This window comes from Pyrus communis, chromosome 4, assembly GCF_041283825.1.
Source record: "Pyrus communis isolate YQ-2024b chromosome 4, ASM4128382v1, whole genome shotgun sequence".
In the NCBI taxonomy this organism is placed as follows: Eukaryota; Viridiplantae; Streptophyta; class Magnoliopsida; order Rosales; family Rosaceae; genus Pyrus; species Pyrus communis.
The window spans coordinates 3967575-4039663 of NC_142568.1; the positions used below are offsets into that span (position 1 = coordinate 3967575).

At 37.3% G+C, this 72089-nt stretch overlaps 4 protein-coding genes and 1 pseudogene across 7 annotated transcripts; 4 read left to right on the forward strand and 1 right to left on the reverse strand.

The window, feature by feature from the left end:
• Window positions 1-2819: 2819 nt before the first annotated feature.
• LOC137723329 (uncharacterized) lies at window positions 2820-6512 on the forward strand. 2 transcript variants are annotated; one of them, XM_068462493.2, is made up of 5 exons: window positions 2820-3498; window positions 4172-4485; window positions 4597-4653; window positions 4856-5334; window positions 5714-6512. In XM_068462493.2, exons 1-5 carry the CDS (start codon window positions 3125-3127, stop codon window positions 6020-6022), a joined length of 1533 nt encoding a protein of 510 aa, XP_068318594.2. In that variant the 5' UTR covers window positions 2820-3124; the 3' UTR covers window positions 6023-6512. The 2 variants fall into 2 exon arrangements, with proteins under 2 accessions (XP_068318594.2, XP_068318595.2); XM_068462494.2 differs by having other exon boundaries at window positions 2833-3498; window positions 4865-5334.
• Window positions 6513-22028: 15516 nt separating this feature from the next.
• Window positions 22029-25987, forward strand: LOC137721805 (Serine/Threonine-kinase). The gene is made up of 2 exons (XM_068460816.2): window positions 22029-22319; window positions 24759-25987. The coding sequence occupies exons 1-2, from the start codon at window positions 22291-22293 to the stop codon at window positions 25495-25497; spliced, it is 768 nt and encodes a 255-aa protein (XP_068316917.2). The 5' UTR covers window positions 22029-22290; the 3' UTR covers window positions 25498-25987.
• A 6842-nt stretch (window positions 25988-32829) lies between these two features.
• LOC137722932 (protein IQ-DOMAIN 13) lies at window positions 32830-38848 on the forward strand. 2 transcript variants are annotated; one of them, XM_068462059.2, is made up of 6 exons: window positions 32830-33303; window positions 34257-34372; window positions 34887-35366; window positions 36124-36363; window positions 37001-37132; window positions 37915-38848. In XM_068462059.2, exons 2-6 carry the CDS (start codon window positions 34280-34282, stop codon window positions 38671-38673), a joined length of 1704 nt encoding a protein of 567 aa, XP_068318160.1. In that variant the 5' UTR covers window positions 32830-33303; window positions 34257-34279; the 3' UTR covers window positions 38674-38848. The 2 variants fall into 2 exon arrangements, with proteins under 2 accessions (XP_068318160.1, XP_088548492.1); XM_088692366.1 differs by lacking the exon at window positions 32830-33303 and adding an exon at window positions 33421-33534.
• Window positions 38849-39029: 181 nt separating this feature from the next.
• Window positions 39030-46348, reverse strand: LOC137722931 (autophagy-like protein). Of its 2 annotated transcripts, none has more exons than XM_068462058.2 (6): window positions 46102-46348; window positions 44903-45944; window positions 41450-43121; window positions 40450-40670; window positions 39897-40110; window positions 39030-39645 (listed from the first exon to the last, which is right to left on the reverse strand). In XM_068462058.2, the coding sequence occupies exons 2-6, from the start codon at window positions 45844-45846 to the stop codon at window positions 39253-39255; spliced, it is 3444 nt and encodes a 1147-aa protein (XP_068318159.2). In that variant the 5' UTR covers window positions 45847-45944; window positions 46102-46348; the 3' UTR covers window positions 39030-39252. The 2 variants fall into 2 exon arrangements, with proteins under 2 accessions (XP_068318159.2, XP_068318158.2); XM_068462057.2 differs by having other exon boundaries at window positions 44903-45954.
• Window positions 46349-47530: 1182 nt separating this feature from the next.
• On the forward strand, window positions 47531-48674 carry LOC148697319 (PKS-NRPS hybrid synthetase cheA-like; annotated as a pseudogene).
• The last annotated feature ends 23415 nt before the right edge of the window (window positions 48675-72089 follow it).

Genomic DNA, 72089 nt, shown 5'->3' on the forward strand with positions numbered 1-72089 from the left:
AAAAAAAAATTCAGATTGAAGAAAAACATTTTTGACATCCAGCTGACCTAACGGCCATTTCCGAGAAATAGCTAAATTAAGAATAGTGCGAATGGTAACAGCTTTAATCACGAGACTAAATGTTCCATCCCATTCAAGTCCATCTCATTTCATCCCCGTTTCGTTCTGTCTATGTACCAAACGCTATCTAAAATAACAACGTAACACAACACTCGAGAGAAGCCAATTTACTGTCTCTCACACCATAACATGGCAAGTACTCCATTCTAGAGACCATTTCAAACATAAGTCAGTTCTTCGGCTTAAGTTGAATCAAGTGGGTTAAAATTTATTAAGTAGGATCAAAAGTCAACGGACCTAAATTGATAAGATAAATCTATGAGATTAAACCTAATAATTACTTACATAATTGATCTTATATCTAATTATCTCTATGTTTTATGCATTCATGGATGTTTTCATTGTTTGTTCAAAAACAAAAAAGTTGAATCAAGTGGGTTTGGGCCCAACGGGCGTAATGAATTTCGAAACCTCTTTTTTTAGGCCCACTTGTTATTTTCAAGCATCTCTGAGATTATGAATAATTAACTTAAATTCATTTAGTTAATTATTCCATCTCCTTATTAATCATAATTAATTAGTTCAACACGCCTTAGCTCCCGAATAAGGTGTGCGATCCATTAGGTATTACCGGCGAGGCAATAAGAGCGATTAATCTCCAATAATCCGTCTAGCAAATTTAAATTCTTTTTAGTTTTACCCTTATTGTGAAACAGATTATCCATTTCACGGGTCTTACTAACCATGAGTAACACCGAACAAACTGTACGTTATGGTGTGCATGTCAATATGAAATAAATGACATAGAGAACCTATATAGTTTGGAATCACAGTACAAGATACTACAATACTTTCAATTACATTTACAGTCGATGATTAATGTCAAACCCTTTTTGGTGCTGAACATAACACCAATGTAAACTATTTTGCTCGTATGATCCAATTTAAGGCTATGAGTTTTTGTATATGCAAACATTAGTGTGCATTGATCTTTTCGGAATTATCAATATCAACTCGATAGTTCCAACATTCAGGAATAGTTTTAGGATAAACACATGAGAGAACGGTCTTACTAACTTAACTCATTAAGTTACTTGCTTCTTATGTACGAACTATTGTTGAAGTTATCAATATACAATCCCATTGAAGTTATCCATGGACTTACCCAAAAGATTTTATTTGGTTTAGTTGATGTATGGTGATCTTGCTTGATGATTTATTCATGAAATATCGTGGTATTGTCCGAAATAGTTTATCAACCTGTTAATTGCTTTTAGGAGATACCTCTAACAACTACATATTTCCCTTAGAAATACGAATAGAAGAAGGATGAGCTAAAATTACCCTTGAAGCTATTAGAAAAACCCTTACAAATTGCTCCACCAATCTTCTTGTTCTTCAAGTCTTCTCTTTAAGTCTTCTCTTTAAACTCTCCACCTTTGGTTCTCCTTTAGTTGTCAAAGTAGACAACCTTTAGCATCACTACACCACTGAAATCTTCAGTGGTTGGATGGAACATAGAAGAGAGCAGTCCCACAAATATTAAGTGACACTTAGCCATATACGATGACTAATCAAGCTAGTAAAGGATAAAACTAAAATGCAATACAATACTTCACCTATTAATGACTCCTAATTACATTATTATGGTCATATTGTTTATCAAACCACGAATGATGAATACAAATAAAATCTTGAAAGCAAAAGCAATTTAAAGTGAGTTTGGTTTTCTGGTTTTCAGTTTTCATTTTATTTACCTTTCTTTATGCGTGTGTGTATTTATGTATATTTCTACCATAGCTCTCTCGCCATCCTTCCTACCTTCTCTCGTACCCTATCATATATTATCCAACTAGTGCAAAATAAGCTCTCATCATGCTCATAACATATGATATGACGTAAGGAGAGATTTTTATGTATAATCGGAATACAAGAGAACACTACATGCCATAATATAAGTGAATAAACATTGAAAAAAAAAAAAAATATATATATATATATATATATATATATATATTCTAAAGCTTTGTCATTCACTTATATTGTAACACGCAATATAGCAGTTTGTATTTTAGATAGAACAATGTTTGGCTATTTAAGGATGAGTAGGAGCTTCTACTCAAAATTCTTCGTGTTCCAATTATAGAGTTTTGTGCTTATGATCAAAACCGTTTATATTATGAATCACTTTGTAAGAATTATTTGTAAAAAAAAAAATGAATTAAAACTAAAGTCGTTTAGTCTATTTATTGTAGCAAATACATAGACAGTCCGTAATACTTTTGTCAATTTCGTTCATCTATTTTTATACAATTCGATAACTAAACGACCTTAGTTTTAATTGATTTCTTGCTTAGGCAATGTTATAAAGTGATTTATAATATGAACGGCTCCGATCATAAACACAAAATTCTAATAAATCAGCAATGAATTATTTTGAGTATGAACTCTTACGTCATTTAGTACTAGAGTGTAGTGATATTCCTCTTACTTGTAAGTGAAAGGTCTTATGTTCGATTCTTGTCAAAGACAAATTTAAACCAAATTGTTGCTAGTTTTGATACTTAACTCACTCCATTTCTCAGGTAGATAATATTGTTCTTTAAAAAAAAAAAAAAAAAAAAAAAAAAAAAGAAGTTTTGCTCTTTCGGACATGAAAATAGTGAAAAATCTTTTATAAAGAAATGCAAAAGGCAAATGGCAGACTTCCACGTGTTAACAAAAGCGGGAAAGCCTTAACTCTGTCTTGGAATAAGAATAGGAAGAATTATTAGGAAATTGGAGGCCATTGTGTAATTTGCGTTTAGGTTTTTATAACGTTACGCACTCACCACTCCCTACTTGCTTTCATCGGCCGCCATCACCCACCCACCTTCTCTTCTCTTCTCTTCAGCTCCTCCCTCACTCCCACTCTCCGGTACCCCTCTCTCTCTCCGTATGCCAAATATGCATGTATGTTGTGGTATTGGTCTGTACTGTTGATATTCCAACATCAATTCCTCCTTGATATTATAAGGAAGCATTCTTAAATCGACGTTGTAAGAACAGAGCTCAGCCGGTGGCTATGGCTCCTGCCCAACCAGACATGGAGGCTGACCAGCTCCAAGACTGCAAACCATTTGTCAACCCAAAAGTTGAACTTGTTGATGATGATACAGATATCAGAAGGGCTTCCTTGCCAAACTCTGCTTCGGCATCGGAGGGAAAACACATGGCTCCAGTCGTCGACATTGATATAATTCAGTGCACAAGTAATCAGGACAGTACTCAGCCTGATCCCGATGCAACGGATGAATATTCAACCTCATTTGCCGGCACTACGTCCGACACTGACAATTTTTCTGGATTTTGTGAAGAAGGTGAAGTGCAGTCACACTCGTTTGAGGACAATGCTATGACATCTGCTTTTGATGCATTTGCGAGTACATTTCAAACCAGGTGTGTGTGCAGCTTTTTACTTTCCCTCCTCGTAATTTATTATTTCTAGTTTATATCTAGTTACTTGATATCCGTTTGTAACTTGCATGCTACTTCATACATGATTAACTGCTACCACACTCAAGCCTTGGAATGACACGATGAAACCCTTTGTATTATGCACATCTTGATTGGATTTTTGGAACAATCTACATTCTAAACGTGAAACTTTACCACTAAAAACTTGTTAGTTTCTTCCCTTTTAATTAACCCACAGCTGGACTTGTGGCCAGGGGAGGCTGAAATGCGTGAGTCTTCCGGCTCCCGAAAAGGATGGATAACCGTGGCTTGCCACCAGTTGTCCTTTTTTTTTTTTTTTTTTTTTTTAAATAAAAATTAGCTTGCTAAGTAAACTTAAGATTGTCAGTGCGAGTGCGACCGCCCTGTGCATAATTTTTATGGGTGTCTTAATCATGAAATAATAGTCTTTCTAGATGAAACAACAATTATCCAGTCTAAGGTTGTTTTTCCATCCAAAAACACTGGGCAAACATTCTCTGTCTCTCCAATTTTACAAGTATGTAAACATAGACATGGGTTTTTGATACTTCAGTGTCATCTTTTCGGCATGTACTTCTGGTAGATAGTATAACCCCTCACGTGAATATCCCAACTGCCTTTGTTTCTAATTCAGGAAGAAGAAGTTGACAAATCACTGGAGGAGCTTTATACGTCCTGTTATGTGGCGCTGCAAATGGATGGAATTGAGAATCAAAGAAATTGAAGCACAAGCACTAAAGTATTCCAGAGACCTTCGAGCAGCATATGATAAAAAAAGACATACAGGATTCGACCAACGTACTTTGGAAGAATTTGGTTCAAAATCATTGCCATTTTGTAGTCAATTCCGCAGAAAGAAAGCTATGAAGAGGAGGAAACGCAAGAGAGTTGAAGACACAACTGATATAGCATCATACATCTCAAATCATAATGTCTTTTCCTATCTTGGTGGGAGCTTCTTCTTTATATTAAAACATACCATGATTTTGCTCATTCACTCTCCTTCATAAAATACACCTCCTGCGATGATATTTATCCTTGCATTATTATGTATTGCAGAAAATAAAAGATCCGATCCTGACAGCACGTCCATTGCTGATGACTTTAATAATGCAGGTATAGTTCTTACCATTTGTCTTTCTTCCTCATGTTGAGCTGTAGGACTCTTCATTCTTACCAATCTCAATAATCCAGCAACCTTTTGCATTGTGTTCTTAATTTTTTTTTTTTCTATTTTTTTTCTTTATTCACTAGTCCAAGCATAATTTGTTTCCTTAAGATTGACTCCGAGACTAATTTATAATTGTTGAGGGGATAGTAATCACAGAGCAGAGTGCTGATTACAATGATAAACTCAGTACTGGTGATAACTGGGCATTCTTTGAGTACCGAGATGGTGACAAGTCTTTGGAGCATGTCCTTTGGAAAATTGAGACGGTGCACTATCGGGTTCACAAGTTAAAGTATCAAATGGATTTGGTGATGTCCAAAAATGCTGCTAGGTTTTCTTCCAGCGAAAATTTGAGCGTTCTTGTACCCTGTGATGCACAGACCAGCTCTGCACATAGTCCAGCATTGTCTCCTGGCAATGGAGAAACAAACTCTGCGGGAGCTATATATACTTCAGCTCAACATGTATCAGGCTACAATGTTGGGGATCTCGCAATGCCTGACAGTGTAGTCTCAAGTTTTGTGGAGGGAATCACTGTTCCTGATATAATTGAAAGCACTGTGGGACTACCGTCTGCTGTTGACGTTACCTTCCATCAGCCACAGTTCGGAGACTCAAGCGAAGATGTAAGTCTTCCCTATGGAACATAACTTCCATTCCACAACTTTCCTTCAACCTACAGCCAAAAGTATTTCTACTATGTGATGATAGATGCATATCACATATCAAATACGGTAAAATTGACATAGTGGATGTCATCTCTTCAACAACTACCACATGTGGACATTAATTTTGTTTTAACAAAGGGCCTAATTGGGAGTTAAAAAGTTACGCCAAACCCGAAATTTTCCCATCATATAGTTGAGATAATTAATTGATATCGATAGCAGCTCAAAGTATTTTTGTTTGTGTATTTAGTAGGTAATATAAGATACCTTTTTAGTTGCCTTTTGTTTCCCTGCATAACAGAAATGGATCATAGGGTTTTTATGTCATCTCTTACAGATTGTGGATAATGTCCTGACACATAATGAGGCTGCTGAAGCAGGGAAGCGCGCTTTCCAAATGATCAACGACCAACCTAAAGAGGAACATCAGCAACCAGAGAAAGACTTACAAGAAGCCGTTTTTCCAACTCCACAATCAGAACCTGCTCCCTCGGCAGAAGTTGCTGTTCCTCAGGAACAATCAACTCTAGAGTCATGCTTGGCTTCCGATGTAAATTTTCCTAGAAACAAGAGAAAGCGAGGGGAGCGGAAAGCAGGTTCAGTTGTTTGGAGCAAGAAATGCTCAGGCGAGCCCGATAGCCAATGAGTTTCATTTCCTTAAATTATGCTGGTTCATGGAACTACAGAGACATTTCCTCTTCTTTTTCACATAAGTGGATACACGAGCTTGTTACAGTTATTGTGAACTAGCACTTGCTGTATATAGAGAAGTGGTTTCAGTTCCTAAGTTATGCCGTGGTTTCGGTTCCTAAGTTATGTCGCGGTTTGCGGCAAGAGCCAGTCTAGTGTACTTTGACAACTGATATGTGGAATAGTTGGTCTAATTACGTGTTCCATCAACAAAAAAAACGTCTGAAATCTTTAGGACCCGTTTGATAACTATTAGATATCATCAATGGCTTCTCTTGCATTACCCGGCCTGAGCGGGTTTGTTGCTAAATTGTTAGTGTTTTATTTTTGGAATACTTGCTAGTCAACAATAGCTTTTAGCGACAAAAATATTTGACTTTTGTAATGGCAATTGGAATGATATTAACTCCTATTTATTATCTATGTTATGCCAGATGTTCTATGGATACAAGCTTACTAATGTAAAACCCAATTTCGATTGATTCATGCGATACTTTTTTCTTTTTAGTGGTGAGATTATGTGAATGATCTACTACTGATTTTGCTTTAAAGTAAAAAAATAAAGTCGTTTTCTAATTTTAGTCTAGAGTGAAAAAATAAAATTAAAATAACACTAGACTGTAAGGTTAAGTGGTTAATAATTAATATAAACTTAAATAATCATAAACAGCTACATACACTTAACAGGCATTCCTCATTGATGTTGTTTTTTTTTTATGTTGACATGGCTTGGAGAAGATGTATTAATTAGCTTAATGAATCATTTACATAACTGTAACTGAAATCAAAACACGGAATTGAATTCTGATTACGGAATCACCCCGAAGGTTACTAATTATTGCGGAATCAAAAAATTGATGGAACACACTACTGAAAGTCAAGAGTGGGTATTCCATATGCAGCATCAGTCATCTCATATTGTCTAATAACAGTCAAGAGTGGGTATACGGAGCTATTGGTTAGGTTGATGATTAGGGTGTAGTTGTCACCTTACTTCTAGTTAGATCTTGTATCTTCCTTCCCATACTTCTAGGGTGGTTAGAAGCTTTTTGCCTTTCCTTCTTTCTGCTCCCTGTTTTATGGAGGTACCGTGTAGGAGTGATTCAAGGGTGATCAGTGTGTTGATCACACTTTGCCCTATATATCTTGTATTCTTGTGTTGTTGTTTCTCTATGAAAGATATATACAAACAAACACTTAAAACTCAACATGGTATCAGAGCAGGAATAACCTGTCTTTGTGATACTCGTTGCTTTATTCTTCAAGCTTTCTTTCATGGCTGACGAAAACCCCATCCTTGAGTCTGATGCTGATAGCTCACTTGGAGCCAGTCATCAAAATCAACCGGAGATTGATGTAAATCCAAATCAAAGGTTGAGTTCTGTGCTTCTAAATGAGTTCAACTACTTACCATGGTCGAGGGCAGATTCACTTGCCCTAGGAGGAAGATCAAAGCTAGGGTTCATAAATGGAAGTATTGAAGCTCTTGATGCTTCTTCTACCACTAATGAATCTTGGCTTAGCAAGGATCAGTTGGTCATGTCTTGGCTCCTCAATTCCATGAAGAGAAAGATAGCTGAGATATTCAGCTACTCTGAGTCATCATTTCAACTATGGAAGTCTGTGCAAAAGATGTATGGAAATCAGAATAATGCAGCCCATGTGTTTCAACTTAAAACAGATATCACGAGCATGCAACAAGATGGAAAACCTTTTGTTCAACTACTTGGAAGTCTAAAAGGTATGTGGAATCAGTTGGAGGTATATCGTCCACATACAACGGACTCAAACCTGCTTCTTAAAAGGGTTGAGGAAGACAAAATCTTCTAGCTTCTCTCTAGTTTGGGGTCGGAATATGAAGATTTGCATAACCATATTCTCATGAATCCAGAGCTCCCCACATTTGCAAATGTTTGTGCAACAATTCAAAGGGAAGAAGTGAGAAAAAAGGTTATGAACACTGGTACCACAACAACTGCCTTGGAAGCTAGGGCTTATTTTTCCAGCTAGTGATAAGAAGTATGTTGATGCACAAAATCGGCGAGGAATTTGGTACAACAGAAAGTGTCAAGTTTGTGACCTTCGCTATGTTGCTCTGGTCATTAGTGTGGATAAGTATGTAAATGAATAGAGATAGGGAAGCAAACAACACAAGATGTACGTGGTTCACCTAGATTGGCTACGTCCACGGAGTAGAGGAGTTCTTATTAGTTGTGAAGGGTTTACACAAATACATAGGTTCAAGCTCTCTTTTAGTGAGTTCTAGTGAATAGTTAGTACAAATGACATTAAGGATTATTGTGGGAGAATGATCCCCTTTTATAGAAGAGAGTTTCTAGCTTTGTTCTAACATTGACACGTGTCGTATTGTGATTGGCCTCTGATATCGACACGTGTCGTGCTGTGATACCAACATGTGTCGTGTTGTGATTGGTCTCCTGATTGGAGGAAAAATCTTGTGGGTCCTTGACGGTATGCTGTTGACCGGTGCTTAGTAGTTTCAGGATTGGTCAAGTATGGTACAAATAGTGCTCCCCTAAGTTCCCGAGTGAGGGAAGCTCCTCGGTTGGGGACTTGCAAGATCCAAGCCATTGAGAAATCACGAAACTTCCAAGTACCGAAGTGTGGTGTCACATTCACTTGCCTTCTCTGTCCTGTAAGTAGATGTGGCATCTTCTCTTGGAAGTACTTTTCCTTCATCCAGGAGTGGTATCTTTAGTTGGCGTTGACGCACAAGGTAATGTATCATTTTCATTTGAAGCTTACTTGTAGTTTCGGGTTTGGTCAAGTGCGATATAAACCATATAGTAGGAGTCCCCCAAGTCTCTAAGCGAGGAGATCTACCGAAGGAGGTGACAGACAAGGTAAGCAATCAGGGTTCCAAGCAATCAGTCTCAGATCGGTAGGTTGATCTTGGGTTCCGGCTGATTGTACTCATTCTCCCTATTTTTCATTCAACAATAAGGATAAAAAGAAGAAACAGGGAGAAGAGATGATATGAGGTACTCTTGTTTTTAGAGAAGACGGACGAATCGGCACGTGCTTTGTTGTATTTGACTTTCCATATGTGTATTCTTGAACTGGGCTGGAGGGTTTTCTGGTTTCCTCCAAAGGAGCGAACCGACTCCAGAATTTGAGGGTCAAAACAAGTCCGTCAAACCTGGAGTATGTTCGATCCTGATGATATGGGATACTTTTGCTGTTTGACAAAGTAGTAAATGTGGTATGGAGAAGCTTTGTTCGTCGACAACGGTGCTAGCAAAATGCTATTGAGGCTTCTCGATCTCTTTAATTAGAGCAATGATGCCGAGCTTGGATTTGACTTAGACTCTTCCGTCTGGATTGTGCGGTTCCACAAGAAGGGCGTCGTGGTGTAGTGATCTGTTCTAGCTCGCCGTTGAACCTTCTACTTCAATTTTTTGTATAGCAGAAATGGTGCACAACCTTTTCATTTAAATGGTCATTCAGAGCACGACTTCTCAGTGACTCATCCATGCTTGGCAGCTTCAGTGTAAAGAGCCAATATCGTACCAACTGTTCTGAGGTATTTGCTGAAGGAATTCATGACCTTGACAACAGTTGAGGATGAGTACTGTAGAGCAATGCTAGGCAAGCGACCAGACAAAGGTTCCGGACAATCAGTTCTAGATCGGAAGTTTGATTTCAGGTTCCGAATGATTGCATTCTTTCTCCTTGTCCTGCAGGTAAGAGCAAGGGTAAAGGAAAAGACAAGGAAAAAGCATGATATGGGATATTCTTGCTTTCAACCCTGATGATATGAGATATTCTTGCTCTGATGTGGCTGGTTGGCATGGGTATTATCGAAGGAGAAGAAAACTGAGTATTTCGAGAGGTTAGATTGGGAGTGCCATTTCGGATGTAAGGAAGGGTTGAGCATATTTTTTTTTTATTTGGCAGGTTTGCCTCGCTGTGGAGGATGGAGGTCGACATATATAGGGATTATCCCAACAGCGAGTGGTAATGCTGTTCCTTTACCCTTCTCGGTCAAAGCAATGTAGTGGTCGCTGCAAGGTTCACGTGTTTTAACTTTGTCAGAACACTTTGAAAAAGTGGTATGTGGTATCCAGAAAGCTGATGTTGCGTGTGAGGATTGTAGACAAATTTTATCCAATGAAATCCGACTTCTCGAAGTTCGGGGATCGGTGCCTCTTCGATTTCTGAGCAGGTAATCTTGTTGGGGATATGGTTCTCGAGATTCGAAGAGTGGTGCCTCTTCAATTTCTGGGCAAGCAATCTTGTTAGGAGTGTTTTCTCAGATGTGAAGAAAGGTTGGGCATTTTTGCAAGTGTGCTTTGCCACGGAGCACAAAGGTTGACACACATAAGGATTTTCCAATAATCAAGCAGTGGTGCTGAACCTTTATCCTTGTGGGTAATAGTAGGGTAACTGGGCCTTCAACATTTACCTGTCTTAACTTTGTCAGAGTTCTTTGGCAAAGTTGTCCTTGGTATCCGAAGAACTGATGTCGCGTGTGAAGATTACTAATAAATTTTAACCTAGGAAATCCGCTTCTCAAAATTTGGAGAGTAGTGCCTCTTCGATTTTTGAACAAGCAGCCATATTGAAGATCTGACTCTTTCTTTTATAGGAGCACCAATTAAGTTCAAGAAGTCCGTTCTGAAAGTTATTGCTTGTAGGAATTTTTTCCTTATTTTCGTACTTCTGAGACTTATTGTACTTCATTTTTTTCTTCATCTTTTCTGAGAATGTCAGGTCCGTCCAATCGTCGTTTGAAATTGAATGTTGTAAAAGAGGTAGCCATGTCTCCTCAAGATAACATATGGCGCCCATCCTTCTTATCACCTATTTATTGAATTGTTGCCAAATGGCCTTTATTACATAGGATGCCGAATGGCCGTAGCTCAACACTTGTACAGTGTGAGTCTACTTGTAATAGTACTTCAAGTGATCAGCATTCCATAGATGGCCAAGGGTCTTGCCATCGGAGCTCCTGAGCTTGTAAGAACCAATGCGACTGATGCCAATAACTTCAAACGGTCCATCCTAATTTGGGCTAAGTGTGCCTTCACTCGGGACTCTGTCGCAGAGTAGTCTTTTCTTCAATACCCAGTCCCCCACTTTGAAAGAGCGAGGTTTGACTCTTGAGTCATAGTAGTTGAAGATGCGCTGCTTGTAGGCGACATTCCTCAAGTGAGCCTGGTTTCTGTGTTCCTCGACTAGATCCAAGTTGAGGGTGAGTTGTTTGTCATTTTCACTTTGCATGTAGTTCTGGACTCGGAACGTTGCTTGCTTAAGCTCAACTATGACAACAGCCTCTGTACCAAAGGCAAGTGAGAATGGAGTTTCTCCTGTTAAAGTCCGATATGAAGTGCGGTATGACCAAAGAACTTGGGGTACAAATTCTGGACAACAACTTTTAGCCTTGTCCAAGCTGATTTTCAAAGTGCGCTTGATTATTTTGTTGATGGCCTCAACTTGGTCGTTAGACTGGGGATGAGCTGGGGAGGCAAAACATAAGTTGATGTTGAACTTAAAACAGAACATCCTGAACTTTTTGTTGTCGAACTATCGCCCATTGTCCGTGACTATCGCATTAGGAATGCCAAATCTGCAAATGATGTTCTTCCATACAAAGTTTTCTATTTTTGCCTCAGTAATGGTTGCCAAGGGTTCTACTTCGACCCACTTTGTGAAATATTCAACTGCAACGATTGCATAGCGGACCTTGCCATTTCCTGCAGGCATTGGGCCGATCAAATCAAATCCACATTGGGTGAAGGGCCAAGGGCTGATCATAGAAGTAAGAGGCACGGGAGGGGAGTGATGAATAGTTGCGTAGCGTTGACACTTATCACATGAGCGGGATATTCTGATGGCATCTTAGTGGAGTGTTGGCCAGTAATATCCTTGGCAAAAAGTCTTGTGTGCTAGGGATCGAGATCCAGCATGATCTCCGCAGACTCCTTCATGTATTTCTCAAATGACAATTTCCGCTTCCGCAGGTATGAGGCACCGTAAGTATGGTAGGTTAAAACCTCACTTGTAGAGTTGGTCATTAATGATCAGGTAACTGGTAAACTTGTATCGAATCTGTTTAGCTTGGACTTTATCATTTAGGAGAGTGCCATGAACAAGGAATTTATAAATTGGGGTGATCCAGCTATTCCCCTGTTGCAAGTTGCATACTTTCGTGACCATGGTGCTTGGTGTTGCCAACAATTCGACATGAATTTTTCTCCCAATCTTGTTTTCCACTGCTGAGGCGAGGCGAGCCAAAACGTCTGCATGACTATTTGCCGCTCGAGGGACTTGGGTGATCTGGTAGTGGAAGTGCTTGAGCAAATGTTGCGTTTGCGCAAGATACGCTGCCATGGAGTTATCCTTAGCGTCAAAGTTGTTCGTGACCTGGTTAACCACCAATTGGGAGTCACTGAAGATATTAATTTGTTTAACTCCAAAGTGTTTGGCCAAACGTAAACCTGCTAAAAGGGCCTCATACTCGGCTTCATTGTTTGACGTTTTGAATTTGAAGCGAAGAGCATACTCCATTGCCACTTTGTCGAGGGTAGTTAGGACTAGTCCTGCTCCACAACCCTGTTTGTTGGATGAGTCATCAACATATAGAGTCCATACTGGGAGTGTTGGCTCTACCTTCCGGGTTTCCAGGGGTGATGAAGCCGCTGCCTCAGGTGTATGAGAAATGTCAACGGGATAAGTGAATTCGGCAATGAAATCTGCAATTGCTTGGCCATTTTTAGCTATCTTTGGGTGGTAGGAGATGTCAAACTTTCCCAGTGCTATAGCCCATTTGATTATTCGCCCCGAAGTGTCAGGACTCTGAAGTATTTGTCGAAGGGGGTGATTGGTAAGCACGATGATGGAATGTGTTTGGAAGTGGGAGCGAAGTTTCCAAGCAGACATGACTAATGCTAGAGTTAATTTCTCAATGTTGGAGTATCGTGTCTCCGCATCTTGTAGAGCCTTGCTAGCGTAGTAGACAGGTCGTTCAATACTACCATCTTTACGAATGAGGACGAAACTAACTGCTAAAGTTGAGACAGATAGATAGACAATTAGGGTGTCGCCAACTTCAGGTTTGGAAAGCAGATGGGCTTTACTCATGTACTCCTTGAGGTTCTTAAATGCTTCGGCACATTCATCGATCCACGTAATGTACTTTTTACTTCTCTTAAGTGTTTTGAAAAAAAGAGCGCATTTGTCTGTGGCCTTAGAGATGAACCTGGTCAAGGTTGCCACTTTGCCAGTAAGGCTCTGGATGTCTTTTGAGGTTACTGGTTCTTTCATGTTCATGATTGCTTTGATCTTCTCGGGGTTAGCTTTAATGCCTCGTTGGCTAATCATGAAGCCCAAGAATTTTCCAGAGCCCACACCAAAAACGTATTTGTTGGGGTTCAACCTCATTTGATACTTCTTCAGGATGGAGAAGGTTTCAGACAAGTTGGCAATGTGTTGGTCAGCATGTTTGCTTTTGACTAACATATCATCAGCATAAACTTCCATGCTTTTCCCAATCTGTTCAGCGAACATTGAATTGACTAATCTTTGATAAGTCACCCCTGCATTCTTTAGGTCGAATGACATGACTTTATAGCAATATAGTCCTCTATCAGTGGTGAAGGCCGTGTGTTCTTGGTCCGAAAGGTTCATGAGTATTTGATTGTACCCTGAGGAAGCATCCATGAAGCTCAAGAGTTCACACCTTACTGTAGAGTCTACAAGTATATCAATGAGAGAAAGGGTAAAGCTATCATTCGGGCATCCTTTGTTTAAGTCGGTGTAGTCAACACACATTCTCCACAAGATCTTTTGAAGCAAAAGACTTTCCTTGGTCGGATTTTTCTTAACAATGACCACATTTGCTACCCACGTTGGATAATTGACTTCACGGATGAAGCCTATGCTTTTGAGTTTTTCAACTTCTGCCTTCATTGCTTCATATCGTTCAACATCATAAGATCTTCGCTTCTGTCTCACTGGCTTGGTTGGAGGATCAATACTCAAGCGATAACAGATGATATCGGGAGAGATATCTGGCATGTCCTCGTATAACCAGGCAAAGACTTCAGTGTTCTCTTGCAAAAAAGAGATCAATGCCAACCGAATGGGTGGTGACAAAGTGGTGCCAATCTTCACTATGCGATCTGGATAATCTTTTGAGATAGAGACCTTCTCCAACTCTTCAGCAAGTTGTGCTTGCTGGGTGAAAGAGTCGTCTCGAGGATCATCGGGTTGATTGTTACCACCGTGAATATTCAAGTTGGCTTTGTCCAAGCTGGTCTTGATAACTTGGTCATGTATATAAAGTGTTTCTTTGGGTACATGCAAGTGTGGTTGCTTGACTGAAGTGTTGTAACATGATCGTACACTAAGGTGATCTCCTCTGATGTAACCATTGTCATAGGGGGCTGGAAATTTCATCAACATATGCGTGGATACCATGGCCTTGAGATCATTAATGCATGTGCGTCCAAAGATGACATTTTATGCCGTTGGGCAGTCAACCACCAAGAAGTTAGTGGTGATGGTAGCTGTGTACGGGCCTGTACCGATGGTGAAGGGTAAATGTACGCTCCCTAAAGGTTGCACGACATCACCAGAGAAGCTTATCAAAGGAGAAACCGAGTGATCGAGCAAGTGTTCAGCTACATTAAGTGTTTTGAAAGCTTCAACAAACATGATATTGATCGACGCCCCCGTGTCTACTAGGATTCGTCGTACATCAAAGTTGGCTATGTGAGCTTCCACAATCAGTGGGTCGTTGTGAGGATAGATGATACCTCTTTTTTCCTCAGGGTAGAAACATATTGGATCCCAGTTAGGCTTTTGATACTTGCCTCCCCTGATGTCTTCCATGTGAAACACTTGGTGGCCAGGCTTTAACGTTCGTTCATTGTTTTTCATGGCCCTGTTGGAAGATTCAGATATGGGTGTGCCACCGCTTATGGAATATATCACATTCACTTGGCGTTGGTTGCGGTTATCCCTTGGAGGGTGAAGGAGGAACTGGTCAATTTTTCCTTCACGTGCCTAAGCTTCAATATGATCACGGAGGGCGATACATTTCTCGCCGTCATGGCCATTATACTCGTGGTAACCACAAAACATGCATGTGTTCTTCGTGGACTTGAAATCTGGCTCCCTCAGCCTTGGCTTTGATATCAAGTGAGCTATACTGGGGTAAATGGCCATGCATGTGGCGTTCAAAGGTGTGTATGTCTTATACCTTGGGGTAGGACCATTCTTGACATGTGTTTAGCTCACTGCATTGACTGCCTGAGGGCAGGTATTATCGTGGTGATACCTTTGGTTATCGCGATAGTACCCCTTACTCTTTTTATTAAACTGAGACTGGTGAAGATGAAAGTCTTTCCTCTTGCCCTGAGAATGATACGCCTGTTGACTTGGCGAGGTATTAGGTAGGGCAGGGGGAAGCGTCGCTGTTGTTTGGAAGGTTGAGGTCTTCTCATTCTGTTGGATTTGGCTTCCACTCCCCATTTGCTGATAAGGGATGGCTGTAGGGAGTTTTCCTTGATATGTCATTGCCTCGGCGGAGGCATGGTTATAAGCATGTGCCATTACCTCAGAGTAAGTCTTCCAAGTGTTAATATTGATCATGTACTTGAAGAAACAGTCGCGTAGGCCTGCCGTGAAGACTTTAAGGGTGGTCTTGTAATCTGCCTCAGCGCAGCGAGAATACTCATGGCTGAAGCGGCCAGCATACTTTCATAGTGACTCATCTAGCTTCTGGCGAATAGTGTTCAAGTCATCTGCGGAATGCAAGCGATCTGTTTGGAAGATGTGTTGAGAGACAAATAGTTTCCTCAGTTCCTCAAATGAGTCTACTGTCTCAGGTGGAAGACGACAATACCAATTCAGAGCTCCACCAGAGAGGGTAAAGGGGAAGAGAAGATATCGTTCTTCGTCAGTGTGCATCCGGTATGCCATAGTGGACTCAAAGAGGTTAAGGTATTCAATCGGGTCCTCCCTTCCAGTGTAGAGTTGTAAACCAAGCTTTTGCTTTGTCTTTGCTTGGAGGGGGTGTCGAGGATCCTCCTTGTAAAAGTGCCAGGCCTAGGTTGGTTCCAGTCAGGTATTTCGGCCTGACGTTCGGCCTTCAACTTGTTTACTTCCTCAAGGAGTTGTAGGACAAGGGGGTCCTGAGTGGAGTCAGGTACTGCTAGATCCTTCTTCCGCAAGTCTCCATCTTCTCTTGGAATAAGGAAAGCTTGGTCAAGGGCATGGGATTTTTCTTTGGACTTACCGTACTGACTTCCAGGGCGAACGCCCCCGAGTCCCCCGTACCTTCATATTCCTCTAGGACATGTCGTTCATTTCCTAGATTAGCAATTGGCTTGGGGCATGGGAGAGGACCAAACCTTTCAGAAACCTTTGGATCATTGACCTTCAAGCTTATGTGGATGGGGTTCTCTCGACGTTGCCTCAGGAAGTCCCGACAGTCGCGATAAACAGTTTTTGATCCTTCTACTCCTTCTGCAAGAAGGTGCCTTCCTTCACTTCTCCTGCTTCGGGTCGAAGCAGCTGGGTCGAGAGAGGTCTCATGTTGATCAACACCTTGATGAGTAACTCGCTCCCCATTAGGGATATCCATGTTGAAGGCAGGTGATCCCCCGTGGTGGGGGGCATCCAGGTAGTGGTTGACTTCCCCGGGGGCGATGAGTTCGTGTGTTTAAGTATGCCTAGCTTCATGGAGCATTCCGAAGAGCTTCTCATACTTCTCCTGGAGGATCTCATTCTTTATCGCTATCTTGTTGTTCTGAGCCTCTAGCTCATCGACTTTAGCCTAAAGAGCAAACCTCTTTCGTTCCTTTTTTTCTTTGTTTTGCATTAAGTGCGAGGGGGGTGTCGTTCTGCGTGTTGTGGCTCCCTTCACTCCCCATGTTGGAGAGGGGTGCCTAGTCGAAAGAAAGTGTGCGAATGGTGGAAACCAGCTTGATAAAGCTGGAGAAAGTAGGAATAAGTGCGATTCCCACAGACGACGCCAAATGTTAATGCACAAAATCGGTGAGGACTTTGGTACAACAGAAGTGTCAAGTTTGTGACCTTCGCTAGGTTGCTCTGGTCATTAGTGTGGATAAGTATGTAAATAAATAGAGATAGGGAAGCAAACAACACAAGATGTACGTGGTTCACCCAGATTGGCTACGTCCACGGAGTATAGGAGTTCTCATTAGTTGTGAAGGGTTTACACAAATACATAGGTTCAAGCTCTCTTTTAGTGAGTTCTAGTGAATAGTTTAGTACAAATGACATTAGGGATTATTGTGGAAGAATGATCCCCTTTTATAGAAGAGAGTTTCTAGCTTTGTTCTGACATTGACACGTGTCGTGTTGTGATTGGCCTCTGATATCGACACGCGTCGCGCTGTGATTGGCTTCTGATACCAACATGTGTCGTGTTGTGATTGGCCTCCTGGTTGGAGGAAAAGTCTTGTGTGTCCTTGACGGTATGCTGTTGACCGGTGCTTAGTAGTTTCGGGATTGGTCAAGTATGGTACAAACAAAGTACAAGGGAAGAAATCCTCATCTCAAATGCAAACATTGTGATGTCATCGGACACGTGAAGGACAATTGCTGGATTTTCCACCCTGAGCTCAAACCAGACTTCATGAAGAATGAAAGGTTTATTCAGAAGAAGCCTCAGTTTCCCAGTTACAAAGCTAATCATGCCTCATCCCTATTAACTAGAAGCTCAGAGGATCTTCTAAATTTTACCTCCAATCCCACCACACTTATAAATGAGTTTGTTGCATATCTTCAACTGAAGAAGGAAGTCTCTGGGAGTGATAAAGCTGGTACCTCTGGTAATGGCAACTCAACTACAATGCTGGGAAAGTTTGCAGGTTTTTTGGCTGACTCGAAAAAGCTCACTCAAGACAACATGCAAGGTATACTGACAGCTTTCAAAACTGCTCTAAATATAAATCAATTGCATGATTTGTGGGTCATAGATTCCGGTGCCACATATCACATGATAAACCAAGTTTACAAGCTCCGTGATTTTAAAAAACTTTCTACACCTTCACATGTTTCAGTTGTAGGTAGTTTTTTAAAATCATGGAGCTTGTAAACTTGGTTTGTAATGTGATATGTGGCATCGGAATATATGTCACACATCATGAAACAATATTTAAGCAATAATGGAATTTTGCATCAAACCAGTTGTGTTGGTACTCCACAACAAAACAGTCTAGCAGAGAGAAAGAATCGTGATCTACTTGAAAAAACAAGAGCTCTAATGTTGTACATGAAAGTACCAAAAAGATTTTGGTCTCAAGGGGTCATGACGGCTGCATATATCATAAACAGATTACCAAGTCGAGTCTTGGAGTTCAAATCTCCAATAGAAGTGTTAAAAGGAAGGGATGTTAGTCTATCACATCTTAAAGTCTTTGGATGCACATGCTATGTTCCTATTCAACCACAACATAGGGATAAACTGGACCTTGGGGCTAACAAATGCATGTTTCTTGGTTACTCATCTACTTAAAAAGGTTACAAGTGCTATAGTCCCGAGTTAAAGAGAGTTGTAGTTTCAAAGGATGTACGATTTGATGAAACTAACCCCTTTTCAACAAGTTGTCTGAAGAAGTCATGTTTTGAATTTTTTCCCTTACCAAGGGTTGAGGAACTATCTTTCAAGATACAACCTCTTAATTCTCCTACTGCAGCTGATGAAATTCAAGATAGTAATCACAATCCTGACCAACAGATGCATAATGAAGAATCTTCTCATGAAGAGCCAGAAAGCTCAACAGAAGAAACACAACAATTTCAAGGCAAAAGAATCCAGTGCATGCTAGGTATCCTCATACAAGGCTTCAAGATTATGTGACTTATTCAGCAAGGCATCCAATCTGTGGTTTCATGTCCTACCAGAAAGTTTCATAATCTTATGCTGCCTATTTGAACACCATCACCAGTCACTACAAGCCTCAAACATTTCAAAAAGCTGAGTATAGATCGATGGCATCCATAACATGTGAATTAATATGGCTTAAGGGTCTGTTGAGTGATTTGGGGTTTCAAACAAAGTAACCTATGTCAATGTACTGTGATAATCAAGTTGCAATGCACATAGCTTCCAATCCAGTGTTCCACGAACGAACAAAACATAATGAGGTTGATTGCCACTATGTCCGTGCTCAAGTGCAAACACAAGTGATTCAAACTCTCTACACAAGAAGTGCTGATCAATTAGCTGACATTTTCACTAAACCATTACCTCCAAAACAGTTTAAGTGTCTTCTATCCAAACTCGATTCCATTAACATTCTGGACCCGGCTTGAGGGGGAGTATTGAAAGTCAAGAATGGGTATTCCATATGCAGCATCAGTTACCCCATATCGTCTAAAAAAAGTAATGGGTATTCCATATGCAGCATCAGTTACCCCATATCGTCTAAAAAAAGTCAAGATTGGGTATTTGGAGCTATTGGATAGGTTGATGATTAGGGTATAGTTGTCACCTTACTTCTAGTTAGATCTTATATCTTCTTTCCCATACTTCTAGGGTGGTTAGAAGCTTTTTGCCTTACCTTCTTTCTGCTCCTTGTTTTATGGAGCTGCCGTGTAGGAGTGATTTAAGGGTAATCAGTGTGTTGATCACACCTTGCCTTATGTATCTTGTATTCTTGTGTTGTTGTTTCTCTATAAAAGATATATACAAACAAACACTTAAAACTCAACACACACTCCAATGAAATTGAACTCTCTACATTTAAGCGATGTTCTAATTTTGGATTTTTGAGGGAATCGAAAATGGAGTTGGTCACACGCCAATGGAATTGGGGCCTCTATTGTTCTTTGTTGTATTTAAGATCAGTTGCCGACTGATCAGAAGTAAATCGGTTGATTTGCACAATGCCTATTCGAGTCTTTCGATTATTGTGGGCCGCGAGAGATCATGCCATTAGGGTGTGGAAAACTATCAAGTTGGAAGGAGAACTTCTTGGAGAATCTCAAACAATTTTATTAAATTTTTGCTAGTTTAGCAGTTAAACAGTGTTAAAGAACTACTTTAGCTAATCACTTAAACTTTTCGTCTCCAACAAACACGCTCTGTTTTAACAAATTTTGAATATTTATTATCACTCATTTTAAGAAGAAAAAACTCAACTCACTCATTTTTTAAAACAACATTCTCTCTTCCTTTTGTCATTGGCTCGAGAATTCCACTTGAATTTCATTAATTTTTTAATATTTAGCTCAGTTGCTCTATAAACTTAAATACTAACGGTTCATTTTTCTATAACAGAAACTCTTTTATAGAGTCAAGCTTCTCTTGAAGATGAGTTTTTTTTCAAATTTAAAACTCTTTAAAATAGAGTTTTAGCGGATTTACAGTTTTATGTGGAGATGCTTTAAAAAATGACCCAAGCCATCTCTAGTGTTCATTACTATCTTCTCCCCCAAAGTTTTTATTCTGAGCTTCCAATTTTGTGCAAGTTTTCTTGGGTAAAATTGATGACAAATGTCAAATTCATTGGAAACCTTGGGAGTTGATGTGTAGGCTTGTGTAGGCTAAATGGTGGAGAAATTTTCAATGTGCTAGGAACACAACTTAGTATATCAAATGTTATAATACAATTGGTTGAATTTTTTTTTCAAGTTCCCAACAATTATATTATTATATTTAGTGTACCAGGCCGTATTTCCAACAGGCGAGCTGATACCCTACATATCATAATACAAGTAGAGGGACATATATGGAAAAATCTCTCCCAATCATGATGTCTTTTTCCTAATGCAACAGCTTTTAGGTTCTTTATATGGACAAGGAGCCTCTCCGATTCATTTTGTGAGGATTCTAAGGATTTCTATATTCTAACCATTCATCGTACATCGCGTGGTCAGTTTTCGTAAGGTATATTTATGTTTAATTTTAAATAAAAAAATTAAATGATTTCTGACTGCATGACGAATGCCTAATATTTGAGGTTTCCTAATATCCCCACAATTTAAATCAGGATGGGATCCAAATCCTCTTAATATAACATCTATCACAAATGAATCATGATGCCATCTGTTGTAGTTCGATGACCCAAAGAGGAAGTTTCTTCTAATTTTGAGGATTCCGCTCTAGCAGCAAAGAAGGCAATTTCTAATGTCTAACTCGGCTAATTTCGCGTTTGAGTGATTTTTTTTTTGTAAGGATGGTTTTTATGGAAAGAGCTAGGCGGTTGAGGTGATGGAAATACATTGTTAAAGTAGGGTCTAGGAGGGTGTCATTCAATATGATGAAAAAGGCTTTTGGGTAGGGTTGAGATATTAAACGCTAGGCATGAGGTATGATGCGTGCCATAAGAGGTACAGGTTGATCCCCATATGATAATGATATGATTCTTGTGCACAAAGGCCAGGCCAGGCAGGCAAGGCATGTCTGAACACATAGATGCTTTAGCTTTCCTCCATGCTAATAATCATAGACATTGGGAGGGAGGTAACCATGATTACAATCATTTGGGTAGCTTTTTAGCTTTATATACATACATATATGATATAAGATTTATTCGCATTTTTTTCTTTTCTTTATGCCTGCTATTGTTTATATGATATAAATTATCATATCATAACAACCGAATCAAAGTGGTATATTATCATTACTATACTAACCGAATTAATTGACACATCGAAATTTGATGTATCAAAAGTTTGACATAACATTAGTAATGTATTTTGAGATACTAAAAATTTAATATGGTAATTGATATGAAAATTTTAGTACGATAACTGTACCAACCCAATCCTAATTATATATATCCAGGGGTTCTCATGTGATTTTTCTAGTTCAAAGGCATAAAATAAACACGAAGAGAAAAAGAATTTGTGAAAATCACAAACCAAAATGATATCCTTTAAAAGTTATGAAGGGAGCTTTAGTAGTTACAGCATGATACATAAAGCAAAGAGATTTTGAATTTTGAATCTCTCTCTCTCTCTCTCTCTCTCTCTCTCTCTCTGTGGAGGAGTCAGGCCTGCCAAGTTGCCAAAGAAAAGGAGGTAATAAAGAAATGGAGTAAAGAAAAAGGAGCACATTGCCATCTCCATCTCTATCTTTGGATCAGAAATTGGAGCAAAAGCAGCTGCAGGGTCCTCCACATTATTCTCATCAACCCAAATGAAACTTCTTCTTCCTCCTTCTCCTCCTCTTTCTTCCTCTCCCGTCTCATTATTCTTCACCTGGACCTGCATTATCTGTTCATGCAAGATCCAAGTAACTCACAAGCAAGGTATGCCCATTGCCCACCTCTCTCTCTCTCTCTCTCTCTCTCTCTCTCAACACGCACACCCTGCGTACATTGTAAGCTTGTAGGTACATAATCATATCAGCTAATTGGATTATTAGTCTACGGTGATAAAGGGAGTTAGAAGCTAGTTCATGTGGTAAAAAAATTAGAATTTAAGCTCCTGTGATAACATTTGTTAGAATTTAAGCCCAAAATTGAAATTTCCGTCAACGTTCCGTTAATTATTAGCACGTGAGCCATATATATTAGGCTAAAACGGAATTCTCCGTTAATTGTTAGCATATATTAGGCTAACTTATATTTTTAGTCTCAGATGTTAGTCTCATGTGCTAACAATTAGTGAAGAGTTGAGGAAATTTTCAATTTTTGGCCTAAATCTTAACAGACTTCACTACATGAGGTTTAAATCCTAATTTTTTTTATCACATAATCTATCTTCCAACTATCCTATCACCACAGAAACTATTAATCCAATTAAGCCTAATCGTATTTACATGAATGTTATGGCACAACTAATTTGAGGCCTGCATGCTTCTTCAATGTTGATTAAGTAATTGCTGCTTTGTATATAATTTATATATATATTGAGTTTAATGTTTACTATATCCAAATGGTTAGAGTGTTTTGCTAGTCTACTAAAGAGAAAGGAGAATATAATTTTGGAATGCTAATTCATGCCTATTAACAAAGTTAATCATATATTTCAGGGGGTTTCGGTCCATTTCATTAACATCACTTTGGGTCTTGTCCATCTAATCTAGTTACAAAGATACGGTCCAACTCAATTGAAAATTCTGCCACATAGACTATTTACATCCAAGATCTTCTCCGGATCCTTTTAGGGAGAATTCTATAGATCAATGAATTATATTCATTTATCGTACACAGTTTTTGTCAAGTACTATTTGTATTTAATTTTAAATAAAAATATTTAAAATAATTTCTGACTGCATGATATACGATGAACGAACATAATTGGATTATTATTTAAGTGTTGATTAACGTGCTTATTTTATATTGTTGACACATCATTTAGTTTGAAATTTTAATTTAAAATTTTGATCTCCCTAGCATTACTCATTTTAAAATATTACCCCACAAGCCACTGATTCTAAATGGTAGACTACTCGCTTCATCCCTAAATCCAAGCCATCGATCGTTCCCATCTCCAATGTTATTATTACTTGATGAGAAATGTTAGAGACTGCATATGTACACTATATTGATAAACCATCTAATATGACAAGAGATTCATACAATTAACATTTAATAAGATAAACTCATTAATTCACATGATATGCATACATTATTTAATGCATCAGATAATACATTAATATAGTACAAACATGTAGTGTACCCGCATTTCCCTCCTTTATCACCGTCAGTGTGAGACATATATTGTACAATGATTGCTTTTGACTTGAATAACTTTTGCACTAGTCGTAAACTCGCCCCTAAAATAAAATTAGGAATAATTTTTTTAATAAAAAAATATTATCTACAATAAGGGAAGGGAATAGACTTAGCATCACAATAAACTAGTAATAATGTAGTTCAAATTTGTCTTCAATGAGAATAGAACCTAAGATCTCTCATTTATAAGTGAAGAAAAAAACCATTAAACCGTAATACCGAATGGCTAAAATAAGCAACATTAAATCCATATAATTTTTTTTTTTTGTTTAAAATCATGAATTCGGTTTTCCAAAATATCCTAGGGTAGAAATTAATGAAAATGGTTTGAAAACTTTGAGTTTTAACAATAAGGACAAAATAAAAGGTAAAATGAATAGTACTAGGATTGATTTTTTAGTGTAAAAATGTAATTTTTCGTTAAAATAAATAGTACCGAAAGCTTTTTGTTAAAATTCCGTAAAAAATAAGCTGACTCATAATATAAAAAAAGAAATTTATTAAGTAGGACCAAAAGTGAACGGACCTAAATTGATAAGATAAATATGTAGGATTAAACCTAATAATTAACTACGTAATTGATCTAATGTCTAATTATCTCTATGTTTTATGCATTCATAGATGTTTTCATTGTCTTTATCTCGTACCTATTGACAACTAACATAATCTTATAATTTGCACTTCATCTCTATCTTATAAGTATTTTTTTTAATACATCGATATTTTCACACTAAGGGGAGAGAGAATTCGGCTAAGTCACATAATGGACAGCCAAATTTGGTATTGAATTCGTCATCCACGAGATTCGAACTTAAGACCTCTCACTTCCAAATGTAGAGGAATACCACCAGAATGTAGTACTAAGTGACCTATCTTATATGTATTAATCAGACAATATAAATTGAGACGCTTCCTTTCATATTGACAAGTTTTTTTATTTGGTGCATGTGAGATAGTTATCTTGGGGATATTACAGTTAATATAACGCACTTGTTTTTTAATATATAGGAATAAGCCTTGGTATCAAAGAGCAATTGAGATGGGCAGTTTATGGAGAAGCATCAGCAATACTTCCAAGTCCACACAAGTTCCAGCGTCAACTTCATCCACGCTATGGAAAACCGCTGTTAATGTTAGGAGTGGGCACTTGGAATCGAAAACCAAAACCGAAACACGAACCAAACCATGCCCGCCTAATGTCCAAAGTGGTGGCAGTAGTACTACTACTGGAACAAACAATCACACCTTTTCTGCAGCTTCCAGTTCGAGTTCGAGTTCGAGTTCCAGTAACAATAATATTAGACATGCCAACAAACTGCGAAAATGTACCTCTCTAAAGGTTGCCACTTCATTTACAAGGGTTTGCCTTTGTGCATCAATATCTTCCTACAATGAGGTTTTCAGAGCTGAGCTTCCCCCAAGAAGAAGCAATAGTTACCCGAGAACGCGATCGTATTCCAAGCCACTTGGTACAACTAGTAGCAGTACTACTGCACAAACACCACAACAAGCAATGAGCGCAAGACGACATAGTACCGACCAAGGAATCAGAAGAGTGTTTCGAGGTAAGTCATTGACCGACGACGTGTTGATGAGAAGGTTTGTTGTAGAAGAAGAGGCAATGATGCAAGTTAGAAGGAGAAATCAAATGGAAGTCATAAGGAGGAGAAGTGTGATGAGGAGGAAGAGGCTTGGCCCCAGTCCTCTTAGTAGAATGGTTATGGCTCAGGTTCTGGAGGAGGATTAAAACATTTTAAACTTTCCCCTCATTTTCTTTCTGTGCCTCTTTCATAGTCCTTTTTCTCTTATTATTATTTGTGGTCAAAAGAAGAAGTGCCTCTCTCTCTCTCTCTCTCTCTCTAACACATCTTTTTCAAGAACCATGATCTGAAGAACTTCAACTTGTTTGACCACTGGTCTGGAATTCGTCACCTTGAAATCTAGAAATTTTTCGAGAACGGACTTTTTGGAGCCTGCATCCTTCGTTTTCTATTTCTTCTCCAATGACAACCATGGTTCTTTGGATGTCTTGCAGGATGCATACACATTGCGAAGAGTATCATCTAGTCCTTTAAAAATGCACTATGAGTCCAAGCATCAATGACATTTATAGTGTCTTTGTCAGGGTTTTCTGTCAAAAATGACACTCTTCCTTCACAGCATGTACAAGATGTAACGTTGTTAGGTAGAACAACATTTTTTTGCTTTGCCAACATTTGAAGTCTCATCCCTTATAATTTTGTGGCTTTTTGGTATAAGGGTTCTTGGTGCTACTTGTTAGACATATTCTAAAATCAGAAGAACAAGACATTATGATCACTAATATAATGAATAAATCAATATAAAATAGAGAGGAACTAATTACATTCATCTTATCTGTAGAATACAGAAAACATGATTCTTTCGGATGACATAAGAATTAACGTATGAATAAGAATGTCTTCTACTCTCTCCAAACTATATATTTTTGCTATGAATAGGGTTGAACACATAATAGAACAATTATTGTGAGAGCAGACACAATCTTTATATAGTTGCTAGGATATTTCTCAATCAAGTCTATTATTAAATGAGAGATACTCATATTCACAATTATATATTTTATATCCCACCATAATAAGCCTTTACTAAATAAAGATCACGTAATAGGTTAATCAGAGGTTAAGACTTTATTACTCTAACCATATTTGGCCATAAGATCACTTCAACAATCAAGTCACCTAAATATTAAGTTATTCAAGAATCAAGTGATTAATTCACAAAGATATTGACACTCAAAATTATTCTTACACCACTCATATTGACTAATTGCTTCATAACATATTTTTTGTGTATAAGATTGTTGGAATGAGAAATGTTAAGAAGACTCTCTCAAAAGTAGACTCTCCTTGACCTCTATACCATCTCATGTTTTTGACACAATTCTTGTCCCAACATTATAAAATATTATGCCAAAACATAAGGTGTCGAAGAGTCCATAGTCCTGTGTTTTGAGAGAGACTCTTTATCATTTCACTTGTTGGAACATAAATATATACTTTTCTTGATAATAGTAATTAGAATACGAAAAAAATATTAATAAGGACAAAGCAAATAAATATAATTTGAAAACAGAAAGAGAAATTCACTAGCAATTGCAAATGATATTTTATTGCAGTGGCATAAAGCAATATTGTTTATGCACTTTGGTACAGATTCATAAAGCAATCATGTTTATGTACTTTGGTATAGATTCGATTTCTACCGAGTCTCCTTTCCCTAATAGTTAACTGTTTAACCCACTACCGCTATTGTTACCCGTAAACCTCATTTGTCCTATCGACACACTTCCTGTTAGGCCTTGTTCGGCATCAAATCATAACTCAACATCCAACACGATATTGCATGTTTTGAGCCCAGTTGACTGGCATGATTTGTGTTTTTGGGAGTTATGACGAAAAGTCCACAGTACAATTCACTTTAACGAAAAACCACATTTTTATACTAAAAAGTCAATCCTGGTACTATTTACTTTATCATTTATTTTGTCATTATCGTTAAAACTCAAAGTTTTCAAGTTATTTTCATTAATTTTCTTATTTTTAAACCCAAAATGCATCATGGTGTGGTTAAGCGTAGCCCACATCTTCATGGCTCCAAGCCTCCAAGGTTTTTGTTTGAGACAACTCCAGAGTCTTCCTAGGTGGTACATAATAGAAAGGGATAATCTTCGGATCCTTTTTTATTTAATTCATCTAGTTCGGGATCCAGACCGTTAAAATTTGATCATACGATTACAAACAAGGGAGCCTTTAAAAGTGATAATAACTGTAGCCGTTGGATCAAATTCCAACGGTCCGAATTCCAAAATAAGTAGATTCCCTTTCCGTACATAACATAAGACAACACTCTCGCCTTTTTAAATTGATGAAGACGCATGGCTTGTAATGATAAATTGACGAAGACAAAGCTCCATTTTGGACTCTTATCTTTTGTTTTTAGTGATGATAAATGTAATTGAATTATTTAGTGGGTTAGGATCGAGTATACATTTTTTTTAACAAACGATATTATCTAATTAAGGGATGTGGAAATGAGGTAAACTTTACAATAGGCTAGTAATAATATGGTTCAAATTCATCTTTGACGAGAATCGAATTTAAAACCTTTAACTTATAAGTGAAGAACAATACCACCAGATCGTAGTACGAAGTGGCAAATCTGGTATACATTTTTATACACATTTTGACATCTATTTCATAATGTATTTTTTAACGATTCGAACTATTTATATTGTAGTATATCATTAATAGATCATATTCACAAAAAAAATAGACAAATTTAAAATCATTAATACATTTTTTTGTAGTGAAAAAATGGACACATATGGTCTACAAAGAAATATGAAAAAGAAATGCTTTTTATTCAAAACGGTCGATGAGATTTGAAATTTATATAAGTGGTCTTTAAGTTTGTCCACCATCAATTATTTTGGTTCTTTTGTGAAAATATCTATTAAATAAGGATTAAAATGATAAAAATCCCTCAGTTTAATCAACAATCGGCAAAAATAATTTGACAACAAATTGAAGGTATTTTTATCATTTTCTCCTTATTTAACGAAGATTTTTTTAAAAAGGACAAAAATGATTGATGGTTAACAAACTTAATGAAATACTATTTTTCTTACTTGTTCTTTTAGGTCGCCTAAGGTATCTAAAAGGTTAATAAAAGTATCTAAAAGGCGATAAGGTTTGGTTGAACAACATAGTTGACCTACCAAAACTAATTTCCATAATTAGGAAAATCTTTTGACTATTTATTATTTAAGGGGAAGAAATCAATTAAACATTATTGCATCTCTTTTGTCCTGGATATGCATTCTCATATTGTCACGCACGTTATGTGGACTAATAGCATTTAGTATTGTCACAAAGTAACATTCAGTATTATACCAACGACCCTTCCATTTTTTTTTAGCCACTTAATTTTAATTATATGTATTGTCTATTCCATCCCATACTCATTTTTTATTTTCAAAAGATAGCTCTAATGAGTTAAACGGTTCGCTAGGAAATGTTTTTAATATGATTGAAATCATTTTTTGGGAAATTTGAAATCAATTCTTAGTAGAAATTCAAGTGGATCCTAGAAAAGCACTTTAAGTGTTTCTTGCAAGAAGTAAATATCTGATGTTTCTTTCAAAAAAACATCTAACATGTTTTTGGAAGTCAAAATCAATTCAACCAAAAATGTTCAGTCATTTAAAAAATGCTTCCAAATGATCTCTTAGTTGTTAGAAAGAAGGTGAATTAGTGGAAGTCATACGCGCATTATGATGAATATATATAATTGTTTTCTATCATCGTTATAGAACATCGTATGTATCACCATATTCCGTTACCATTAAAGACAAAAAAATATTTGAAATTGAACAAAAATCATTTTAATATAACCAACTTTCAACACACGGGTCATCTTTGTAGCATAGTTCAGGAAGTGTGCGTGGAAATTTGGATCAGATTAAAAGTAATGGAAAAGAGAAGATAATTGTGATGAAAGGTCGACTTTCATCTCCTATACTGCAACCCAAATTAGGAGTAGGATTATCTCTCCTCTTTTTTTCTCTATCCTTCCCTTTCATCCTATTTGAACGGTCACGGTTAAACAACGTTAAGATTTTATATTAATTTTTTATAACAAGAGAAAGACAAAATAAGAGAATGTGAGAGGAGGGAAGAGAATTCTAGTCTCCCAAATTATGGCTACATTTTCGGTTTACTTGGGTTTGTTTGTTTACTTGAATTAAGGGTGGCTCTACTCACACTTTCATTTTTATATCTCATACACATTTTTTAATTTTTATTCATTAATTTTGTTCAATTCATTTAATGGGACAACCGAAATTTCAGAGTGATATGTGAAAAACTCTCTCACATCTATAGCTTTTATAGAAAAAAGCAATTAGAGTGTCCAAGTGGGGAAAAAAATTGGAGCAACGATCTTTGGATTTAAGCCCAAATGATGAACTAAAAATATATGAGTATGGAGCAATGATCCTATTCAATAACATCATTAAATATTTCTTCCAAAGTAAAGGGTTTAATGAGGCAAAAAAATGATGAAAGTTTTAACGTTGTTACCCAAAAGAATCATTGCTCCACATTGTAATAAATTCACGAACCAATGCTCATAAATTTTTAGTTTAAGAACCAAAACTCCAATTATACTAAAGTCAGGAAGCCATTGCCCCAATTATCATATCAATTTTCATTGATATGATAAGAATATTTTTCTCAAGTACCGAGTTTGACACTTATTTCCATTGAAATGTAAAGTTATCAAGAGCTTATATGTTAAAAATTTAAGAATTAATCAAGAAATGTAATTTAAAAAAAAAAAAAATCGAGAAACGACTTAATAAAATCCCTCTAAATTTTGTCAAACGATAGGCATTCAAATCACTTTTATTTGTTAACTATTTGTGTAACATCCCACATCGCTTAGGGGAGTGATCCTTAAATGTATATTCTCATCCTTACCTAGCATGAGGCCTTTTGGGAGCTCACTGGCTTCGGGTTCCGTAGGAACTCTGAAGTTAAGCGAGAAGGGGGTTAGAGCAATCCCATGATGGGTGACCCATTGGGAAGTGTGCCGACAAGGACGTCGGGCCCCTAAGGGGGTGGATTGTAACATCCCACATCGCCCAGGAGAGTGATCCTTAAATGTATATTCCCATCCTTACCTAGCATGAGGCCTTTTGGGAGCTCACTGGCTTCGGGTTTCGTAGGAACTCCGAAGTTAAGCGAGAAGGGGGTTAGAGCAATCCCATGATGGGTGACCCACTGGGAAGTTGCTCGTGAGTTCCCAAAAACAAAACCGTGAGGGAATGGTAAGCCCAAAGCGGACAAAATCGTGTTACGGTGGTGGAGTGGGCTTGGGAAGTGATCCGCCCCGGGCCGGGATGTGACAATTTGAAAATTCAAGACGTAAATTACATGGAAGGGTAAGAAACAAATTAGTGAAACTCACTAATTAAAATGTGGAGATATTTAGTACAGATAATGTTGTTGGTACTAAAAAATAATCTCATTGTTCACTCCTCATTAGTGTATATATATTATTTTTTTTGTAAATATAAAAACTTTGTAACAATGAAATTTTTGTTAGAAGTATGCCTTGAAAGCTGCTTTATAGCTTTTGGAATACTTATGTTGTTAAATTCTTGTTTAGTGTAGGAAGGTTTAGCATGTGTTATGTCCACTCAATCATAAGTATGACTCGTCTCAAGTCATTAGTGTTAGACACTAAGATGAACACATAGGTGTTCAAATTATTGAGTTCATTGAACTACGATCAACAAAGAGTTCTTATATACATGTCATATAAAAACTCATAACTTGCAATAATGCAAAGTTGTCATTTGATCTGAGACACCACAATTGCTTTATGGGTAGGTCTTTAATCATTTGACAATGTAACAAAGATCATGCTCCATCTCATAGGGTAGGCAGGATAAGACGGCTACGATCAAACGACGTATTAGTAAGTGAGCTTTTGTTTTCAAACTACATATCATGTACATGGTTTTCATAATTGCTTTTATGAATGCTTGTATATCATGCCATGACTTTTACTTAGAAAATGCAAATATTACATACATTGTTGTTGTTGTGATTTATGAGTTTTGTGAATCCTATTATGTCATGATCATACATACATTTTTATCTTCTTAGCGCTCGACTGTGTGCGGTCGGAAAGTAAGACTGTGTGCAATCGGAAAGTAACCAGACCAAACACTTAATTTGACAGTACTCGGGTCCCACTATAGACTTCCTTCCACATTGATGATTGACGCGTGGAATGCAATTGACGTTTGCGCCTGTCTCTTGGAGTTCCATGGTAAAAAGTTGTCAGGTTTTTCACTCGGATGAAGCAGTCGAAAAGTACTTTAAGTTGAAAGCTCGGTTCTCATGGTGCCAATGCTCTTCAGCCATCCTTGACGCACCGCTCGATAAATAAAAGCTCTTAGGCTGGTTTATACACCTAAGAGTATCTTCAAAAGAGAGGTCAAAATGTCCAAATCAGCAATAACGGTAATAAAAGACAACATTAATGTTTTCCAACTGAGAAGCCAAATCTGATGTGACATGACATGGAATGATATCTCTTCCCCTTGCTGCCAATTTTGACAGCACCTTCACATTTTTAAAATTAATTATTAAATGCTTTTTATTAATTTTTTATTGGTTTTAAGCATTATCCTTTTGTTTCTTTTCATTCCCACTGCAAAGAAAATACATATGAATTTTTATTTTATATTTAAAATTTGACATATCGGTTGGAGAACAAAACTTTAAAAGATGTCAATGTGCCACGTAAACCTTCAAATTTAAATTTTAGGTTTAAAAATTGACATTTCCATTGGAGATGGTCTAATAGCTTGATATGTCGACTTTGTAGGTATTTATGGGCTTCCTTTCAAGGCCTTGTGTCAATAATACCTAAGAGCATCTCCAAAGGAGATGTCAAATTTTAAACATCAAAATGATATTTGATGGCTTATGTGGTAATTTAACATTTTGTACAACATTTTGCTCCACCCGATATGTTAAATAATTACGTTATTTGAAAAATTTTGTTTTTATCCTTTTGTGGCATCCAATATTGAGGCAACCAATCAAATATTTGAAAAACATAACAACATTTATTATATTATATTAATCTATTAAAAAATTATTTAATAAATTTGATATTTGCTATTAAATTAGACAGCCAAAGACCTTACCTTCAATTGATTCAGCACCACATAAAAAATTGAAAGCTTGATTGGAGAGAGTTTGCTATCATTTTTACTGTTGTATGTCTACGTGGTAGTTTTAACATCTTTAAATATGCTCAAAGACTCCTAATTTACAAGTAAATAAAGAAGAATACTATGTAGCGTAATATCAAGGAGAGATTTGGTGTAATAAATTAAGAGAATAAAAAAAACATAGAGAGTGAAGGGAGGCCAAAGTTGTAATAAGTGGGAATAATCTGGTGTGGTGGCCAAAATAGTCTTCCCATTGAAGTAAAGTTAGTTGAAGTTGGCCACATTGAGTGAGAAAGTGGCCAACCTCTATTTCTCTTTCTCTCACTTCCATCATCATGGCATCAGACACACAATGACACACACAGACACACAAATCTAAAGGCTTATAAATCCAGCAAAAGGCAGAAGGTGGGAAAGTTGAAAAGTAAAATCCATTCTTTCATACCAGCAAGAACCAGATTCAAAGTTGGAGAGAGAGAGAGAGAGAGTCATAATTCCATCATGAACAACTACCGCTAACCATTCATTTTGATTAATAATATATGTGAAAAAAAAAGAAAAAAGAAAAGCTTTTTGATGGGGAAAAGAAACAAAGGAGGGAGAGGCTGAGAGACTCTTCCGTCTTCTCGTTGCTTGCTCTTTCTGTGTGTCTGTCTGTCCTTCTGGTTGTAGCAGCAGCTGATTTGTAAAGGGATCCGGCCGAGTGCTGTCTTTGGAAGCTTTGGTTGGTCGTCTTGGAGGTGGAGGAGGAGATATAAGGTACAGATGCCTTGCTTGAATAATCATCTTACTCTGTCTAATTATCTTTATTATTTTTTGTCTTGGAGGAGGAGCAGATGCATATAAAATGGTTCTCAATTTTAAATAATTTAATTTAATTATATATATAAAAAAAAGAAAATTTAAAAAAAGAAGAAGAAAAGAGTCTTGCTGTCAGAGCAATTGTTCTCTTCTGAGTTCCTGAGTTCTGACTTGGGATGTGATTCTCCTGTGAGTCCTTTCTTCTTGGGATCCCTCCCTCCCTCCCTCTTGATTTCATGTTTGTAAGAGTGAGAAAATTGTTTTATTTTATTTTATTTTTTATAAATAAATAATATTATCTTGATATTCTGTTGTTGTTGTTGTTGTTTGGTTTGTGTTTTGGTTGTCTGGTTTTCTTAATTTATTGAGTAAATTAAATAAGGAACGATAATGATGTCCTTAATTTCACTTTCGTGGGTGTTTGTACTTTTGTTAAACTATAGGATCTGGATTATCATCTGATTTGATAGTTCATCAATAATATGTGTTTTTTTCTTATCGTCTGTCTGTCTGTCTGCCTTCCTGCACAAGGATTTCTTTCTTGCTTTCTTCTTCTTCCATGGAAGTTAACGATCTTCGATACAGCAATGTTGCGCTGCTGATCAATCTAGTAATTGTTTCAGCTTTGAATCATTTTTAATTTGACAAATTAACTGATGCCTGATGGTTGGTTTGTCTGTCAATGCCCCCCTGATTAGTGTATGTGGGTGGGGACATTAAGCTTAAACAATCAAAGAGGACACATAATTCAAATTGATATATATATGTACGTATATGCGTGTTTTCTGTAAGCTAGGCTTCTTTTGTTAGTGATCGAAACATCGATCCAAATTAGATGTTTTCATCACCATGCAAAAATGTAACTTACTAGCACCTGTAAATTCTCAAGTGCTCTTTCTTGTCCCTTTCAGGTAGGAACGGTAATGCTAGGAACATGGGAAAGAAAGGGAGTTGGTTTTCCGCCATAAGGAGGGTTTTCTCTCCGCATTCCAAGGACAAGGACAAGGACAAGGACAAGGCTGTCAATGTAAGAGAATATGGCCTATTTCTTTTTCCAATGGAGTTTTCTAGATTTATATCACAATTTTTTGAATGTCTCACATAAGCAGACGAATCACAGGTTGACCTTTTGTAATTGTGGTTCTATTCGGACCACTTTTTCCCAAATTTCTAACTTTTAAATAAGTCTATTCGGGGGGTCGTCTCAGAAACATGAGTCAGCTGCTAGCTGTAATGAATGTGCTTGTAGCATTTGTACTAGCGAGAACTGTGTATAGATGGTGTTTTAGTATTTACTATATGATTGTTTCGTCTTGTTGGCGATAAAACAATCATAAATTCATACTGCAGTTTATATGTTCAATTCAGTTTATTGTATGTCTGCAACAAATGACGGTTCAACTTTGATTAGAGTGGTGCACATTTTTCTTTTAAATTTGTGTAGTGCATAATCATTTTTTTCTGCTTTTCGAGTGCAGCGGTAAATAATGTGCAAAATATTTGCTAACTCAAACTAAATCTCATTGTTAATCATATTGCAGGGTTCAGAGAGGAAAAACACAAAAGAAAAGAAGAAGGGGCTTGGGAAACTAAATCGTGGAGAGACCAATTCATTCATTCCACTGTTCAGAGAACCAAGCAGCGTTGAGAAAATTTTTGGGGATTTTGAGAGGGAGCAACAAAGAGTAACTTTTAGGCCTCCTACACCTGATGAGCAACCAAAGACCCCGCCATTTGTGCCTCCTAGAGTTGCTTCTCCGAGGGTTGGCTCACCAAGGGCTGCTTCTCCAAGGTCTCCTTCCCCAAGAGCTCCTTCTCCAAGGGCTCTTTCCCCAAGAGCTCCTCCTCCAAGAGCTCCTCCTCCTCCAAGAGCTCCCCCTCCTCTAAGAGCTCCTCCTCCAAGAGCTCCATCTCCTAGCACCCTTCATCAACATAAGGAGATTAGCTACAGACCTGAACCAACTCTAAGGAACCACCATGCCTCAGCTACTAAAATTCAGGCAGTCTATAGAGGTTATATGGTAAGCTTACTTTTCACCCATTAGCACTCAAGGGTGGGGTGGGATGTTACGTGTAATGTGAAAACTGGACTATACGAAGGTAGAATTCAATATAGGAAACCTAATCCCTTTGTTCAGTTCATCTAATTGAAAGCTTTCTAGTGTTTCTACTTTTACTGTGGCCGCATAAGACAATGCATAGTTATGCCCTGTCAAAATAAATAACTCAAATTCGGACATCACTTTTGGAGAACGTTTTAGGTAAAAGGTACTAGACTAACGAATTCTCCAAAAATGTAGCCGTTAGTATAATATAACGTGCTATCTAGAATCTGGTGTTTTGTGTCCTGACTTTATATCATAAAGTTGCAAATTTTATGTGCATAATTAGTTTTTAGAAGCACAGCAGCAGTTCAAATGTAAGTAGTGCGCAAAGGGTTTGACCAGCGACCAGAGATAAGATTTTGTTTGGTCCGTATTCATTTTTCTGGTTTACATGTTAAAACTTTATTTAAAAGGTACATTTCCTTCCCGTAGAGGTGTATTGTATAACTCTAGAGGTATGCGCACAGGAGAAAGATAAAAAAGGCTTCTGCATTACTGTGCAGTTGTCATTCTGTCCGAGATCATGCTACATCGTTCTTGGGAAGGTTTTGGTACCATGCGAAGTTGTCTTTAGCTAGCATTTGATATCATCTGGATCAAGTCTAGGTTTTGATAACTACAGGTTATGAACTTCCTGGGAGCCTGTAATGAACTTAGTCTACTTTTTATACAGGCAAGAAGAAGCTTTAGAGCTCTAAAGGGTCTAGTGAGGCTTCAAGGAGTAGTAAGAGGCCAGAATGTGAAGCGTCAGACGATGAATGCCATGAAATACATGCAACTCTCAGTGCGCGTTCAGTCCCAAATTCAGTCGCGGAGGATTCAGATGTTAGAAAACCAAGCACGACATCAAGTCCAAAACAAGAATGACAAAGATGTGGAAAGCACCTTTGGCAAATGGAACTTGAGCCAGCAAGTATGTCTCCATTCATCTGTTTGTTATTCTATGCCTATCTGTTTCATTTGGTTCCAAACGTTTAAGCTCATAGCTATTGTAGGGGGCCCTAAAACAAATATAAGGCTAATCACTAACATTACACTTGCACATCCACACACCAACACTTCTTCATTTGTACGTTAATATGGTCAATAATTTGGGGAAAACATGGACCTTATGCATGTAAATAGAACATAAAATTAATAGAAGCAATGGTTCCGATGAACAACAGCTAAGCACTTAGCCGAGTTTATGGTTGACGGGCCTTACAATATGTATCAAGCTGAACACAGCACGATGCATATTGCATTTATGTCACTTCAAGGAAAGCTTAAGCTGGTGGAGAATTGGCCGAAAATGTATAGTGATCTTATATTATGAAACAAGATCTTTTAGGCCGCATTACTTCTCAAAACAGATTAGATGAACCATCTTTTGATATGGAAACCTGTAGACTCACATGACTATAACAATATAAAAGAAGATTACTCTACTTTTTGTGCTAAAAAATGAAAAATAAACATATAAAAACTCCACCACTATGTCTTTAATGTGGTTAAGCACAACATATCTATAAAACAAAGTAGTGCTAACAATTTCAAGGATTGTGCTCTAGTCCGAGACTGCCAATAATGAGGATTGGGATGATAGCTTGCTAACTAAGGAGGAAGTGGAGGCAAGGTTGCAGAAAAAGGTTGAGGCAGTCATGAAAAGAGAGAGAGCAATGGCTTACGCCTACTCCAACCAGGTATTCTTTCTGCACCAGTAGCAGTAACCCAACTGAATCTATTTTCTAGTCTCATTTTCTTCAACTGTATGTTATTCTGCGTTCACTTTTCTGTTCAGATAGGGAAAAAACAATCTTCACTTTTATGTTATAGTTTCATACCCTATTAAACTCTGAAAGATGCAATATTAACAATGACGTAGATAGTGAGTGACATCATTTCACCGGAAAAACGTCAGAATCAAAACCATTTGTTCTCTTTATCATTAACTAAAGACTATCTCAAAAAATTCATTCATGTGCATCGTTCAGATTGATGGTTATGGTAAAAAGTCCTCATGATGGACCGCTAATTTGTTGTATTCATATGGATGATTAAACAGTCTTCTAATCAAATGATTTTCTAAGAGATCAACGGTTCCGGTATTGACATTTGAATGGTAAAATGATATTGCATCGTTATTGAAGGAGGAATAGGTTTTTACATGATTATATTAATGAGTTTTTTCTATGCATGGGTTACATAATAGTGGTAAGGTGACACCATCAATCCCCTAATGGCCAAGGTGTAACCCTCTGAGTGTCTTGATCTTAGAGGTATTTTGTGGGTCAGGCCGGTTCCATTGACCTTGAATTCGATCTTTTTTCCCCTAGACGAGTAATTTAGAATATCGTTTGCTAAAGAAAAAAAAAGGAACATAGTGGCTTAAGGGGTTAATTGGTTTCCTTTGTGCAGTTTTTAATGCAATTGATAGTTATCATATTTCTTGACGTTGCTTTGTACTTTTGTGTAACAAAAACAGCTGTGGAAGGCTACTCCTAAATCAGGTCAAACACCTTTAGCTGATATCCGGTCTGGGGGATTTCCATGGTGGTGGAACTGGTTGGAACGTCAGATCCCTCCAGTAGACCCTCCTGCAGCAACCAATGCATTGAAAACTTTTCAGTTTACTCCTCCAAGACTAGGATCAGAGCGAAAGCCAAGCCCCCTGGCCCAGTCAAGCAATCAAGGGGAACATCCTTTTCCATTTGATAACAATTTCGACACACCAAAATCGTCAGCAACAACCATTAATCTGACAACAATAAAACCAGCACGAACCCCGCCTCCCACTAATATGAGTAGGACTCCACAAGCAAACAGGTCTGGGCTATCGAAGTACAGAAGAACACCAGCTGATGGAGCTGAATCCCCTTTCGGTTTTCCACTCAAGGATGATGCCAGCCTCACAAGCTGCCCCCCATTTTCTGTTCCAAACTACATGGCTCCCACAGCATCAGCCAAAGCGAAAGCACGAGCTAGTAGCAATCCCAGGGATAGATTTGTGGGGACACCGACCAGTGAGTCCAAAAGGAGGCTTTCCTTCCCTTTGACACAAGGTATTGGGTCTTTCAAGTGGAACAAAGCTTCTTTTTTCTCTAACAACAAGGATTCCAGCTCTCCAATGAATTTAGATAAGAACCGGTCTTTGCAATCTATCGGAAACACGAGCATAGATTCCACGGTTTCAATGCCTGTGGCTCCACGAGCTGGGAGGAAGCCGTTTAAACGATTTGTGTGATTCACTTTCGTATATTTTTCGAACTTTTCTTGTACCTGTCATTCATTGCGGTGTTGATTTTGTTTTGAGTGTACGGTAATAGACTTGAGAGTTGCAAAACACTGATGTAAAATGATAAAAAGGAAATATGTGTCGTGTGTGTAATATATATGATGCTTTGGATTATTGGATGGAACACGATTTGAATTTTTAGAAGTTTAATAGACAATTTTATTCTACTTTTGCAATTCTTCGACGATTCGTACCACTCGTTTCGATGTACATAACGGGTGCAGAACGTCGCTCGCAAAGTATACAAGTCTCGGGTTTTACAAAGTAAAGCGAGAACAGAAAGACCAAAGTAAGCAACAGCAAACTGAACACGAAAACCCAAATAGCGCTGGAGCCTGTCCGGGATGACATTCACAGAAACTCAATAGAATTATTCACATTTTTGTACATGTTCGTAGGAAATAGCTAGATATATACAGAAATCAAAGTGCCAATCTCCCGCTAGAAGGATATATAAATGTTTAAACGTAAAATTCATATGTACAGTTGGGATTCTTCCATCACGTCGATCTGCCTACGCTGCAGGGATCAGGAAGGGGGCGGGGTATGAATGGTGGTGGTACCAGGTAACATGGCTACTGTCACTACGAAGTATTCACAGCCGATTGGGAGACCATACGGGTTCAATCCTGAATTCAAGGCCAACCGGTCGGTTCCCGTGTCAGATGTTAGCTCGTGCTCAGACCGGGTTGAACTAGGAGCCAATGGCTTCACAGTCTGCCGTTCGATGTGCACAATTTGTCCCACAATGTAGTTAGGTTGATTTGGGAGATGATCGGTAAACAAGGCTACAGATTCAGCAGACAGGTAGTAGTTGGAGCAATTCCGATTAATTGCCTCGTACTGCCCAAATGTGTTTAGAACAAATGCAGCAATCTCGTGGACTTCCAAGCGACCGAAAGATATCTTCTCTTTGTTTGCCTGCAGCAAAATTAACCACCCGTTAATTCATCATTCAGCCGGAACAGAATTCAGGTCACAGTTGATGCTTAGGTCACTAAACCATGCGTAGAAAATATTACATTAAACTATTTTACTTTTTCTTGGTACCAAGTAACAAATATTTCTTTTCTGTTGATCAAAATATCCCTCTATTATCAATTACCCGCTTCTCCAGTTAACCCACCAATGCTATCGTTTGTCAAAAATAAAAAATAAAAAATATGAATTACCTGCTTCTCAAGTTGATGCTTAGTATACAAAGTTTTAACCAGCTCCTTCTTCTCTTCCAATTCTATTCTAAGTTGTTCATTTGCAGCTTCAACCTTTGGATACTTGTCAAGCAGCTCTTCACGGTGCCTTGACAAGAAACCAACCCTTTCTGCCAGGACCCGAATACATTTCCGAAATTCAACAGTACCATCATCTTCATTGTCGTTAATAGAACTGAAACAATTCAAAGCCCAAATCACAGTCATCTCCCAATGTCAATAACTGATCTAAAAGTATTCATTAAATGAAAGTACCCACGAAAACTCCCGGAAACAGGGACATCGGGGGTTTCTCCCCAATGTACTTATTTCATTTCTTTTTCACATTAAAATGACCTGGTTATGTACACTTTCAGAAGGAATGCTATCCAGGTTGCATGAGATATAGCGTCAGCAAAGCATTAGTGAGAAATTGAGATAATAAAATTTGTTTTTTTTTTTTTTTTTGGTCAAAACGAATAACAGAATTTGTTCAAAACAGATAAAAGTAATTTTAGTGGTGTGGAAAACTTACTTGCCCAGAGATTGTGCAAAGTTGCGCAAAGATTCATTAAAACTAGCCACCCCACCCTGGGCATAAACACAGTTCCTGAGTCTTTCAAAAAGGCCACGCATTTTCACAGCAGATGCGCGCAGTGCACTATACTCCGAGGCCCTACGATCAGCCGCACAAAGATGGGTTTGAGCTTCCTCTCTTGCCTCATGCAAACAATTCTCCAAGTGCGCACAATTCATCTGGCATGGGCAAAGCATGAAAATATACAATCAAAATATGGAAGAGCTAAGAATTAATAAAACCAAATATTTATATCCATAGAATCAAATCAATCCCTCCTACACCCCCAAAAATTTTGAAAATTTTCAGAATAATCCATGCCTGTAAAAGTATTGTTGCTGTATCCCAGAGTCAACAAATCAGAAAAGTCAACGATACTCCAATGAGTGTCCAACGTGTTGGACAGTATCCTAGGGGTGTAGGTATCAAATACGCACCCTTCCCTAATTTTCAAGTATCTGTGCAACAAAGTATCTACCACAACAGCATAATCCAGCTTTTTTTAAGTATGTAATATGTATAGATAAAAAGGGAAGAACTCTAGGGAAATAAAGTCGACCATTCTTTGTAAGAATTCTTCTCAAGGAAACAAAAGCAGGCTAGGGATCATAATTTAGCATTTTTAAATACCAACTTCTATTGAACAGTCATGTTGAAAAATATTCAAAAGAAAAATATAAATCAGGTGAATTAAGTTCACTGTGACTTCAACATAAGAGTCATCTAAGAAACACCGACTAAAGAATATGTGCCACCCACAAATACACTCGATATGTGTGTGTGTATGTGTGTGAGAGAGAGAGAGAGAGAGAGAAAGAGAGAGAGAGAGAGAGACGTAGAGAGAGAGAATGCATTTATAAAAGAAACAAAGAACAGAACAGCCGGATGCATGAGTTAAAAATTGCTGAGAAATAATCTCTCGAAAGAAAACATAAAAAAAAAAGTGGTTGAGTCAGACCTGAGATTCGTCAAGGAGTTTCCGATTTGTGTCCAATTCCCTCTTAAGCATAGAAACATCCTCCATAGCAGCTTTAAGCTTAATTTCTGTTTCACTCAACTGGTTTGACTTCTCTGAAAGTGCAGTTTGCAATTCCAGTAACAGCTCCGCACTGACTTTGGTGTCCAAGCCTGGGTCAACTGCTGTTTCACATGGTATAACAGTAAGAGGTTCAGGCATGCTTTCAGCAGTAGAACTGTTTGTCAGTGACATGCCCAGCTGCCCCTCCATCTTATCTTTTCCATCTTTACCACTGGCTAGCAGTTCTTCACGCTGTAGCTCTTGCATGGATGAATCCATTAGATGATTTCGTACTGCAGAAGAATCCATCATATTTTCATCTACCCCATCTCTCATTTTTCCAGGTTGCACATTGAACAGACCCAGTTTTGCATCAAAAACACTAGAGATGCAGGAAACCTCATCCATGGGATCAGTATTAGATGAGCAAGGCATATGGACTCCCCTACCACCTTCTTGCTTGCAGATCTCAACCTTATCAGACAAAATTCCAAATTCAGAGGCATCCTTATCATTTGAAATCTTCTGGCTTTGCGAATACTGATCAGACAATCTCTGTTCAAGTTCTTGAATGCGTTTCTCATATGAAAGACACTGCATCTGCTTCTCCCTGAGCATCGATTTTAGATGCTTTCCATATTCATCTTTCAGGTGCAAGGCTTCAGCTGTCTTCGCTGCGGCATCCTTCAATAAATTATCCACTTTACTATCATCCAATGATTCAAGGTCTACTTCAGGCCAGAATGAACAAATCACAGCTATAGCAGACGCCAGTTCTGCTTTCAGTTTTGCATTCTCAACTTCCAACTTACCTGTTCCAGCAATCTCTACCAACCCACAGCCTTCAAGTAGCTCCTCAGAGTCGCAATTCTCAAAGTTATCCAATGTACTCTCATCAGCATCAACCGAATGACAAGTTTCATTCGACATAGAATTTGAACCTCTAAACGCACTCTTTGAAGACAGTGCAGTCAAGTACTCAGGTGCATAACGGTCAATGTCTGAAATCTCAATATCAAGCAAGCTAGTATCAAAAGGAGCTATGTTGACATCACACTGATTAGGGGTATCATATAGTCCCATGGATGCTAATACATCCCTGGGTATGTATAAACTGTGAGTTCTCAAAAACTCCTCCCGTCTCCTGACTTCAGTCTCCCTCTTTGTCGCAAGTCTTTCAGCCAACTGTCCAGCCATCCCCATGTAAAGCTTCAATGAAGCCTTTCGTCTGACTATTTCTGCTAAGCAGGCTCTATATGCAGGGCCGATCCCGCGGACCAACTTTAAGTCCAAAAATAGATCCTCCTGACGGACCATTGCCTCTCTAAAAACAGGAAACTGTAATTTTGCATCTTTGATGAAGTAAGAAATATATGTTATCTTTTGCATAAATCTATGGAGGAATACGTTCATTTCATTCTTTTTATCCTTGCAGAAGTCGAGGAGCTTGGAAATTGCGTGATCACAAGCCTGCATCCTAGGCAGGTGATTTTTGTCATGGACATCATACATAGGGCCCAAGGCTGAAACTGCATCATGAGGACGAAGTGACGAAGACAATTGGCAAGACAAGCAATCGTCCACGAGTTTCTTGACAGTATTTACATCTTTGCTGCATGAATTATAACTGGTTAGTATATTTAAAAATAATATAACTAATTTAGTATTTCACAGCAGACAATTGTGCATCTAAGTGCAGTAATGAAATTGAGAGTCGTGATCCCAAAGACCATAATATTCAGAAACCTTTAGTAGTCCTGGAGGTTTACGATCTGGTAAGCTTCGTATCTATTATGATATGCTTCCACTCTAACGGGTGTACGAGTACATCAAATGGCTAAAATCATTCAACAAAATACAAGTTGTGCATATACAAATAAAGAGAATAGCCACTTCCTGAATGTTACCATACTCAAACAAAAGGACAGCCACAAACAATAACAATTGAGTTCTGCTATTCCCTTCACTTGTCCTATTTTCCCACCCACATTAAAATACAAACATTTTACAAATTTTTATTACCTACAAAATTTCCATTCATATAATGCTTTCCCCAACCTCCGCAAGAACAAATTGAGCAGAAAGGCCTCTTCATTGAAAAGAGTCTTTTGCTCAACCCTTTCTTATCATTTCATAAGATAAACTAGTCATTAATCATTAGAAGGTTTTGAGCTTTGAAGCTAATGCATAGCATCGTAGGAGGAAAATTGATCTAGTGAAAATATGAGGTAACTTCTGATGAAAACTCAACCACCTTATGGCTTCGGATTTTGATACCTAATTGATGGAGAACAGGATTGGGAATTGGTGACAAGGATGTTTAATCTTTTACTTCTAGAGTTACTGACAAGGATTTTGTTACCTAACTGATGGAGAACAGGATTCGATTAAGGTCTTTATATTACATCCTTGTAACTCTTTGGAGACAGTTTTGGACGATTGAATTAAAAATTGTTGGAGCTTTGCTTCTCTCTAGGTTTTGTGATGCAACCTAACCCTCGGTGTGATGCCTTAGTCCTGTAGGAGTGATTCCTACAAACCCTACTGGTGTGATGCTAGTAGTTTCCATCCTTTTCTCATACTTTTCATTTATTTCTTTATGATTTCCACTGTACCTTCTTTCTACAATTCATAAGTCAACAACACTCAAATTAGACTGACATCCTCCCTTAATTGAGGTTGTCCTGCATCACTAACTCATCTACTTCTACTTCATTAGGTTAAGGCTTTAAGCACTTATCTAGTGGTACTTGTTTGCTTTAAGAGAAAAATACAAATGTGAGTAATTTTATTTGCCCCCATATTTTGCCCCTGGCATGAGTAGCTACACAAACTCCATTCATTTCCTTTCCATCTCTCCTTATCAGCATCTCAGTATCCCCAAAAGATGGGCATTTGAACTAACCGTATTATCTAATGATGATAATAAAGCCAACAGACAACCTTAAAAGCACCAGAAGTCAAAAAACAACAGGATGAACTTGTATCTCTGTACAATTCAGTCGAGGAACACTGAAGAGCTCAAGGGTAGCAGACCAGGAGAGTAAACTAAAACAACGCCTACAACGAACATATGATGCATACGTGAACATGAAACCACACATACAAACCTCTAAATTATATCTGGAATCCTGTCTACAAAATGTTCTTAACATGAAATATGCTGCAATACTACTCATGCAACGTAATTGCTAACAAAATGATAAATTCTAAAAACCGATTTGGTTTTCAGCAACAACAAAGTTTTAAAATGATAAATGAGCATTCTTAAGTAATCTCCAAATGATCCCAAAGAAACTTGACGGAGGAAGTTAGAAAGACAAATAGACGAAAACCAGATATCTGATACTGCATAACTATGACCGGAAAAAAAAAAAAAAAAAAAAAACCAACCTCAAAGATTGCATGATACTCCTTTGCTCATGAATATATCTTTGGTGCTCCTTAATCGCGATTTCCAAATTCCTAATAGGCAATGAAGCCCTATTAGAAAACAATTCTTCGACTTTCCCCTTTACCTCACTAAACATCTGTTTAAACTGTGAAACCTTATTCTCAAACTGCCTGTGGGAACTGCTACAAATTTCTCCCGCTTTCCTCAAGTTCTCTTCCTTCACAAAATCCGATAAGCACTTCCGAGTGGCAGTCTCTAATGCAGGGTGAAGCTTGATAGATCTCAGTTTTTCTACATCCCTCCCAAGATTGGTCAAAACATCAGAATGACTTCGATGCTGTTGTGAATAACGCTTCATGAATTCTGTATAGTTTTGGTTTATCATTTTATAATATTGATCCAAATTGCCCCTAGCAACCTCCACTGCCCTTTCTTGAACCTTTTGCTCCCTCAAAAGCCTCTCACAGTTCTCATATTTTACTTGCGTACGACTGTAAATTGCATGACCCTTGTGGTAGTGGTACCTAAATTGCCTTTCATAAGAAGGCAAGGCCTTCAAAGCAGGGTCTGAAACATCATCCAAAGGGTGAGGGTCATGTGAAGCTGAAGGCGATTTGGGGTCAGCAATGTCAAGAATATCAACTTGCTCGGGCTGAGGGAGCGGAGAATTAGGCTGCAGCCTTGCTTTATTGAATATAAACACTTCCCGACCATCAGCTGGAAGCTTATAAGCCGAAAGCCGCCTCTGTGGCTCAAGCTTCATATCCAAACACAAAACAAGCTGGTCATTGAGATTAATCCCAGCCATGGATTCAATATACCGCATAACTGCCTCCACCGGTGTGCTGTCTTCACAATCGAGCTCAAATGAATGCCCATTCTCAGCAATACGAACCAAAAGCTTGCCCTGATGAACCAAACCTTCAGCGATACTCGAACTCATCTTATCTCAAACCAGACGACGATGCTCGACCACAAAATCCGATACCGCTGACCTCCAAGCAATTGAATTGAGCGAGCAAACCACTTTTGTAGAATAACCTGCAATCAACTGGAAAATTCCCGATTTATAGATCTTCAGCCTCGAGAAAAACCTCAAATTATCACAGACCCACCTCCAAATCTATAAAATTTAACCCAATTCTCAACAACCCACAAAAGATTAACGAAAAAAAAGGGGAAGAAGAGCATGACGTACCGCCAATTCTTGAAAAGCAGCCAAAATCACATCAGAAATTTGTCGAGGGGGGCTCGAATTCTTCTCGATGATCAACCCTCAAACAAATATAATCGAGGACAAAGACTTTCACAACTGAGGAGGAAGAGGAGGAAGCGGAAGAGAGGTAATCGAAAGGGATTGGTTACGTGAAAAAAAGAGGCTCACAAGGACAAGGTTTTCACGAAATCCCTTTCCCTTTCACACTTGCACTGTTGCACATATATATTTTTTATTTTATATATATACCATAGCCACCACTGCAACGTCTACGACTCTTCCTTCTTCAGCAATCCTTTTTTTCTTTTTTTCTTTTACTTTTCTTTTCTTTTTTCAAATTGTAAACAAACGCGGAGAAGAGAACCTTGTGCTGGGAGCGTTAGTTCACAAAAGTACTGAATGGTAAAGTAAGAATGACTGATATTGGATTTTATTTATAGAGCTGTTATTGACACTTTTAAAATCTCAATCTACACTCTATCTATATTTTTAATTCATCTATTTTGATTTTTTTTTAATTTGATTTCAAATTTTACCCTTATATTACTTTTGATGTCTACAACCTTGAAAACCTCATTAAGAGGAGTGTATTCAATTGAGATTTTGAGAGATTTTAATTATTTTAATGAATTTAGGGGTATTCAATCAGGATTTTAAAATAGTTTATTAAAATTCTTAGAAATTCGGGTGTATTCAATTAGGATTTTAAAGAAGTTTATAACATTCCAGATGTATTCAATTAGAAATTGATTTTAAAGAATTTGAGAAAGTTGAGGAATTAGAGGGAATTTGAGAGATTTCGTAGTGTATTTTAAGCATCCACAAATCTCACCTCTCCCCATAAGATTTTGAGGGAATTGAATCAAAATTTTATATGAAATCTCTACAAATCAATTAAACTCCATCAAAATCCATTAAGGTCTCTCAAATTCTCAATTAAATACACCCCCTAAGTATGATGATTTAAATATGGGTAAATATTTATAAGGAGTTGTAAAGACCTTTTGTGCTCCATATAGAATCGGTGGCTGCTTTATAAAGTCATAAGCATATCTGCAAAAGACTCCAGCCCCATATAGAATCGATGGCTGCTTTATAAAGTCAGCCATTTCTTCGTCCTCAGACTTTTTTTCTCTTAGTCTGAGCAAAATTTTTCCTTTTTGTAATTTTTTTGGGTAATTCATCAAAGTAATCCTAATCTTCAAGCAATTTCTCATGTCTATAATGAAAGGTATAAGATTATGAAGCAGAGTTTAAGAAGACGTACGACTGTTCAAGCCTTGTTGGACGAACTTGGTTAAGGTGGTTTCACTTATAACATTGAGTATGATCAGAATGATCATTTGACTTATTTGTTCTTTACCCATCCCATTTCAATGAACTGACTAAGAGCTACTCAAATGTTTTTGTGATGGATTGCACCTATAAGACTAATAAGTACAAGATGCCATTGTTGGATATCATTGGGGTCTCAAGTTTCATTTTATTCTTGTTTTGCCGTCATGCAAAAGGAAAAGGAAGAGGATTATGTATGGGCGCTGACAATGTTTAGTAAACACATGGGAATTGATAATCATCTAGAGGCGATTATAATAGATAGGGAATTGGCGTTGATGAAAGCTATAGAAAGTGTCTTCCCTAGAGCTACAAATATTTTATGTGTCTAGCACATTGAGAAAAATATTCTTACAAATTATAAGTCTCATTTTGAAAACGAAGATGATTGGGTTAATTTCATATCCACTTAGACTAGTTTAATACAGTCTCCTGATGAATCATCATTCAACGAAACTTGGAATTGTTTTGAAGTAAATATTACAGCTACATGGCTACCTTTCAAAGAAAAATTTGTAAGTGCGTGGACTGAGCAGGTTATGTACTTTGGTAATCATGTTAGTTCAAGAGCAGAAGGTGCACATGCAATGTTAAAGAAGTATCTTCAAGTTTCAACTGGAGGCCTTCGTGAGGTGCGAGAAAAGATTTGTCTTCCTATTGAAAATCAATTTTAAGAAATCAAGGTTTGACTCTCAATTGAGAAGATTCATATGTCACATAGACTTTGAACTCCCTTTTTTAAAGAACTTGTTACTCATGTATCTATGTTTGCATTGGATAAGTTACATAAGCAAATATGGATTAGCAAAATCCACTAATGTTTTATCTCGGTGTAAAGGCCATTTTTTAAAAACAATGGGCCTTCCTTGTGCACACATGATTAGAGAAATGAAAAGTGAATTGCAATTAAAGGACTTACATGAGCAATGGAGGATTGATACAAGATCGTTTAGTGATGTTTGCGATGTTAACTTGGATGGTGATAGAGATGAAATAAGTGATATTCTGGCAGAGTTTAAATCAAAGTACGGAAAAAATGCCATTTCTGAAAAAGAAGGCACCAAAGGGCCGCTAACCCAATTTCTTTGTGCTTCTCTTCCTCTAATTCTTGAGCCTACTATTCAAGCTCATAAAGGTCGTCCATCAAAGTCGAAGGGAGAAAGGAATCTAACTCCACGCGGCGTGAGCCTTCATCGATTGAGATAGTTGAAAATTCCTAAAAATGTAGCATTTGTAACAGTGTTGGCCACAATCGTCGGCCCTGCGAACTCAACGAGAGAGCTGCATGATTTCTGTGGTATGATTGCAGATTTTGAACAAAGACATACTTGTAAGTTCTCTTTTTATAATTAGTCTTTAAATCACGTTCATCTTGGTTGGGACTTGAAATTAATTTGTGTTTCCCTCAACTGAAATTTCTCTTGTATGTGTAACAACTAAAGTCTGCCCCTCCAGGTTTTAGTGCTGAGCTTTCATGTCGACGAAAATTTTTGGCAAATCTTGGTATAGGTGGTTACCTTCAATGGTATAATTCTCATCTTACTTTACTGTACTTTACTTATGCTCTAACATCACGTATGAGAAACAAGGGTGAGTGGGCCTAATAAAGATTTGTAAAAACCTTTTCGAAAATATAATAACCCCTCGCTGTAAAACAAGTATAATTTTCAAAATATACATACTATGTATAGTAATAAAATACTTACCGTAGCCTACAATATCTCAAGAATTCAATACGTTGCAATATTTCGTAAATAAACACATGACATCCATAATCACATAATCTCATATAAGCAAACATATCATATCGAGTGCTAATCAACACATGTTGACACATGAGTTCATGCAGAGATGTTCTGACATGAACATCACTCGGTGTAACAATAATAGACGTTCTAGTACTACAATCATGTGAAAACTGACGCTATGCGCATCACATACAAGTCCTAATTGCCTATAGCAATCTAGGATATGATTGGCACCTACAATGAATCCAAAGTGAGCATACGGTGCGATGTGAATATACATGTGAAAGATAGGCCCTGGCCCGGGCAAGAACTAACACCGGTGCAGCAAACGATGAGCAAATAACATAACTTAAGTCATGCAATAGTGATTCAATAATTCTAGTCAACATAATATTATTCATAGCCGTAAATTTAATTAAGGCATCTCGTAAGATTTATAATGATTTCCTAATTCTCACCGTTACGTCATTTCCTATAAATGTTAATTTAATTATGGCAGTCATGTAGAAAATTCATCATTAGATGTATATATGGAAACTAAACAAATATATGTATATATCAAAGAAAAGACCCACTTACATATCATGTCGTCGAGTCAAACCCGCCTCACAGGTATTGAAGATCCTTGCGATGCATTTCACCTCGAAGTGAGACCATTTATGTAAATATATAACGTACTAATGTATAAACATGTTTTCGTACAAAGTATAGCTAATAAAGAAACTATTTTAACATGGTCAAATTTTGGAAAACAGAGGGCAGATTCAGATTCGGCACATCGAGAAACCTAAGGAGAAACCTTGGGTTCCTCCACGTACCACCACAAGGTAGCTACATTGGCAGCCACGCGCCGCACGAGCCACCATGTTGTGGCTTCCCACGCGCCCACACATCTGCGAGTACGGCTGTACTCGCCTCTTTCACGAAACTTGCAGCTTTTGTAGGTTGCAGGCCCAACTTTCAGAGCTCTAAATGAGCTCATTTCTCAACCAAAATCCATGATTTGAAAACCTAAATAAAGTTAGGAATGTAGGGAATAGATCAATACCCATTTGAGGTCATGTCGTGGTCGAAGTTTGCCAGAAAAATGGTTTGAAAGTGGCTCGACGACCACGGTTGGTTCCTTCCAAAAATATGGGGAAATCTTCCCCGACTTTTTTTCTACACTAAATCACCCCCAATCATAATTTTAAGGTTAAAAAAAATATTAGGGGTTCAAAATGAGAAAGGTTTGAGGTTGAAGGTGATCCTGAGGCTCAAAATGGTGTAGTTGTTGCAAGTTTGCCGAAAAATAAGCACTGGTGGTGGTTCCTAGGCTTGGGGAAAGCAGAGTGAGATGGGGAAGGAAGGACATGACCCATAGATGGTGGTGTCATCATCCAGGTTGCTGCTGTGCAGTAAGCATAGTTTAGAATTTCTAGGATTTGGGATGGGAATGAGAAGGACGGGAGAATGTGGGGTGATGGAGCATTGCGACTCGGTTGGTTTTTACAGAGGTGAAAAAAAGATAGAGAGTTTGAATGAAGAGAGAAAGTGCAATGAGAGAGAGAGAGAGAAAAACGAAATGGGATGGCAGAAAAGAAAAGGGAGAGATGAGAGGGAAACACGGGAGAAAGGTGAAGGAATAGGGCGTGGGCCCCATATGGTACACAACCTAAACCACAAAACGACGAAACATGAATAAAAATTATCTCCCGTAAATGTGAAATTACTAAAATGTCCTTCACATTTGTAGTTTCGTAAAATTTTTGTCGTAACACCAAATTTGATTCCTTTTGCGCCTACACATTCATATCGTCGTGTACTACGCAAATACGCTAAAAGAATGAGTCATACGTCTCTAAATAATGGTCAACGAAAGTCAAAATCCTTACCTTTAGGGGCATTTTCGTTAATGCACTCATTTAAAATTAATAAAATCATAAAATTAGAGACGGATTGTTACATTATGCAGTTTGCTGGTACATATTTGTGTGCTTAATTGAGATGTGGAGGCAATTGAAGATTAAAGTTTGATTATCAAGGAAGTGGAAACAGACTTTAGGCTTGGTTTGAGATGTGGATGCAATTGCTGATACATATATGTTTGGATGCTATATTTAGAATTATTTAACTTTGCATTGACATGATTAAAATTATAGAAAAAGAACATGAGATTATTCCTTGTTATGATGTTCAAGATACGAACTGTGATAGCCACAACTATTATGTCATATTTTAGAAGGATTACTTGTTGTGTGACATCCCGTCCCGAAACTATCTAAAATGTGCGTGTGAAATGACCCTTTTACCCCTAGTTTGTTTTCGTTATGTTGTTTGGTTGTTTTTTGTGGTGTTGGCATATGCTGGGCCACACACACACACACACTGTCATCTCCCTCACCCTCTGTCTTTTTCCCTGTCTCTCTCCCGTGCTCCCATTTCTTCCCTTTCTCTTCGAACACGTACGGACACACCAAGAACCCATCAAACCTTAGCAGATCGAGGGAACCAAGGACACTGTCGAACTCGTGAGGTTGAGAGGAGCACGATCGTACCATTTTCAGGTAAGAACTCCGACGTTTTCACGTCGATTTCACAAGCTCCGTTTGGGGTACTATTCATGTAAACTTATTTCATCACGATTTTGGGATTTTGAAGCTCGTAGGTAGCTTGGTGGTGTCCCAAGGAGCCTCAGAGTGCTTCGTTGGAAGAGTTTGGACGTCGGGATCACCCTGTTCGAACTTGGCCGGTTTTGGAGGTTGGTGACAGGTGAGATTTCGTAGGTTTTAACACTTAAAACTTGTATGATCGTGTTCTACTAGTCTTAGGCTTCATTTTGGTTCAAGAATCGTGGAAAATGGTTGAGAAACGAGCGAGAAAACACGATTTACAGGTTTTGCGATTTTCCGGCGCCGGCGACGGCACCGGAGGTTCGCCGGGGAAGGAGACGGAATATTCCGTCAGACTTGACGGAATATTCCTGACGCCGTTGACGGAATCCGTTAGAAATAACGGAATATTCCTCACGGCGTCAGTTGACACCGTCAGCGTGCCAGGCACGTGCGGCGATGAAAATTTTTTCTAAAAATATGGGTGTGATCCTGAGGTTGTGTAGAGCACGTTGGTATATTCATTTGTCCAATTTGAGCAATGTATGAGAAGTTAGTACGAGAAGTTGGTTATGTGCTTTAAAATTGATGTTTTTATAGTTGTTTCGCATATAGGTGATACGTATCCCGAGGACGAGCGTGGTCACTCGAGGCAGGGGGGCTACGACCCTTCCACATACCAGTGAGTGGGCTTTTGTTTTCCGTATATATCTATATACAATTATTTTCCCAGAAATTGAGTAAAAAGGGTTATTTGTCTTATGCCATGCATATTATTATTGTTGATTATGCACCCTTAGCCGCATTATTAGTTGCATACACATACATATGCATATTGGGTGCTGTGGACGCACAGGTAAGTGCCAGGTAAGTGTTATTCATGTTTATATTTCAGTTATTGAGTTTGAGATTTGAGCTCTATATGCAGCCGTACAGGTCACGTTAGGTGACTCCGGCTGCCAGATTATATGTTATCGTTATGAGATATACCTGAGCACTTGCATTTCATTATGAGGTTTTGACATGACATTTTCTTGAGTATGATTGGCATACCCTTGAGCATGATTGGCATATCTATACATACGTATATATGTTATTTTCTGGGAAGTATACAGGTTTTACGGCGAGGGGTTAGAATGTATTTTACTAAATGGTTTTCGAAAAGCTTTGTTTTTGCCCACTCACGCTTTTGTTTTGCGCCCCTCCAGGTTCTAGTTGCTTAGCAGTTTCGGTGGTTTCCCAGAGGGCTTTTCCGGCATTTCTGACAGACACTCACCAGCGTAGGGTCACCTTCAGGTGTACTATTGTCGCATCTTTTCTTTTGGACTGCTGTAGATTTGCTCTGAACTTGTGTCTCACTTACGCTAGTACTTGTTTTAGTACTTTGTATGCTAGTTTTTAATTATTCGTACTTTTCATATTACTACTCTATTAGCTTCCGCACGTGCACATGGTTACGTCACCTTCGTGTGACGGCCAGCACTCCCTGATCTCGGTCGGGGTGTGTCATGTTGCCTTTAGCAACAATTTTATTTTGTTGGAAAGAAGGAAGAAATATGATTTTGTCGTATTTGCTATGCTATTTGTTTCATAGGATATCTGGAAAGAAAACAAATCTACCAGAAATCCCTCCAATTTTTTTTCATTAGCAAAATCAATTGGGTAAAGTACAAAAAACTATCTCAATTATTAGTGTCACGGCACTTTCATACCTTATCTTTTTAAAATTGACAATGTCATACCTCATCTTTAGAATTTGTGCCAATGTTATACCTTCCGTTAGCTTGGCCGTTTATTTTTCAGTTAAATGCTGACGTAACTTGATCTGGGACCCATTTTTTTATTAAAAAATTATTAAAAACTAAAAAAAAATCATTTAATATTTTTAAAATATTAAAATAATAATAAAAAGTAAATAAAATTAAAAAAAAAAAAAAAAAAAACCTCAGGTCCATTCGTCCTCCCCCCCCCCCCTCTCTCTTCCCCATCTTCTTGCAACCCATAAAGAAGAAGAAGGAGGAAGAAGAAGAAGAGAGAAAAAAAAAAAAAAAGGGAAACCCAGTTCGTCTTCCCCCCCCCCCAACCCAACCTGCAGAAGAAGAAGAAGAGAGAGAAGAAGAAGAAAAAAAAAAAAAAAAAAAAACCCAGTTTGTCTGTTCCTCCCCCCCCCCCCCCAATTTTCTCCGCGCCCAGGTTCTCAACCTTTGGAATCAGCTTGGCGAAGGTTTCCCGATTCCACCTCAATGGGATCTGGGTTTTTTTTTTTTTTTTTTTTGGGTTGCAGGTAGTGGGTGCGAGGTTGGGTGCAGTGCAGAGGGTCGGTGCGAAGGTGGGGAGGTTGGGTGCGGAGAGTGGGTGCAGGGAGAAGAGGGGGTGGGAGCGGGGAAAACAAATTGGTTTTTTTTTTTTTTTCTCTTCTTTTTTTCTGGGTTGCAATTGCAGGAAGGGGGAAGAAGATGAAGATGGGGAGAAGAGAGAGAAGGGGGGAAGGGGACGAACAGATGTTGGTTTTTTTTATTTTTTATTTTTTTTATAACTTTTCTTTATTATTTTAATATTTAACAAATATTAAATGACTTTTTTAGTTTTTAATAATTTTTTAATAAAAAATGAGTCCCGGATCAAGCCACATCAGCATTTAATTGAGAAATTCATGCCTAGCTAACGGAAGGTATAACATTGACACAAATTCGTAAGATGAGGTATGACATTGTCAATTTTAAAAGATGAGGTATGAAAGTGTCGTGACACCAATAGTTGAGGTAATTTTTTATACTTTACCCAAATCAATTCCATATGAAACATTAATGAGGCTTTCAAAAAAAGAAAAACATGCTCAAAATCCAAGCATTCCCACCAATTTATTTTAGTCATCAAAATTATACTTAATGAGGTTTTCAAAATTTTAGGCACATTAAAAATAATACATGGGCAAAATCAGAAATCACATTAAAAGAATTAAAATAGATAAATCAGAAATATAGAAGGAGTGTGGATTGAGATTTTAGGAGTGTCAATAATAGATCCTTTATTTATTTATTAAACTGACTAATATACCTTTTTTTTTTTTTTTTTTTTTTTTAAGAAATGACTAAAGTTCATACACAAAATCGACTCCTTTTTTTTTTTTTTTTTTAATTTATTTACAACTGTCCTAGTATTATTTATATGCTTAAATAATAAAGTTTAAAGAATATTTCTCTTCACTTGTAAATGAGAGGTTTTAGGTTTGATTTTCGATAAAGGCGAATTTAAACCACATTATTGCTAGCCAATTGTGAGGTTAAGCTCATTCCTCTCCCCCTTAATGTAGATAATATCGTTTGTTAAAAAAAAAAAAAACAATATGCAATAGAGATACTGTAATTTAAACAAGTTAGAATTCATAAGATTTTTTTCTCTCTAGTATAGTTATTATGAATGTTTCTGATCGTAGGATTACCAATTGGGCATTGACAATCCGCTAAGATTAGTACATACTATGCCTTTTGACTTTGGAGAATGACTAGTCTTGAGTCATTAGTGTGAAATACACCAAGACAAGTATGTAGATGCTCAATAGAGAGTGAGTTCACTAAAAGCAATTAAATATGAGTTCTTATATGGAAGTCATTACTGACAAGTCAAATAAGGAACTCTAAAGTTGCATTAGTGGAATCAGTCTTCATACATTTAAGACATCACAATTGTCTTATGGAGATGTCTTTGTTTATTTAACAATGCGTCATACCCTTGGGTTTGTTCTGTGCATTATCGGGGTCTTAGACTCATTCGTAGAGGCGTGTGACTGTATAACAAGGAATATCAACCTTTGATAAAGAAGGAGAATCTTCTAAAATGTGATTCAACAAATTTTTGAGTATAGTATTGAATGTAATTAAGAGAGAGTCGTAAATTATATTCATTTGAATCATATAAACTTAGGAATCTACATTAGGGGCTTGACATAAACTTCATGCTCTAATAATGTAAAGATGGAGAGCAATTTGTTGAGTTTCTAGGCTTATGATTGGGATTAATTTAATTCTAATAATTAAACACATCAAAAATTAAGCAAACAATGATAATAGCAATGGATGATGGAGTGATTCAATTAAATGTGCTAGCAATATCTCTCACTTGGATCATTTTGGGAGGCACACATGGTATGTTTTGACTTAGGGTTTTCTCTCTTTTATCTGAGACACAATTGATTGCCTTGGACATATAAGAGAAACACAAGGGTATACATAGACACCCATAGCGACACCTTTAGGGTTTTGATGCCACGGGCTTTGTCCTATGGTAAAGCTCTATTCACTTGCCATGTTGGGCTTGTGACTTTATCCCGTTTTAATTAGATAAAGTTCATACCTTATTTTATTTAAAATCATGTCCAATAGGCTAAAATAATTAATCTCATATTAACAATAAATTATATCTTAACATCATGCATATAAAGTTACTAGAACTATCATTTACACACCTCTTAGGTTCTAACTAAAGTTAGAAGTGAAATTAATAAATTAATTTAATTCCACAATTCATGAATAACACCTAGCAACATTTTATAGCTACCCCGACTAGTCGAAGTATCGTGAATTAATCATGATACTCCTTAGAACCTCAATGGTAGATACAATGCAATTTGGTTCTTCTCTCATCCATATTCCGTTTGAGATTTATGTGATATGAAATAATGCCGAATAACATACAAATATCTATGATCACCATAATGCATCATGTTCAAGCAGTTCTTACAAACATAATTTAATCAACAAGAACTTTGACAGAAGATTTCTGAGATGGATCTTCAAGTGGCTTCGACGGATATCTCCTTTTATTAAACAATTACTAGAAGGAGATAGATTCCTTATTATTGCGCATTAATATATCTATCATGTTCATCAAAACAATTTAGAAAGGATACACTCATAGAAACTTGAATTATTCTTCCACAGCAGGCTCCTTCCTTTCATTAGGACAAGTCAAGTTTGCACCTGTATTAACACCTTTATTCAGTTTACTAGCCAATTAAGGTTTCTAAGTGTCAAACATCTCTAATGCCTTCAGATTAGTGAAAACGGAGTGCGCTGTGCCATTCGAGATATCAAATAACCTTAACGTAGGTCTTAATCTTCATGCGCAGTCGCACGTGCCACTCTATATTTGGTGGCATGCCATAGTAGTCAATGTCATCATTAGCGAACGCGCTGTTGTACCCACTGGTGGTACTACGTTGTAGTCGGCGCCTCGCAACTGCGCCATAATAGTGGTAGTCTATGTCTGGTGCTGCCACGTTGTTGGAAATGTGCCCTAAAACCAATCATATGATGATACTTTATGGACATTTCACATGTTAAACTAATCTAGTTTAATATTAAGGGCAAAGATTATTGTTTGAGTCGTCTCATATAAATGTTATATGCTTAAATGATAAGTCCAAGGAATATGTGATTGGAAGAATGCGATCTAAAGAAGTTAGATTCATGAGACCATTCTTTCGTTGACACATCCTAAACGTTCCTGATCATAGGATTGTCAATTGGGCATTGACAGTCCGTTAAGATCAGTACGTGCTATGTCTTCTCTCAGGGAGAGTGACTAGTCTCGAGTCATTGGTGTGTGTGACATCAAGACAAGTACGTAGGTGCTCAATAGAGAATGAGTTCACTGAACACGATCAACGAAGAGTTCTCATATTCATGTCACATGAGAACTCATGGTTGGGATAATGCAAATTAGTCTTTTGACCTGAGGCATCACAGTTGTCTTGTGGTTAGGTCCTTAATCTTTGATTATGTCAAAGTCACTCCATCAGGAGGGTGTCCACGGCATCGTTGGGGTTAAGCCACTTAGCCATGGAGGCAAGTGAATGCGCAACAAGGGATCTCTAACCTTCAAACTATTTGAGGGAGAATACTCTATGATATGATTAAGAATCTTTGGCCAAAGTATGAATGAGATTTAGGAATGTGTTCCAAATCACATTCAAGGTAATCATATAAGCACAAGACTCACATTGGATAGTAGACATGAATAAACTATCAAACCAAACAATGTGGTCAAGAGTATTGTATTAGAGAAAGACCGTATTGCATTTGTAATCCTAAAACTGAATAGGTTCTCCACCTCTTCTGATTAGCTTGGGTAACCATGACATGCTGCTAGGCGTCAACCATGGTTTGTGGAAGCCCTAAAAGTGTATTATCACTAACGGGAGAATTGAAAGTAAGTTTCAATTCACAATCGATTTGAAAGAGTTTGAATCGCCCACTGCCTCGCTAAAAGGAACCTAATGGATCGTACACCGTGTAAGGTAGAGATTGAAGATTCAACGGAGATGAGTAAGAATAATTAAATGGTTTAATTATTTATGGCAAGGATTAATTAATATGATTATTAATCAAACGAATAAGTTCGTTAAAAGACCTCGGGATAGTTTTGGACCTTAAGGCCCAATGGGCTTCGAACGTCAAGTCCATTGACTTAAGTTGTGTGACAACTTAATGAATAATGATTCACAAAGGCCCAAATAGCCCAATAAATCCCATGTTAAAGAAGGAGTGGTTTTGGACTTATTTACAAGTTTGCCACTCAAATGAATTAAGGAATAAGTATGACTTTATAGCCAAAATTCATTAAGGGTTGTTTTTGGGGAAAGGATGAGAACACAAGCTCTCCTTTCTCTCTAAAATTTCAGCCACCTTGGAGGGATCATCTAGCAATCAAACTCCTCCAAGGTTACTCATTTCTTCTACAATATGCCTTGGTGTGGAGACTTGGAGGTTTTCAATTTTGGGAACTTGGAGAAACCTTTTCATCCATCCAAATCCATGGATCTAAGATGCAAGGAATGAAGGCCCTCTCTTTGGGTGATTAGCCTTTGCTTATGCAAAGAGGAATCTACAAAGGTATTGATTTCTCAACTCACTTTGTTTTGAGTTGAGTCTTGGTTCACCTATCTACTAGGCTTTGAAGTTCATGGGTTAAGTTTTGTTTTTGAGTGCATATAAACATGATTCCGCCTTTTAATTGTTAATTGCATGTTGTTGATGTTGCTCAAATGAACTTGTTTTTCACAAATTTTCCTTCACACGTGTCATGCATGTGCAAGTTATAATAGAATATACCTTCTTCATTACAGATTTCATCAGAACTAAAAAATATGTGGCCTGTCTCTATTGTTGTTAAGTCTACAGCCATTTGCCCTGCTCTGCCACGGAAATTTTCGTCGAATTCTGCAAAATTCCCAAAGTAAGTTACAGAGCTTGGTTTGGCTCAAATTTCTAAATTTCAATTTTAAAACAAATATTTTTTAAATAAATACGATATTACCTATACTATGGGATATCGAAAGTTGGTTAAGCCTAACAATGGGTTAGCCATTATAATTTGGTTCAAATTTGCCTTTGGCAGGACTTGGGAACTTTTTGGAGTTTGTTGAATTTTTTGGCATGTCGAGGCGGCCGGCCGCCATGTACAGCGGCGCATGCGGTGGCGCGTGGCCTCCTAGGCCGCCACCCTATGGCAGCGTGTGCATCGGTGTGTAGGGAGAACCCGAGGTCCCTTTTTAGGTTTTTTGACGTGCCGAATCCAAATCCGTTGTCCGTTTTCCCAACTTCTATCATTTAGGCAGAGTTTTCCTAAATGGTCTCAAATTGTGGTTAAGTGCATCGGTGGGAAGTGACTCCATCCTCGCTAGCTTGAGCGGCTCTCGGGCAACAAAATATCTCTGAGTGGACTTGTTCTTAAATTGCATGTTTTATAAAATATTAGGCTTGCATGCATTTCATATTTCATGATTTGAGTATGTTTTATATTATGTTTTCCATGTTTCTATATTTATTGGTTTACGAAGAATTTATGATTTATTTAAATTGCTTTTACGAAATATTTATGTTTTATCGAATTTATGTTTTACTAAAGGTTATGAATTATTGGATTTTCGTATATGAAATTTTACGGATTTATGAATATGATTTAGAATGGATTTATGAGATGAGGCTTTGAGTTTTTGAGCTCCGGATTTGATATGAGTTTTTGAGGGATGTTTTCGGTGCTTATCTAGTGGGTTATCATACAACACATCCACACAACATAGGTATGTAGATGCCTATGACCATAGGACACAGTTGAGGATATTTATGTCATACCCCCAGCTTCACTGGCAAAACCAGTGTCTGTATATGATGTTATATGTTTCTTCTCTAGTGTAACCTAGAGTCGTACAGCTTCACCTTCGGATGATGGGGCCTAGCATGTTTCTTTACTGGCGTAACCCAGTGTCGTACAGTTTCACCTTCGGGTGGTGGACATGTACTACCTTGGGGCGACTATGATACCCCTAGTTGAGTACAGCATTGATGTGATTTACGGAGGTTTATAGATTTGCCTTCGGGCGGCGATATTACCATTATTTTGATTTATAAGATTCTTAGGTTTTGCCTTCGGGCGTTTCAATACCACTTTTAGAGATGATTTTATTGCTACAAACATTTTGGCATGTTAGAGTTTTAGAGAAACCTATATGTAGTATTATATATGTGTTTTCAAAACAAGGGGTTAGTATGTTCAGAAAGAAAATGGTTTTCTTATTATTAGTATTATTATAAACTTTGGTCTGCTCACCCTTTTGTTTTGCGCCCCTTCAAGAGATGGATTCGAGGCATACAATCTCAGCGTCAGGGCACTTCCGCATAGGTATCTTCGAGTCTTCTCAGTGCAGGTCCCATTCCTTTATTTGTACCTTTTATAATAGTTCACTCACATTATTCTTGAGTAGTTGTATGCTCTGAACACAGTTATGCATTAGTATATTTCTTTTTAATTACGTATTTTATTCGTATGCATGTTTAAAATGGCTTCGTCACCCTCGGATGTCGTCCAACATATGTTTATCCTAATATTTGGGGATATTGGGGTTGGGGCGTGTCATATTTTGGATGGGAGGAAAAACCCAGACTACGAGAAGGTGTGCTTTATCATGGTGAGTGCTTGTGAGAAGTGGGGTATCTTTAAGTTAGTGGATCATCGGGTTGCTTTGGAGATCATAGAGAATTTCATAGGGAGTTTAATAGGCTGTTTGATCTTCCAATGGAGTAGAAAGTGAAAGGTGTCATATCAGCTACTTGTTCCTATTTTGTTAGCGTGATAAGGCATGAAATGCTAGACATGCATGGATTTTTATGGGCATGGCGTGACTTAAACAAATGTCTGACTCAAGTATACTAGCATGACATGCTTGTGAATTATTTCCCTTCTTGAATCTGCACCCTTACATGTGTGTACACTTGGTTTAGGGCTTGTATACTAATTTTGCTTTGAGACTTGATTAAACGCATGTGACATTTTTGGGCTCCAACACTAATTAATTAAAGGTAAAAGCCAAGTGTCCCTATACCAAATGGTTATTGGAAAAATAGTTTTATTCTTTAGTAATAGTTTAAGATGATTGCTAAAATTGTCACTTAAGCGCATATGAGTGATTTATGACAGTAAATGTTTGTAAATTTTATAAGAAAATTGCAACAAGAGTTTTTTGTGGCCAACATCACCCATTTAGGTAAGATTTTCATATATCATAACTTGAACTGTGACAACCTGTTCCTAACTTTATGATTTTATTGATTTTAAATGAGTGAATTGATGAAAATGCCTTAGAGGCGAGGGTATTGACTTTCGTTGGCCAACATATAGTGAGACGTACGAAATATTCTTTTAGCGTGTTCTTGAAGTACTTAACGATACGAATGCGTAGATGCAAGCGGAATTGAAATTGAAGTTACGGTTAAAATTTTACGGAATTACGAATTCGAAAAATATTTTTGTATAGAATTGCTATTTATTATTTTATATATTTCTCATAATTATTATATTATTATTTTAAGATTATTTTGAGAGAAATGAGGGAAATGAGAAGAAGGAATGGAGGAGAGAAGGGCTGCTACCCAATCGGAGGAAGGAGGGGGCTGAATCGGGATAGGAGAGAGAGAAGGTTGGTGAATCAAAAACAGAAGAAAGGAGGGGAAAGGATGGAGTGGAGAGGCACAAAACCAAAAACATTTTCCCTCGACCTATTTCCAAACCGTGACCCAGCCTTCGACCCGGACCTCCCCGAGCTTTTCCTGACGATCTCTGCCATTTTTTCCGACTAATTAGGACACTCCAACACCTGCAAACATCATCATGCCCCTCCTCCTTCATTGATCACCAAAGATTTGACGGGATTAAGCCCGTTTCGTGGTAATTGACGGCGTCGGCACCGCGAGGTTCTTGGTGGCAATTCGTCAAATTTTGAAGCAAAGTCCCTTGATCTCCACCACCATTAGACTCCCCTTGGACCTAGGAACAAGACTCAACCGGTGGTAGGGGCAGCGGAGCACCGGCGACGGCAAATCGAAGCTCACACATTATAGGGTTTCCGACGGGTGCAAGCTAAAATGGAGCTTTTCCCTGCCAAATTGGACTTGACCACAGGTGTAAAACTTGCTCTACTTTCTGAGATCTTCATTTATGTAAAATTTGAGAATTTTTTGAAATAGTTAAATTTTCCGACGAGTTAGGGGGGCCGATCGCAACGTGCGGCGGCGGCGGCGCATCGGCAGAGACACCACATGACCTCTCTAGGGTAAAATGGGTGCCTTGATTCCATATTAGACATCTGGTTGACGAAATTCTGTTGTTTGGTTATATTTCCGTTAAGGGCCACCACTTGGTTATTATATGATTCAACGATCTGACCATTGGATCGTCACCAAACTTTAATACGTAATAGTACACAATATTTAAGGATATTAAGAATTGGTGGATCAGGAATCTAATTATGGATCTTCCCGGATGGGTTTTCTAAGTTTGTAAATCTAAACGTCGGCCGCCACTTAAATTTAACGTTTGGCGGTGATCCGACCGTTGGATCGTTCTGAAACCTTATGATGTTGTTCTAGAAGCTTATTGAAACTCTTGGGAAGTTATGGATCAGAAATCCAGGGTGCGGATCTTCTGGATTGAGTTACGTAGGGTTGTGGACCCTACCATCGACCTTTGACTGACGGTTGACTTTTGGTCAATGGGTTACAAATAATTCTAGAACGTCCTTGGGGATGTGTTTTATGTAAGGTACATGTTCTATCGATAAGAATTCTGAGACGTGATTTGATATTTGTTCTAGACGACGATCGTTCGTGACGCCTCGATATTCATGTTAGGGAGTTGTAGCGCGGACTTCAGGTGAGTGGATCTTTTTCTTTTTATAGTGTGTGTGTGTGTGTGTGTGTGTGTGTGTGTGTGTGTGTGTGTGATTGATAGTTTCCATTTATGCATTTGAAAAAGAATTTCCTACGTATGCCTGGATTAGACTAAAGTTTATAAGAATTAGTGAAATGACGGAATTTATGAAATATGCTACATCCTATGGGATACACAAGTATGCTTATAATCTTTGATGCCATAATTATACCTACGGCTATGAATGATATTATGTTGATTAGAACTATCGAACCAATATGGCATGACAATATTTATGTTTTATACTTATCATTGCTACACCTTAGCGTTAGTGCTCACCTAGGGTCAGGGCCAATCTTTCACGAGTATGTCATGTCGTATAGGTTGCATTAGGCAACTCCTACTCGTAGGTGACCGCAAATAACGCCAGTCTTCATGTGATTGTAACACCAGAGCGTATATTATGATTACACCCAGTCCTGTTATACAGGTTGCATTAGGCAACTCCGACTCGTGTGCTAGCATAAATTGATGAACATCAGTTTAGTCATACAGGTCGCATTAGGCGACTCCAACTTGTGTGCTAGCATAGATTATTGAAGCACCTGATTTTACTTATATTACTGTTGAGATTTTGTGATTTTGGATATCTTGCCCTTAGTTACGAGATATTGTGCCGTAATGAATTCTTGAGATTTTACAGGCTACGGTAAGTATTTTTATACTATATGTAGTAAGTATATTTTGGAAACTATATTTGTTTTACGGCGAGGGGTTACAATGTTTTCTGAAAGGTTTTTATAAAATTTTATTTTCAGACCCACTCAACCTTGTTTTTCACCCCTCCAGGTTTTATTAGCTGAGCTTTCTTACGGGCGAGGATTCTTGGCAAATCTTGATGTAGACCATTATCTTCGATGGTATAATTCTCATCCTATTTTATTGTATTGTACTTATGCTCTGACATCACATGTGAAATGGGTTCATTCCCGCTCACAGCTCGCTCTTATACTTAGGCACTTTTAGGTTTAAATTTACTTACATTTTTCCACATCACTACACTTTATGGCTTCATCACATTCCAGGTGTTGACCAGCACAGCTCGATTCGGAATCCTAGTGAACATTTCGAATCGGGATGTGTCATGAACTCTTTGATCATGAATAGTTTAATGGTTTTACCAGTAGATTAATTAGAGATAATTAATCAACAAACTTACCACCTCTTTCAATACGAGTGGTACAAATAGATTTTTTGGTTGACTTCTACAAACTATCGTCCATGTAACTTAACTAAAGTCTCCTCTCCAATAAAGTGAAGGTTAAATGTCTTTGTACCAGCTGGTTATTGGAAGCATAGTTTTATTCATTGCTTACGGTTTAAGATGATTGCTAAAAGGGTGGTGCAACTCCCATGTCGTTTTTTTATCTTTCACACACACCCTATTAATTTTTATCATTTGACCATCTTCAATTCATTTAATCGGATGGTTAAAAATTGAGATAGTGTGTGAAAAGTAAAAAAAAAAAAAAAATGTGCGAATAATATCACTTTTGCTAAAATTCTCGCTCAAACACATGTGAGTAATTTTTTATTGTAAATGTATGTGAATTCAATAAAATTTTACATGCATCCATGATGTGAAATCAATCACGCACCCACACAAGACTGACCTAGCTAGCATTTTTCTTCATATAGTTTAACACTTATCAATATTTGGAATATGTGTATCAGCAATGCAATGATTGGACAGAAAACTTTGGAGATGTTAGCTCATGGACTGGGCCTAGACAAATTTTTCACAGGGAACTTTGAAGAAAAAGAGGCTACCATGATCAGGGTCAATAGATATCCTCCTTGTCCACTCCCTGAAAAATGTCTTGGGCTTGGGAGCCATTCAGACCCACATACCTTAACCATATTGTTACAAGATGATGTTGGCGGCCTGCAAGTTCTGATGAGTGGCAAGATATGGGTTGGTATCCGTCCCGTTCAAAGTTCTTTCCTCAACATTTGTGACACCATTGAAGTAATATATGCATTAAGGTGTATATATGAAGTAATGTTTTTTTTACTAGAAAACGCTAATGTTGTGAGACTGTGAACTTGAATCACACATTTTTCCAAAAGTTTGGTTTTTGTACATAGTTGTAACTGTACATGTTCTTGCAAGCTTGGACCAATTCTGCCCTCATTGACTGCCATCTTAAGCTCATGGAAGCAAAAATCAACCCTAGAAAGCATGAGCCCTTCACTTGGGGGTGATTTCAAAAAGCAACTTTTGGTTCAAAAGAGGGTTGTTGGAAACAGCTGTCTTAGAATATAAAAATACCTCATATCCAAGTGAAGAAAATAGTCTAAATCCTAAAAGGACAAAATGTTTAGACTTATTAATATTATATTATAAACGTCTTATAAATGTTTGGACTATTTATATTAGCGGTCTTACTTCTATAAAAATAGAGTTTACACTGTAATCTACGAATATGATGCAATTTACTGTACAAGTCCTTGCTTGCAAGGAAAAAAAAAAGAGAACAACTACGAAGATTCCTTCCAAATTTTTTTTTTCATGTAATTAATAATTTCAAAAATACGAAAGGCCCTTTTTTCCTTTGAAGTTTATTAGCGGAATGCCAAAGAACGGAAATTCCAATTTCCCCCGTCACTGACCAATATATCAGACCAAATGGAAGTCTGTTTGATTTTTGTCAAACGATAGTGTTTAGTAAGTTCAATTGTTAGTTATTAGGAAGAGAGGGGATTAGTGGTGAACGAATATGCATCAAGGTACATAAACATAATTACTAAGAAGAAAGTATGTTTAATTAGCTAACAACAATTGAACAATACTATATGTATAACCTACCAATTGTGTGACTAAACAAGACATATTATATAAAATATATATAACGTCTTCATATATCATTAGCTGTACGGAACACACGCACATATGTACAGTTTTGTGGAATCATAATCCACATAATTCAAAATTGTCAACTCATGGCCCAAACAACTAAACACGAAATCAAATGAAGACTAATAATTGATCGGACCCTCTCTCTCGACCGTGTGGCTCCTACTTTCATTTAAGACAACTTTTAAATGGTTTACAACTACTTTAGTCGGCAGAGTGGATAATAGAACAATTCAACATAAACTAAACTTGCTCACATATTGCATGACATGCAGATGACGCATATGCATTTTAGTGCAGATTCAACTCTTATTAATTTTCATTAGTAACTAACTATTTAGATCATGAATAAAGTAAAACTATTGTTTTACTAGAAAAAAAATTAAACTACATGATGATGAACTTTTGCTCCATGTTCATGACCTAAATTATCGGTTCGATAACAATGGCAATTATAAGAAACACATTTCTTACGTAGACCATACATTTTCTCCAGCTAAGCCTCAGGACAGTTTTGGGTGCATTTGGATACCCAGCGGCTTACTAAGGATTTTTCCACTGGGCTAAAGTATTAACAAGTATTTTCATTTTGTAACTAATATAAAGCGACATATGACACTTAATACTATAGTCTAGTGATATTCATCTTCACTGATAAGTAAGAGGTTTTAAGTTCGAGTTTCAACAAAGACAAATTTGAATAACATTAGTGTCAGCCCATTATAAAGCTTAACCTATTATTTCATTTCTTTATATAGATCATATCGTTTGTTTAAAAAAAAAAATTATATATATACACACACACAGCGGTAGGTACAGTAGGCTGGCTTCTTCCTTTACATGCATCAAATGGATTCATATCTTCCGGGAAGAAAGCTTTGTAGTAGATGCCATTGCAAGTGCGGGTCATTCGTTACAAAATATACATATTTGAGAAAAAAGAATTCCAGATGTGACTTACAATACTTTTTCTTTTTTATTGAAATTGGTTGTACAAGAGATTTTCTCTTTGAATGAATTTTTTTTTTCCTCGCAAAAGAACATATACAGAGACTTTTCACCTCATGGATCGATTTTCATTTTTCAACTTTTTTTTAAGCTGGAATTTATATTCTTAAGTCACCAGTGAGAAAATTATATTCCAATTCAATGCCCCCTTTTCCATTTTATGAAATATGGTCAAAAGAGCTTATATCCTTACATTTGGTTCACTTACCGCGTAGAATTTTTTTGATCACTTCTACATTTGTCGGTTGCAAAATCACTTCTCTATTTGAACTGCAGATTGTGGTTGAAATGAAAGTTGTATTTTTTTTTTTTAAAAATTCAAATTGTCTTGCTTTGAAACTTTATTTGCCTTGACTTAGTATCTCCATCAGCATGCATGCGAAACTTGTCCTCCAAGAAAATTTCTGCATACTAACACACATTGAAGAAAGCGCAGGCATGAGATTGTACAGATATTCAGAGGGTATGCCTCCGTCTGCAAGGTTTTGGTCAATAGTTAAGGATGTTTCTTGGAATATAAGCAACTACGTACATAAAATTTGACCTGGCAGCTGCATTGGTCCTAAAATATTTGGTCATCGCCCAACATGAAAAGTGAAAGCAAGATGAAAAAGCTACTTCGTTTGTCAACACCAACATGGCAGCAAAATAATGTTGATGTTGCAGGAACATATATACTTTACATATATATATGTTTTAGTTTACCCAGTCTGATGTCAACCTTTCTCAGTCGCAGAAGGAGGCACATCCTCTTCAAAGTCTTAGCTCGTTTTTCTTGTAGGCCAAGTTCTTACTATTCCATCTAGGATATTTAAGTACGTAAAAAGCCCTAACCTTTTAGTATTATTCTAAATCGGTCTCAATCTTTTTAAATACTCAAAACAAGTACCCAACGTATTGAAAATGTCACATCTGATAAACCCAAATTAATTTTCCGTTAAATTAACTAGGCTTACTTTGTCTGCAAAATCAGTAAAAAGTCATGGAAGCATGGCCTCTACCACTAACGTCACCACCACCCCCATCAAGCCATGACTTCCACACCTAATGTACAACCACCAACTTCACCCTACAACTTAAATCCCCAACACCGAGAAGAAGGTCATCATAGAGGTTTTTTAAATGGGATGGATTGCCATAATGTGGCCACGTGCCACCACCATCTTGACTGCTCACAAAGAAGAACTGCAAGCTTTACGAGTCGAGAATTGGCAAATGAGGAAACTTCATGAACAAAATGAGGCTCCTTGAAACCTTATTTGAATTATTAACCCCCTTCTTTGTTAGAACTTTGAAAATTGCCCTCCTGATGTAAAGCAATTTGGGTCCATTTTCGATTCATTTCAATACTCTTTTGATCATTGGGTTCCATATATTATAATCTATCTGTGAAAGATTTCAAGATAACTAATAGTAATGTTGACCATGAAAAACCAAGTGGGCGATGGGTTTTGAATATAAAGTAGTGAGACCCCTTTTCATATGTACATTTGACTAAAAAACTAATTGGGGCTTAATGGATGTGACATTTTCAATAGGTTTGGTGCTTGTTTGGAAATTTAAAAAGGCTTGAGATCCATTTGGAATGACACTAAAAGGTTGGGTAGTTTAAGGTACTTAATCCTTCCACCTATAAAACTTTTTTTTTTTCCTAATCAATCCTAAAATTACAAGGACTTTCTATTTCCACCTAACATTCTACTCAGCAGGCTAAGGTGCGTTTGTCGCGTCGACATATCTTAAACTGGACTAGTTTCAAGGACTAAGCTGGATTGAGTCAAATAGACTAAGCTGGACTGACTTAGGGCTCTTTTAGAAGTGCGTTTAAAATTGTTGAAAGAGTTTTTGATATTGTTGGAACCAATCTTTAGTAAAAATGCAAGTGAATCTTGGGAAAACACTTGAAGCTTGTTATAAGAAGCACATAATTGGTTCTTACAAGAAGCATTTTAAGTGCTTTTATGGAACCAAAAATCATTTTCTGCAAATGGGCTTTTAGTTATTTTAAAAGCACTTCTAGATGAGCTTTTAGTGAAACATTTAATGCATTATTGGACTAAGTTACAAAATAATGAAAATAGTATTGTCCTATGTTTCGGATTCTCTAAGAATTCCCTAGCTTCTTCCCATTTACCCTCATTCATGAAACTGTTGTTGTCGACTATTATAAACTTTTTTTTCATTTCTTTTGATAAACTTAGGGCAAATTTGATAACAATTTCGGTTTTTGGTTTTCTTTTCTAATTAGTTAAAGTGAAGGAAATGTATGGGAGGAATGAGAGGGGACTACAAGGAAGAAGGAAGTTAAATAATAATTACTTGAAAATCACCCGAAGATAAGGAAGTCATACTCGTGGTACAGGTTTTATATATCTTGTTCAAACCCTACACTCAGTTTCAAGTCGTGTACTCTTCCAAACCTTGTTCATATTACCTCAATGTTTGAGTTAGGTCCATACTCGGTATAAAAAGAGTACAACTATCTATATACGGGAAATGCTAGCTATCTTTTTCTCTGTACCTTTTCTTTTTGCATTCTATTTTATTTTTAAGATCATGTAATCCAAACCGTTTAGTTTCTAAGTCACCATTTAAAGATCATCTCTATACAAAATTAGTTAAATTGAGTTTAATTATTCGATTGATGTTGTCGTTATTTTGTTATTTTATAGGTGAAGAACATGTTACATCTACTATGGGTAACGTAGAAGATAAAATGATTTTCGATTATGTTGTCATGATTTTATTATTTTATAATTGAATGACATGTTACATCTATAATGGTAACATAGATGTTAAATTAATGATTGATTCAAAACATTTTTTTATATATTTGTAATACATAAATGACCAATTGTGTTTAATAAAAATAAATAAAAAATAAAAAATAAACTTGGGGTGATTTCAAGCAAGCAACTTTTGGTTCAAAAGAGGGTTGTTGGTAACACTGCCCTAGAATGATACCTAATATCCAAATGAAGAGAATAGTTTGAAACCTGACCAAATGTTTAAATTTATTATATTATAGAAGTCTTAGACAAGTCTGGTAAAAAAAAAAAACTTGGGGTGATTTCAACCAAGCAACTTTTGGTTCAAAAGAGGGTTGTTGGTAACACTGCCCTAGAATGATACCTAATATCCAAATGAAGAGAATAGTTTGAAACCTGATCAAATGTTTAAATTTATTATATTATAGAAGTCTTATACAAGTCTAGTCTTTTTATATTAGTAGTCTCACTTCTATTTAAGATGGAGTTTACATTGTGATCTACGTATATAGCGTAATTTATTGTACCAGTTCTTGCTTACCAAGCAAAAAGAAAAGAATGAGACTATGAAAATTCCTTTCTAGGAAAATCAACTTTTTTTTTTTTAATGTAATTAATAATTTCAGTAATATGAAGGACCCTTTTTCCTATTTGAAGTTTGTAAAGGGAATGTCAAACAATGGAATGCTTCCAATTTTCCCCTTCACAAATCAATATATCAGACCAAATGGAACTCTATTTAATTTTGACAAACGATAATGTTAGTGTGCTAAGTTGTTAGTTGTTAGGGAGAGAGGGAGATCAATGACGAACAAACCCGCACCAGGTGTATAGACATAATTACTAAGGATGAAGTCTGTTTAATTAGCTAACTCTTGGACAATAATATATATATATATGTGTGTGTGTGTGTGTGTGTGTGTGTGTATGTATGTATGTATATGTATGTATGTATGTATGTATGTATGTATGTATGTATGTATATGTATATGTATATATCTACCAATTGTGTGACTAAACAAGGCATATTATATAAAATATAAATTAGGTCTCTTCTTATATCATTATCTTCCCTGTACGGAATATATATGCAGTCTTATGGAATGATAATCCACATAATGCAAAATTGTCAACTCATCGTCCAATTAACTAAACACGAAATCAAATGAAGACTAATAAGGGTTATTTGGATTTGGTCGGACCCTCTCTCTCAACCGTGTGGCTCCTACATTCATTTCATACTACTGCTAATTTGGTTTACAACTACTTCGGTCCTCATAGTGGATAATAGAACAATTCAAGAAAAATTTAAATTGCTCTGATATTAAATTACATGTAAACGGCACATATGCATTTTAGTACGGATCTGATTCTCAATATTGATTTTCGTTATTAACTAACTGTTTTGATCATCAATATTAACTAGAAGATTTATATAAGAAAGCAAAAGAATTTAGAAGCAAGAAAAGATGAAAGAGAGCTGAATTTCAAGAGAACTGTATTACACGAATATGATGCAGATGAACAGTACATCAACTTATGTAGTAAACCCATCTACAATGACCATGTTACCCTTAAAACAAACTCTTTATACACCGCGCTGAAGGCTTGATGCCGCGTGGGGAAAGTGGGGCAACTGGGTGGGCTGCGACTGGGCTTGTTTCTGGCGAGTTCACTCGCATTTGGGTTAAATCCTGGTTTTTGTTTGGCTTTTAGTTTTTAACTCGTACATTTAGCATGTGTTGGGTTGGGTTTTGGAGAGGAAATAAACCTTAAAAATAGCATTTAGCTCAGGGTTCGGTTTGGTTTCTATTCAACCAATGCAACTACCCAACTAATGACATATTGCCACATGAATCAATGACTTACTGCCTCATGTTCATATGGTTATTAACTAACGCTATCATTTTATTAAAAAAATATTAAATTGGATGATGATGACGATTTAGGCAAGTTGCAAGCAAACCTAGAAACATTATGTTCTTTGGACAAAACTTATAATCTATATTTATAATTACTCGTTTATTGGAGTACTCATGACCTAAATTGTCGGTTCGATAACGAAGGCAATTATAAGAAACATTTATTATGTAGACCGTACATTTTCTCCAGCTAAGCCTCATGAATGTTGATTGCATTTGGATACCCAGATGCTTACTCGGGATTTTTCCATTGGGATAAAGGATTAACAAGTATTTTCATTTTGTAACTAATATAAAGCCGTAGGTACAATACAAGACTTGTTAATATACAAAGACTTTCTTCGTCGAATGTTGGTGGAGGGTGATTCAGTCCAGTTCAGGGGCTATGCAGGTGTTTGGCTGACTTCTTCCTTTCCATGCATCAAATGGATTCATATCTTCAGAAAAACAAACTTTGTAGCAGGGGTCATTGAGAG

Coding starts and splice junctions, on each gene's coding strand:
- LOC137722932 (XM_068462059.2), top strand. CDS start 34,280: ATGGGAAAGAAAGGGAGTTGGTTTTCCGCCATAAGGAGGGTTTTCTCT. Junction 36,364..37,000: donor AATGGAACTTGAGCCAGCAA/GTATGTCTCCAT, acceptor ATTGTGCTCTAG/TCCGAGACTGCCAATAATGA. Junction 37,133..37,914: donor CTTACGCCTACTCCAACCAG/GTATTCTTTCTG, acceptor TAACAAAAACAG/CTGTGGAAGGCTACTCCTAA.
- LOC137721805 (XM_068460816.2), top strand. CDS start 22,291: ATGCAAGATCCAAGTAACTCACAAGCAAG. Junction 22,320..24,758: donor CCAAGTAACTCACAAGCAAG/GTATGCCCATTG, acceptor TTTAATATATAG/GAATAAGCCTTGGTATCAAA.
- LOC137723329 (XM_068462493.2), top strand. CDS start 3,125: ATGGCTCCTGCCCAACCAGACATGGAGGCTGACCAGCTCCAAGACTGC. Junction 4,486..4,596: donor TAATGTCTTTTCCTATCTTG/GTGGGAGCTTCT, acceptor TATGTATTGCAG/AAAATAAAAGATCCGATCCT. Junction 5,335..5,713: donor TCGGAGACTCAAGCGAAGAT/GTAAGTCTTCCC, acceptor CATCTCTTACAG/ATTGTGGATAATGTCCTGAC.
- LOC137722931 (XM_068462058.2), bottom strand. CDS start 45,846: ATGAGTTCGAGTATCGCTGAAGGTTTGGTTCATCAGGGCAAGCTTTTG. Junction 40,111..40,449: donor TTTGCACAATCTCTGGGCAA/GTAAGTTTTCCA, acceptor GAATTGTTTCAG/TTCTATTAACGACAATGAAG. Junction 39,646..39,896: donor AGCATCAACTTGAGAAGCAG/GTAATTCATATT, acceptor ATTTTGCTGCAG/GCAAACAAAGAGAAGATATC.